The 72,089-nt window shown below is 44.4% G+C and overlaps 1 protein-coding gene across 1 annotated transcript; it reads left to right on the forward strand.

The window, feature by feature from the left end:
• Positions 1-43,016: 43,016 nt before the first annotated feature.
• On the forward strand, positions 43,017-47,488 carry LOC123403642 (protein ALTERED PHOSPHATE STARVATION RESPONSE 1-like). The gene is made up of 4 exons (XM_045097563.1): positions 43,017-44,486; positions 44,718-44,881; positions 45,789-46,012; positions 46,407-47,488. Exons 1-4 carry the CDS (start codon positions 43,325-43,327, stop codon positions 47,137-47,139), a joined length of 2,283 nt encoding a protein of 760 aa, XP_044953498.1. The 5' UTR covers positions 43,017-43,324; the 3' UTR covers positions 47,140-47,488.
• Positions 47,489-72,089: the final 24,601 nt, after the last annotated feature.

Here is a 72,089-nt window from a genome sequence, read left to right on the forward strand (position 1 = left end):
GGTGAATCAAGTGCAGAGTTAGATGGCAGTTCCTTACCCCCCCCCCCCTCGTGGTTGAGGGCAAAACTTTGGTTTTTGGATCTTTCAGATTCTTCATAGTGATCAGCAGATATAAATCCCAAGTGACTTAGAGAATATAGCAATCCCTTCCCCGGCAACGATGCCAGAAAAATGCTGCTAGCAGTCCCCGACAACGACACTAGAAAAATGTTGTTGACGTGTTCCTAACTTGATGCCTCCACGGCAACGGAGCCAGAAAAGAACTACTCCAAGTTGCTCAACAATTAGCAATTGTCTTGCAATGGCCCACTAGCGCGTGGGTTGCCGGCAATTTTTGAGGGTAGAGTATTCAACCCAAATTTGTTGGTTCATCCGACGGGAAGTGAAAGAATATTATCAAGTATTAGCAGCTGAATGTGTCAGATTCAACCACACCTGGAAGATTAGTGTCTGCAAGCAAAGTATCAGTAGCAAACTAACAACAGTAGCAAGTAGCAGCAGAGCAAATCAAGTAACAACAGCAACAACAGTAGTAACAGTAGCAGAGCAAAACAAGTAACAACAACAACAACAGTAGTAACAGCAGCAGAGCAAAACAAGTAACAGCAACAGCAACAGTAGTAACAGCAGCAGAGCAAAACAAATAACAGCAGCAGAGAAAAACAAGTAACAGCAGCAGTGTGACAAACTCGTAGGCAATGGGTGAGTGATTTTTCGGATGATGTTCATCATGCAACAGTTATAACACGGAGGGATATGTGGCTAGCTCCCGTTCGTCAATGTGATGTAGGCATGCATTCCGTGTGTCGTCATATGTGCTTAGGGAAAAGAACTTGCATGACATCTATTGTCCATCCCTCCCATGGCAAGGGGGTCCAAAAGGTTACTACGGGATATTAGGGTTCTCCTCTTAATAAAGAACCAGAACAACGCATTAGCACTTGGTGAACACATGAACTCCTCAAACTATGGTCATCACCGGGAGTGGTTCCGGTTATTGTCACTTCGGGGTTGCCGGATCATAACACATAGTAGGTAACTACAACTTACAAGATCGGATCTAAAACACACATATATTGGTGACAACATAATAATTTCATATCTAAAATCATGGCACTCGGGCCCTAGTGGCAACCATTAAGCATGGCAAAGTAGTAGCAGCATCAATCTCAGAACATAGTGGATACTAGGGATCAATCCCCGTCAAAACTAACTCGATTACATGATGGATCTCATCCTACTCATCACCGCCCAGCGAGCCTACGAATAGATTACTCACGAACGATGAAGAGCTTCATGGAATTGGAGAGGGAAGAAGGTTGATGATGACGATGGCGACGATTTCCCCTCTCCGGAGCCCAAAACGGACTCCAGATCTGTCCTCCAGATGAAGAACAGGATGTGGCAGCGCCTCCGTATCGCAAACACGATGAACTCTTCTCTCTTAATTTTTTTTGGGACGAAAGGGAATAAATAGCGCTGGAATTGGGGGCGGTAGAGCCTCGTGGGCCCCACAAGCTTGATAGCCGCCACCAGGCGGGCGGCGGCTACAGGGCTTGTAGCCCACTGGCCCATCCCCTCAGGTGGATCTTTGCAGGTATTTTTCATATTTTCCAGAAATATTCTCCGTAAATTTTCAGGACGTTCCGAGAACTTTCATTTTTGCACAAAAACAACACCATGGCAATTCTGCTGAAAACAGCGTCAGTCCAGGTTAGTTCCATTCAAATCATGCAAATTAGATTCCAAAACAAGGACAAAAGAGTTTGGAAAAGTAGATACGATGGAGACGTATCATCCATCTAAAACCATCCACTTTTGAGCGCACTCAAAATTTAATGGAAAAGTGTCCTAGTACGACATTCACCACTTATAGTGTTTCACAATTGACCCCAAGTAAGATCCCACCGATCTTCCCCTTGGTGCTAAACTATGTCAGTCAAAGTCCATGCTTCTTGAAATAGTACTAAGAAAGTGCCATGTAAAATGTTCCATGCCTGTCTCAAGTAAGGCAATGAAGACTACTTTTATGTTCCAATGATGTTTTAGCAAGGAACCTTCTTTTAGCCAAGTCTGCCAAACCTGTGCTATCCCAAAAGAATCCTTTCATTTTTCATCATTAAATCTTCATTTGAATCTAATTCTTGTGCTTCTACACACCGTAGATACATGTTAAACCTTCCTATTTAAGGAACCATTTTGGTTTAATCCGCACCTTATCCAAGTCCTCATGGTTGAGGTCAGTTTGTAGGGCACCTTGTTTGCAAAGGAACCGAATACGCTCTTAGTTAAACAAGCACTTTCTCATATTTCACTGGTATAATGTTACAATAAAACTAGACTAGTAGGGTGAGAAGCCCATACAACTTTTTAATTAAGAGAGAGGTGTGAGACGCACATTCGAAACAAGATTCAATATTGCGTTGACCGAGAAGCTCCACTACGCTCTCGCCACTCAGCTTTGAGTCTATCCACATATTGTGAATTTGTGATACAATTGCATAGATGGATAGATAAACAATCGCACAGAATATCAATTTTTGTCACTTCAAACCAAAGTACAAGATATGCATACTAACCATTGATAATTCAAAGGCAAGTTTGATATATAGTTTGAGAAAAAATGGCATGACAATATGAATGAGTAATTGTTTTCCAATCTCTACAACACGAATCCCTAAGTCTCGAATGTGGTTTGTGTTCTAATTTTGTGCAGATTACAATTTTTTGGTGAAATTCGCACACATGGTCATAGCATCGTGTGGCGCACGTTAGGTGTTGAGGATATTTGTGTTTAGGCCACACTCTATTGGATTTAACACCACGAGTATTCCCTGCCTCTTTAGAGACTCAAACTGTATCCTAAATGTCCCCTTCACCCTCCCCCGCTAAATCTCCCTATGACATCCAAAGCTAGACACTGTCCCACACCTCACCAAGCTCTTCCCATAAGGTTCACCATTTGTGAGAGTCTTTACTTCCCATGAATTGCACAACTTATAGATTCATAGTGTGGTTTGACACCCCGCCTTACAAGTGGTGTGCACCTGAGCACATTGTGTTAATGGCCTAAGTCTATCTCGTAGTTATGTAGCAGGCTCATGCAAATTTTTAAAACAATTATAGTTAGTCTACCGTGTGCATGTTTCAACATGTACGGTTTCTTATACTCAATCACATGTGAAGATCGAGATGTAGAATGTAAAGTTAGAAGTGATTACTTGGAATTATCCCGATGGAACTTTTAATCCTACCTGGTTCTTTCTTGTTTGTGTTTATTTAGTTGTATTTGATTTATGTTAATAAATAAAGTCAGGTAAAAAAGTGATAAAGAGCTTTAGAGTAGGCACCTAGGCATTCGTGCCACCTAGGTACCATTCCCCCATTTGATCTATGATACGTCTCCAACGTGTCGATATTTTTTGATCGTTCTATGCTATTATATTATCAACCTAGGATACTATTATGCAATATATGCTATTTTATATCATTTTTGGAACTAACCTATTAATCCGGTGCCAAGTGCGAGTTGTTGTTTTCTGCGTGTTTAGGGCTTTTCACGAAACTAGGACCAAACGGAATCCAAATGCTATGAAACTTTTTGATGATTTTTTCTGGAAGCTTCAGAGGGAGACCATACAACACACGAGGAGACGACAAGGAAACATGGCGCACCCTCTTGCCTTGTGGGCCCCTGGTCGCTCTCTCTGACCTAATTCCACCCCTATAAATTCTCATATATCGGGAAAACATCAGGGAGCCACCTGGAACACTTTTTTCCGCCATCGCAAGCCTATGTTCCAATGGAAGGCCATCTGCAAACCTTTTTCAGTGCCCTAATGGAGGGGGAATCGATCACGAAGGAAATCTACATCAACCTTGTTGCCTCCATGATGTTGTGTCAGTAGTACATCACACACATATGGGTCCATAGCTAGTACCTAGATGGATTCTTATCTCTCTTTGATCTTGAATACAAAGTTCACCGTGATTCCCGCGATGATATATTCTATGTAATCTTCTTTGTGATGTGTTTGTTGGGATCCGATAAATTGTGATTTTATGATCATATTATTCATGAATATTAATTGATTCTTCTCTTAATTCTTTTATGCATGATTTTGTTTTTCTCTATGATTTATCGCTTTGGTTTGGCCAACTACATTGATTTATCTTCAATGGGAGTGGTGTGTTGTGATGGGTTCAATCTTGTGCTCCTCAATCCCAGTGACAAAAAGGGACATGACACACAACTGTATTGCTGCCATTAAAGATAAAATGATGGGGTTTATTCATATTGCTTGAGTTTACTTTATCCGAATCATTTCATCTTGCTCCAAGAATTACTCTCTTTCATACTTAATACTATAGACGCATGTTGTATAGTGGTTGGTGAGTGGAGTAATAGTAGTAGATGCAGGCAAGAGTGTGTCTACTTGTTTATGGATGTGATGCCTATATGCGTGATCACTGCCGTGAATAAGATGTCATAACTATGCCTATTCTATAAATTTCCCAACAGTAATTTGTCTACCTATTGTATGCTATTTACGGGAGAGAAGCCTCTAGCAAAAATCTATGGCCCCGGGGTCTACTAAAATCATATTGCAAAAACTAGAAAAATATTGCTGCCATTTTTTTCTTCTGTTTTTTTGCTTTTATATTTGTATTATCTATCTATCAATTTTTAATCCATGCAAGTAACAAGTTCAAGGGGCTTGACAACCCTCTTGTCCGTGTTGGGGGGCAATCGTTTGATTTTATGTGTGTAGGTGCTGACGTGAGAGTTTGCGTATTCCTCCTATTGGTTCGATAACCTTGCTTCTCACCGAGGGAAATAATTATCTCTACTATGCTGCATCTCCTCTCCTATTCGGGGAAATCCCAACACAGTTTACGAGTAACAGGAAGAATTTCTGGTGCCATTGTCGGGGAGCATCATCAAATCCTTGTCATGTTCCTTCAAAAAATTATCATTCACTTGTTCTACTTTTTATTTTCCTTTACATTTGCTTTCCTAAAAATACCAAAAACACATTATTTATATCTTTGCTAGTTTACTTGTTTGCTTGCTTTAGTTGTTAGTTTGCTTGCTTTGCCACTATGTCCCAAGATAGATTCTCCAATAGTTTTTATTACCAAAGAATGACTGAAATTGAGAGTTGTGTGAAAAGTTTCATGAATGCACAATATGAGCATAATAAATTTTTTGCTGAGGATACTAAGGAACATTCCACCCTTCTAGACACTATGAGTAAACAACTTGATTAGGTTAATCAAGGAGTAGCTAATCTTCAACTACAATTTGCTCAAACTAAATACTTGTTAGGAAAAATTACTAACAAACAAAGCACACTATTAAATAGGATAGCAGCTAAACAAAAACCACATCCTCTTGCTAATCATGATGAAGATATTAAAATGATTGGTGTTTCTCCTATTGAATCTTTATTTACTAATCTGAAAATTGATGATAAAGGGACTGGAGATGAGTCAACTTTAGCTAGAAAGTGTCATGCTTGTTCACAAGGTGATGATCCTAGTGATAAAAATGAAAACAAGTGGGTATGGAGAGGTCAAACCTGTAGCAAGTGATCTGCCCACTATTTGTGGATTACAAGGACTTCAATTATGAAAGTTGTTCTTTAGTTGAATGTATTTCCTTGTTGCAATCCATAATTAGCTCACCTAATACTAAACATATTGTAGAAGTGATGGTAAAATCTCACAAGGAGAAACTTCAAGTAGAAGTTTTAGTACCTAGAAAATTGCATGATGAATGGGAACCTACTATTAAAATTAAGCTTAAAGATTATGAATGTAATGCTTTGTGTCACCTTGGTTCTAGTGCTTCAGCTATACATAAATCTCTATGTGATGTGCTAGGTCTCACTGATATACATGAATGCTCCCTTATTTTGGATCTTGCGGATTCCGCTATTAAGAAACCTTTGGGTAGAATGAATGATGTGCTTATTCTTGCTAATAGAAATTATGTGTTGTAGATTTCATTGTGCTTGATATTGTATGCAATCCGTCTTGTCCAATAATACTTGGTAGGCCTTTCTTAAGAATTATAGGTGCTATTATTGATATGAAGGAAAAAACATTTTTGACAAACCAGCGGGAGCTCTGCCTTTGCATTAAGAAGAAGAGAATTGACCAATTGATACGGAAAATCGGTCGAAAACAAATACAAAAAAAAAACACCAACCCCGAGGTTGTGCACCCAACAAGCCGACTACCCTGTTCCCCAAACCGACAGAGTTGCCACCCTACTAAAAGACCCGGAGCCGCCATTGTGGCATACAAACCTCAACAACACACACACACGTCGGCCCCAAGCCCACACTCCACACGAGCCGGCGACTCGGCCACCTACGCGGCCAGATCCGACACTCCACAAGTTCCTCGAAGCCGCTGCTCTCACTTACCCATCGACCCCAAGGCCACGCTCCATCCGAGACGACAACTCTGCCGCCCATGCGACCAGAACCGACAATCCACAACACTGATCTCTAGAGCCGCCGCTCCGACTTTCTCACCGACCCCGAGGTCATGCACACTCCTGGTCGACGATGAAACCACAAAAGCCACACGAGAACCACGAAGTGATGAAGGACCAGACCTCTAAGGCATCGCCCCCAAGAGGGAAGCGATGGGAACAATGCTGGCACCCACTTCGACCAAGGTCGAAACTTGGGTTTTCACCCGGAGAGCCCGAGACCGAGGCGACAATGGTGGTGAAGGGGCTCCACAACACCACCTCCAAGAAGGGAACGAAATCCTAGGATGTCGATGACACCAGCAACACCAAGGTCGGGCAAGGCTTTCGCCCGGAGCTCACCAAATCCATCCTCACCATAGCCAGCCCAACAAACCGTCTCCGGACTTCTTGGTCGTTCTCACCCAAGCCACATGGCCAAGCACGTCGGACAGCTCGCTGCCTCCAACATACATTGGGTTCACAAACCGCCTCAGCCCACCACGCACTACAACAGCTCCACCCACGCAGCTCCAGGCAAGGAAAGCCCATCTCGAGCGCCGCAGACCACCGTTGCTGCCATGCCGCCACCCCCGCAACCACCACAACAACGCCACCGACGGGAGCCCCCACCCCACCTCCTGCGAGGCCTAGGGCAGTAGCACCCTTCATGGCTGCACGTCCAGCCCACTGATGCGACGTTGCCGCGCCGCCATCCATAGCCATGCCTCACCGCCACTAGCGTAGCTCCTCGACCGAGGGAGGGGACCCCAGGCATCCAGCACGCCCCACAATCGCGGCTCGCTGGAGCATCGCTGCGGCAGCACGTCGGAGCGCCTCAACCGCCAGATCTGGGCGCAAGGCGCCAGATCGACGACCGTGAGCCTTAGCACCACCCTGCATGCCATCTAGCGGACGAAGGGGATGTGCAGTGCCGCCCCCATGCCCGGGGCCATCGCCCCTGCTTGTTCTCGCCGATGAGACATATCCACCGCCAGATGCAGGCCATCGACCAAGGTAGAAGCCACCCGGCACATGACAAGGCCCTCCCACCGCCGCTATCTGTCTAACGAGATTTGCCCGTCAGCATCCTGTGGCGACGACGGGAGGAACAACAAAGGAGAGGGGAGTGGGGGCGGCGGCGGCTAGGTTATTGCCCGAGCCGCCCCTAGGAGGGACGCGAGCCATTCTGTTTTTTAACACTTCCCTAGAAAGAAAAATTAAATTACCTTATGAATCAATCATGAGGATCACCTAAGGACGGAATGTCAAAGATGACAACACTTGATACTATGCATTATGCCTAGCTAGGGCCATAAAACAATAGTGCTTGTTGGGAGACAACTCAATAGTTATCTTCAAAAAATTGTTCTACTTTTCATTTTGGTGTATTGACATGATTGTTGGTACTGTAATGATTGTGTTTTTATGTTTAATTAGTATTTGTGTCAAGTAAATCCTTTGGGATAATTTGGATGATAGTAGAATTGTGATACTGTCCAAAAATAGAAACTTTTACATCGAGTGGACAATTTGTCTGATTTTACTAGAAGGTATTTTAATATGAAGTTTCTTACACAACATTGATATACAAATTTGCGAGGTTTTCCTATTTTTTAGAATTTTCGGAGTTACAAAATTATGGCTTTAGTGTTATTAAGTATATAATTTCCTGTTATAGACAGATTATGTTTTTACATCCATAGTTTGCTTGTTTTGAAGATGTTATGGATTATATCCGGGGGGTATAAGTCATGGAGAAGTTATAATTAATTACCTTATGCAATAATTAAATATGAATCAATTGATAACAACATCTGAAGTTTATGATTTTCCTATTATACTAATGGATCTTACGAGGTTTCTATTGAGTTTTTTGTGCCGAAGTTTCAAGTTTTGAGTGAGACAATGATGGATTTAGGAATAAGGAGAAGCAAGACTGTAAGATTGGGATGCCCAAGTCAGCCCAAGATAATATTCAAGGAATATCCAAGCATCCGAGATTGGGGATGCCCTGGAAGGCATCCCCTCTTTCGTCTCCATTCCATCGATATGTTATCTCGAGCTATTCTTTTATTCATAACATGATATGTGTTTTGCTTGGAGCGTCATGTATCATAGTTTGCTTTTATTTTAGTTTACCACAATCATTTTTTTCTGGACGCACCTATTTGAGAGAGACACATGTTCATCATAATTTGTTAGAATACTCTATATGCTTCACTTATATCTTTTGAGCTAGACAGTTGCTCTAGTGCTAAACTTATAACTTTTAGAGCATGATGGCGTGTACATTTTATAGAAATAATTGTACTCTCATGATTCACTTAAATATTTTGGAGACTCTAAGAAATAGTAATGGAAATATGTACGGGTTATAAGACTAGTCCAAGAAGCATAGGTATCCAAGGAGGATATAATAAGAACTGTCATGTAGCTCACCAAAAGAGAAGTGTGAGTTAATTATATTGATGTAGTAGTATAAAAGGACAGGAGTACATGATTATTTATTAGTAGAAATATCAGCAATAGAACAAGTTATTAATTACTCATCTAAATATTGGTTATGGCATGAAGATGTTGTGTGAGCGTTCTTATGTATGAATGAAATCCTATGTGTTGTTCAGGTCAGGGGCACGCGATGGTTAACTCCTACCAACCTTCTCCCTAGAGGTATGGAGTAGGACTTTACTTTGAGAAAGCTAATAGGCCTTGAAATAAGTATATGAGTTCCTTATGACTAATGTGAATGCATGGATATGTGCATTCTCACCTTTTCATATTTGCTAGCCTCTTCGATATCATGCATTGCCCATTGTCACCTCGAGGATCGGCGCAACCTCCCCTGGTGCATCCAAACCCTGTGATATGATACACTCTATCACACATACGCCACCCTCTATCTTACTCAAAACAGCCATCATACCTACCTATCATGACATTTCCATAGACATTCCTAGATATAGTGCCATGCAACTTCCACCGTTTTGTCACATGACTTGTGTGTTCATTATCATACTGCATTGCATGATCATGTAGCTAACATAGTATTTGTGGCAAAGCCACCGTTCATCATTACTTGCATGTTACGCTAGATCATTGCACATCATGGTACACTGCCAAAGGCATTCATATAGAGTCGTCTTGTATATTCGTTTTAATGTTGAGTTGTAACTAAATAAAAGTGTGATGATCGTCATTATCACAACACTGTCCAAGTGAGGAAAGGATAATGCAGACTATGATTCCCCCACAAGTCAAGATGAGACTCTGGACAAAAATAAAAGAAAAAAGGAGGAAAAAAGAGAAAGAAAAAAACATAAAATGCAAAAGAGAGAAAAAAACTGAAAAGGAAAAATGAGAGAAAAGAGAGAAGGAGTAGTGCTACTATCTTTTTCCACACTTGTACTTAGATGGAGCAGCATGTTCTTCATATAGAGAGTCTTGTGGGTTGTCATTTTCATATGGTAGTGGGAATTTTTATTATAGAACTTGGCTTGTGTATTCCAATGAAGGCCTTCCTCAAATGCCCGAGATCTTCATGAGCAAGCAAGTTGTATGCACACCCACTTAGCTTCCGTTGAGCTTTCATATATTTATAGCTCTAGTGCATCCGTTGCATGGGAATCCCTACTCCTCACATCGATACCGGTTGATCAGCATATCCATAGCCCGTTGGTCCGCCTAGTTGATGTGAGACTTCCTTTCCATTTTGACACCTTTTGATCCCTACCACCATATTCTATTCCACCCATATGACATATACATGGTTTATGCTCATGTATTGAGTGAGGATGAAAATGTTGAAACATGTTAGAAATATGATCCCATTGCCTGACTTGACATTGAGGTGCTCATGATTTATATTTGTGTGGCGAGGACGGAGTCATTCCATGGTAAATATGATAAAATGAGTAGGGAATAACATTCTTTAAAAATCGTATATATTGAATATGAATGATTATGATGTTTATGTTTATGGATATTTGTAACAATGTGGAACCGATGCTCCAGAAGATTCCCTTTTTATTTCGTTGTCGTCGTATGATTTATTTGGTTGTCGCATTCATCATCGCATCATACACTTTGCATCGGCACTCCGTTGCCGTTACTTTTCAAAAAATGCACCCTTTATTAGTTGTTGGTTCTCTCCATTTTGTCGTTGACCGTTTTGAGACTAACCACACACGTACGCGCCCCGATATACTTAAAATATTCTTTTTAATAGTGTGTATAAAACTTTCTTAGATTGGGTTGAAACTAGGCATGCGGTCTTATTTTCATGTAGGTAGGCCGCATGCCAAATTTCGTCGCAATCGGAGTCCGTTTGATACTCGAACCGTTAAATATATAGCAGCACTATAGTCGGTTTATTTGTCGAATGCTCGATGTTTTAAAAATGATGTCGGGCTGCTCATTTCCCTCTCTTCTCTCAGGACAACCACTCCACACAACCCAACCTAGCCTACCTCTGCGACCGGAGTCGTCCGATTACGACCGAACGGCTCGAAATGGAGCAAAAACCCCTCTAACCCTAGCCCCTACCATATATAACAACCTCCCCATTGCATTTTGGGAAAACCTAGCCCCTCCACCTACCTCCAGCCAACCCTGCCTCAATTTTCATGCATCCCCAGCCGCCGGGTGCCACTTGGCACAGCCAACACCACCTAGCCATCGCCAGCCGCCACCTCCAGCCAACCCCGCTGTGCCATGTCACGCCGAGTTGTCGCCTCGACCACTCCGAGGCCGCCACGTTCCCCCTCCAGCGCCCAGGCAGTCGCGGCCCGCCCGGGGCCAAGGAGGGTCCGCCCAAGCCCATCGGGCCCCGACCGAGCCGCCCGCACCCTGCTTCCCTCCGGCAGTCCGGGAGGTCGCCAGAGCCGGCAGCTCCGCCCGCGTGCTTGGCCTCCTCCCTGCCGTCGAAGCGAGTCGTCGTGCCCCGTCGCCGACCTCACCCAGCGCTGCCGTCTCCCACATGCCTAGCTGGCACCGCCCGAGCTCGCCCCGCTGCCCTAGTCGTCGCGCCGCTACCGTCTGGCCCGGATCCGGTGGGATCCGACCGAGACTTGCTTCTCGCGGCCGCCATTGCCCTGGATCAGCTATCATGGCCCCTTCATCGGCATGCGTCGCGTTGACGTCGGCGGCCACCTCACCAGAGAGAAGCTGCCAGATCTGCACCGCGCGGTGTTGGAACCCCCTCGTCCCTTGAGCCAAATGTTTACCGCCCACATCCCGCGCAGCTCCATCCCGGTTCACCGAGTTTTTTCCTGCTAAGTCCCTAGAGCGTGTTCAAGTTTACTCATGTTTGCATATTGTGATGCATGCATTTTGCAAACCGTGTGTACGATGGTGAAGTACAGTATATGAAAATTGTTCTATTTTTCGAACTCTTCATCATGGAAGCATTTGCATGCATATTAGGATTCATCATGCTGCTGTTAATTGCATTGCAAAAGTGCATCCCATCGTAGTTGGTAAATCTGTTATTTTCTTCAATGTTGCATGGATGATTGCTAGCAAACCATATTCCATGGCATGCTTAGTTGTAGTTTTCATCATGTGAACATGCTATGTTTATGTTGTTGTTTGGTATGATCAAATATTTCTAAGTCTGAGAATCTGATATTTCAGCATGCCATGTTGTGTTGATGCTAGCTATGAATATGTGCATACTTAGACCTTGCTAGTGTGGAATAAAATAAAGTGCATCATGCCTAATAGCATGCTGTAAATTTTCATGCCATTATACACCCTGTAGCATGTGTGTTTCTTGCTGTCAATATGCCATCATGATAAAAAACCGCACTTTCTAAATTGATAATTTCACTAAGTTTGAAACTGTGTTTAACTTGCAATTTGGTGAACTCTTTTCCTAGTGATCCATGTTTCTGTTCAATTTGCCATTAATAGATGCTTGGTATGAATCTTGTACATTACTGCCTCAAGTCTTGTTTGAGCATTTTAGATTCATGTAGCTTGTTGTTTTGATGTGCGCAAAATGCCATGTTTTTGTTTTTGGCAGATTATAGTTATATCTTGTATTGCTTGTAAATGTTGAACCGTTGATCCGTTTTGAACGTGCCATCTGTGAAACTTGCTTAGAATCTCATGTAGTGTCATAATATCTTGTTGCATCCTTGATTAACATGCTTGTCGCTCTCATTTGCATACATTTTGCATTCATACCATACTATCTTGTGACAATCATATTTTTATACCGTAACTCCGTTTTAGATGGTCTATATACGTAAATCGACTAGAATGACATGTAGAATCACATGAACCAATTTATTTTGCAGTTTAATAAATATAAAATATGCTCAGATCAGATCTGAACCAATTTTGAAATTCAAATATGGGGTCATTTCGGAAATGCCATAAGTTGTTTCTCACCTCATTTAACATGCCTAGATAGTGTAGTTTATTTATGCTTCACCTCTTGCCATGTTTAACAACATTTAATATTGTCGTGTACCTAAACGGGAGTGAAATAAGTAATTCAGACATGGAGTTTCGTCAATATGCAATCGTTGCATATTGAGCTTCACTTAATGTGTAGAAGTTGGTCTTTGTGCTTTTCATGCCTTGCATAATTAAATCGAGCATGCATCATAATTGCTTGAAAATAATGCCATGCATATGTTGTGGTGTATATCATGTGTTTATTGTTATTGCCGGATTGTTTCTTCTCGATAGAGTTCCGCAAGGATGTCGGAGTGTGAGCATCCGTTCGACTACGTCACTTCATCTACTTCACGGAATCGTTCTTCTTCCAACCAAGATCTTAGATAAGTTTATCATTTCCCTACATACCAGTACTATCATTACCATGCTAGTTGTCTCGTTTCTTATGCTATGTTTCGCTGCCTACCACTGTTATGTCCAGCCTCCCAACATTGCCATGAAAAGCCTCCAACCCACTCCACATCCGAGCTAACCTCTGTTTGGATATGTTACCGCTTGCTCAGTCTTCGTATATCGTTGCTAGTTGCATGTGCATTTGCTTCCATGCGAAAACATGGGTTTGTTGTTATACCACCATATTATTGCTATTTTATTTAATACAACTATATAATGGGTAAAGGGTGGAAGGATTGGCCTTGTAGCTCGGTATTTTGTTCCACCTTTGCCGCCCTAGTTACTTGTGCACAAGTGTTATGTTCCAGAATTGAGCGCTCCTAACATGTATGGGGTTGTTATCGGGACCCCCTTGACTTTTTTTTGGGAAAAACTCTTCTACCAAGGCCCAAGATTGGTACTACATTTGCCTAATAAATAATAAAAAGCATAGGGACCGGTCGGCGCTCGCGGATAATTAATCAACCCCCGGGCCAGTGCTCCTCATGAGTGTTGGTCCAAACCAAGCGATGTCTGGTGCCCCTGGTCACTCGGGGTCTTAGCCAACCTCACGTCTTGCTCATTCGGTCGTGCCCTAAGAATGAGATATGCGGCTCCAATCGGGTCTGTCGGCACGTCGGGTGGTCTTGCTGGATTTGTTTTACCTTTCTCTAATACCTTGTGCGAGGGATTTCGAGGATACTTTGGGATATCTCGAGGTTGAGGTTTTCCACCAGGAATACGAGGAGATCACGGGTTTTCCATGGTCGAGGTTTTCGATGCAGCTTATGGTAGTTTGTGATGGACTAGTTGGAGCACCGAGATACGTCCATTTTGCATAATGCTTTCATGTTGATATTTATCACTTTATGGACTGTTATTATACTTTGTGGTGCCATACTTATGCCTTTTCTCTCTTATTTTGCAAGGTTTATTTGAAGAGGGAGAATACCGGCAGCTGGAATTCTGGACTGGAAAAGGAACAAGTCTGAGTCCTCTATTCTGCGCAACTCCAAATGCCCTGAAAATCAATATGGAATTTTTTGGGAATATATAAAAAATACTAGGCGAAAGAAGTGTCAGAGGGGAGCTGCCAGGGGCCCACAAGCCTGGTGGCCGCGGCCTACCCCCCTGGCCGCGGCAACAGGGCTTGTGGGCACCCTGGTGGCCCACTGGCCCCCCTCTTTTGCTACATGAAGGGTTTCGTCCGGAAAAAAATCAGGGTGGAGCTTTTTCGTGGATTCTCCGCCGCCACGAGGCGGAACTTGAGCAGAACCAATCTAGAGCTCCGGCAGGACGATCCTGCCGGGGAAACTTCCCTCTCGGAGGGGGAAATCGTCGCCATCGTCATCACCAACACTCCTCTCGTCGGAGGGGAGTCATCTCCATCAACATCTTCATCAGCACCATCTCCTCTCCAAACCCTAGTTCATCTCTTGTAACCAATCTCCATCTCGCGACTCCGATTGGTAATTGTAAGGTTGCTAGTAGTGTTGATTACTCTTTGTAGTTATTGCTAGTTGGATTACTTGGTGGAAGAGTTTATGTTCAGATCCTTGATGCTACTCATTACACCTCTGATCATGATTATGATTATGCTTTGTGAGTAGTTACTTCTGTTTGTGAGGACATGGGATAAGTCATGCTAATAATAGTCATGTGAATTTGGTATTCGTTCGGTATTTTGATATGTTGTATGTTGTTTTCCCTCTAGTGGTGTTATGTGAACGTCGACTACATAACACTTCACCATATTTGGTCCTAGAGGAAGGCATTGGGGAGTAGTAAGTAGATGATGGGTTGCTAGAGTGACAGAAGCTTAAACCCCAGTCTATGCGTTGCTTCGTAAGGGGCTGATTTGGACCCACTAGTTTAATGCTATGGTTAGACGTTGTCTTAATTCTTCTTTCGTAGTTGCGGAAGCTTGCGAGAGGGGTTAATCATAAGTAGGATGCTTTTCCAAGTAAGGGTAGTACCCAAGCGCCGGTCCATCCACATATCAAACTATCAAAGTAACGAACGCGAATCATATGAACATGATGAAACTAGCATGACAGAAATTCCCGTGTGTCCTCGGGAGCGTTTTTCCTCTTATAAGACTTTGTTCAGGCTTGTCCCTTGCTACAAAAGGGATTAGGCCACTTTTCTGCATCGTTGCTACTACTTGTTACTTGTTACTTTTCACCTGCTACGTTTCACCTCACTACACCATCACTTGTTACCGCTACTTTCAGTGCTTGCAGTTATTAACTTGCTGAAAACCGTTTGTCAGAGCCTTCTGCTCCTCGTTGGGTTCGACACTCTTACTTATCGAAAGGACTACGATTGATCCCCTATACTTGTGGGTTATCAAGACTCTTTTCTGGCGCCGTTGCCGGGGAGTGAAGCGCCTTTGGTAAGTGGAATTTGGTAAGGAAACATTTATATACTGTGCTGAAATTTATTCTCACTTGTCACTATGGAAATTGTTCCTTTTAGGAATTTGTTCGGGGTATCTTCACCATGAACGGAAGCACGAAGAGTTTCTCCTCAACCTAAGGTACCTACTGAAAATATCTTTTATGAAATTCCTTCGGGTATGCTTGAGAAACTGCTGGCTAATCCTTTTACAGGAGATGGATCTTCACATCCAGACTTGCATCTAATATATGTAGATGAAGTTTGTGGTTTATTTAAGCTTGCAGGTTTGCCCGAGGATGAGGTAAAGAAGAAAGTCTTTCCTTTATCTTTTAAGGATAAGGCGTTGACATGGTAGAGGCTATGTGATGATACTGGATCATGGGACTACAATCGGTTGAAATTGGAATTTCATCAAAAGTTTTATCCTATGCATTTAGTACATCGTGATCGGAATTATATTTATAACTTTTGGCCTCGTGACAGGGAAAGCATAGCTCAAGCTTGGGGGAGGCTTAAATCAATGCTATATTCATGCCCCAATCATGAGCTCTCGGGAGAAATTATCACTCAAAACTTTTATGCTCGGCTTTCTCATGATGATCGTACCATGCTTGACACTTCTTGTACCGGTTCTTTTATGAAGAAGGATATTGACCACAAGTTGAATTTATTGGAAAGAATCAAACGTAACTCTGAAGATTGGGAGCTTGAAGAAGGTAAGGAGTCCGGTATGAATTTCCAGTTTGATTGCGTTAAAACTTTTGTTGAAACAAATACCTCTAGAGATTTTAGCGCTAAGTATGGACTTGACTCTAAGATCGTAGCTTCTCTATGTGAATCTTTTGATGCTCATGTTGATCTTCCCAAAGAGAAGTGGTTTAAGTATCATCCTCCTGTAGAAGTCAACATAGTTAATCCCAATCTAGTTGAAGAGAAAGTCATTGCCTTTAGTGATCCTATTGTTCCTTGTGCCTACACTGAGAAACCACCTTACCCTGCTAGGAAAAAGGATTATTCTAAAGTTCCAACTGTGATACGTAGGGGTTAACTTAGACCACTTGCACCCCCTGAGGAAATTAGAGTTGAACCTAGTGTTGCTATTATCAAAGTTCTCTTAACCGAAGACATAGACGGGCATGTTATCAAATTCTGTGAGGACTCCGCTAGAATTGCTAAACCTCACGCGAAAGACAAATATGGACCTGTAGTCGGCCTGCCCGTTGTTTCTGTCAAGATAGGAGATCACTGTTATCATGGTTTATGTAATATGGGTGCTATTGTTAGTGCAATACCCCGGTCCCTATATGATGAAATCAAAGATGAGATCGCACCTGCTGAGTTAGAACCCATTGATGTCACTATTACGCTAGCTGATAGAGACACTATCTGCCCTGTGGGAATTGTGAGAGACGTAGAAGTCCTGTGTGGTAAGACGAAGTATCCTACTAATTTCCTCGTCCTTGTTACTTCACAATATAGCTTTTGTCCCATCATATTTGGTAGACCCTTTCTCAACACTGTCAATGCTCATATTGATTGCGTTAAAGAGACTGTCACTGTTAGTTTCGAGGGTGTGTCTCATGAATTTAACTTCTCCAAGTTTGGAAGACAACCTCATGAAAAATAGTCGTCTGGTAGGGATGAAATCATTGCTCTTGCCAATATCCTATTCTGCTTGAGCATGAAAATGATATGCATATGCATGAAAGAGATGAGATAGATAAAATTGTTTTAGAACAATATCCTATTCTCAAGAATAATCTGCGTGTTGAACTGCTTGGATCCTGTGTTCGAGCTAAAACAGTTACCAGATACTCTTAAGTATGCATATCTTGATGAGAAGGAGATATATCCTGTTATTATTTGTGCTCACCTCTCGAATCACGAAGATAAGAAGTTATTAAAAACTTTGAGGAAGCACTTTGCTGCTATTGGATATACTCTTGATGATCTTAAGGGTATTAGTCCCACTCTATGTCAGCACAAGATTAAAACTGATCCTGATTCTAAGCCAGTTGCTGATCATCAACGGAGATTAAATCCGAGGATGAAAGAGGTCGTGAGAAAATAAATATTAAAGCTTCTCGAAGTAAGAATCATTTATCATGTTGCTCATAGTGATTGGGTAAGTCCAGTACATTGCGTACCTAAGAAGGGAGGTATCACCATCGTTCCTAATGATAAGAATGAACAAATCCCTTAGAGGATTATTACTGGCTATAAGATGGTAATAGACTTCCGAAAACTGAACAAGGCAACCAGGAAAGACCATTATCCTTTGTCGTTTATCAACCAAATGCTAGAAAGGCTATCTAAACACACACACTTCTGCTTTCTAGACGGTTACTCAGGTTTCTCGCAAATACCCGTTGCACAATCTGATTAGGAGAAAACCACTTTCACCTGCCCCTTCGGTAACTTTGCTTATAGACGTATGCCTTTTGGCTTATGCAATGCACCTGCCACCTTTCAAAGATGTATGATGGCAATATTCTCTGACTTTTGTGAAAAGATTGTTGAGGTTTTCATGGATGATTTCTCCGTTTACGGTTCTTCCTTTGATGATTGCCTCAGCAACCTTGATCGAGTCTTACAGAGATGCAAAGATACCAACCTCGTCTTGAACTGGGAGAAGTGCCACTTCATGGTTAATGAAGGCATCGTCTTAGGGCAAAAAATCTCTGAGAAAGGCATTGAAGTTGATAAGGCTAAGGTTGATGCAATTCAGAAAATGCCTTGCCCCACAGATATCAGAGGTATACGAAGTTTCCTAGGTCATGCTGGTTTCTATAGAAGGTTCATTAAAGACTTCTCTAAGATTTCTAGGCCTCTTACCAACCTCTTGTAGAAGGATGTTCCTTTTGTGAGGAAGCTTTCGAAATACTTAAGAAGGCCTTGATAACCGCACCTATTGTTCAACCACCTGATTGGAACTTGCCCTTTGAAATCATGTGCGATGCTAGTGATTACGCTGTTGGTGTTGTTCTAGGACAAAGAGTTGACAAGAAGTTGAATGTCATTCACTACGCTAGTAAAACTCTAGACAGTGCCCAAAGAAACTATGCCACTACGGAAAAGGAGTTTTTAGGAGTCGTGTTTGCATGTGAAAAGTTCAGATCTAATATATTTGACTCCAAAGTCACTATTCACTCTGATCATGCTGCTATTAAGTACCTTATGGAGAAGAAGGACGCTAAGCCTAGGCTAATCAGATGGGTTCTCCTGCTACATGAATTTGATTTGCACGTTGTTGACCGAAAGGGTGCTGATAACCCTATAGCAGATAACTTGTCCAGGCTAGAGAATGTCCTTGATGACCCACGACCTATTGATGGCAGCTTTCCTGATGAGCAATTAAATGTCATCCGCACTTCACATAGTGCACCGTGGTATGCTGATTACGCAAACTATATCGTAGCCAAATACATACCACCCAGTTTCACCTACCAGCAAAAGAAGAAATTCTTCTTTGACTTGAGACACTACTTTTGGGATGATCCTCACCTTTATAAGGAAGGAGTAGATGGTGTTATTAGACGTTGTGTGCCTGAACATGAACAGGGACAGATCGTGCAGAAGTGTCATTCGGAGGCCTACGGAGGATACCATGCTGGAGATAGAACTGCTCATAAGGTATTGCAATCAGGTTTCCATTGGCCCACTCTCTTCAAGGATGCCCGTAAGTTTGTCTTGTCTTGTGACGAATGCCAAAGAATAGGGAACATCACTAAGCGTCACGAAATGCCTATGAACTATTCACTTGTCATTGAACCATTTGATGTCTGGGGCTTTGATTATATGGGACCTTTCCCGAGTTCCAATGGGTATACTCACATCTTAGTTGTTGTGGATTACGTCACTAAGTGGGTAGAAGCTATCCCCACTAGAAACGCTGATCACCACACCTCTATTAAGATGCTTAAAGAAGTCATTTTCCCAAGATTTGGAGTCCCTAGATATCTGATGACTGATGGCGGTTCACACATCATTCATGGTGTTTTCCGCAACATGCTCGCTAAGTATGATGTCAACCATAGAGTTGCATCTCCTTATCATCCTCAGTCTAGTGGTCAAGTGGAGTTGAGTAATAGGGAGATCAAATTGATCTTACAAAAGACTGTCAATAGATCTCGCAAGAATTGGTCTAGCAAACTTGACAATGCACCATGGGCTTATAGGACTGCTTATAAGAATCCCATGGGCATGTCGCCGTATAAAGTGGTTTATGGTAAGGCCTGTCATTTACCTCTTGAGCTAGAACACAAAGCTTATTAGGCAATCAAAGAGCTCAACTTTGATTGCAAACTTGCCGGTGAGAAGCGGTTATTTGATATCAGCTCATTAGATGAATGGAGGGCCCAGGCACATGAGAATGCCAAGTTGTTCAAGGAAAAGGTTAAGAGATGGCACGATAAAAGAATACAAAAACGAGAGTTCAATGTAGGTGATTATGTCCTGCTATACAATTCTCGCTTGAGATTCTTCGCAGACAAGCTTCTCTCTAAATGGGAAGGTCCCTACGTTGTCGAGGAAGTATATCGTTCCGGTGCCATCAAAATCAATAACACGGAAGGTAATTTTTCGAGAATGGTAAATGGGAAAAGAATCAAGCATTATATCTCTGGTACTCCCATTAATGTTGAGACCAATATCATCAATATCATAACTGCAGAGGAGTACATAAGGGATGTTTATCAGCCTGTTTCAGACCCTGAAAACGAAGAGGTATGTGTTTCGGTAAGTAATTGGACTCTGAAACTTTTCTAGTAGGAAATTTCCTCCGTTTTGGAATTTATGGAAAATTAGAAAAATAAAAAGCAGTCCGGAGAGCGCACGAGGCGGCCACCAGCTTGGTTGCCGCGGCCTACCCCCCGACCGCGGCAACAGGGCTTGTGGGCACCTCGTGTGCCTCCCGGACTCCGTTTTCTTGCGGAGCACTCCTTCTGGTCCAGAAAAAATCATTATATATACGCCCCGGGGTTTTGATCTCCGTATCGCGCAGTTTTCCTTTGTTTTCGTTTCGAGCCTATTTCTACTGCAGATCTAGATCGTCATGACTTCCCCAAAAGCTCCTAAAGACAAGATCTTCGAGAAGGTCATCAATCCCTACCTCACGGCAGTGTTGCAGCACCCTCAATATATCAAGATGAGTGAGGGGATGTTGCACATCCGTGATGTTGAGGGGCCTAAGAAGACCGGAAGTGTGGAGACGAGGCTCGAATCAATGGAGCAACAAGTCTTCAAGTGCCAAGGGATGGTGGAGCGTGGACTCAACGCCAACCACATGATGATCACAGAGTTCACCAATAATCACAAGATGGATTCCATTGACATTGGGAAGCACCTCTCCAGGCTCTATGACACGGTTGATCAACTCCAGGGTCAGATCTATGACCTGCAAAACCAAAACTGTGAGTATGAGTATAGAATTAAATCAATACGGTTGGCTGCAGATTTGAGGATTCCGGTGACTCGTTCATCCTGCCATGATGGAGCACCTATGCCTTGGAAGACGGAGGATCAGACTCATGTTGCAGCTCCACCACCATCACCACCAAAGGGAGACAACTAACATTGGTATGGGCAATCCCCTTGGCTTTTGGCAAGCTTGGGGGAGTTGCTCTCGTATCGTATCACCTTTATATCTTTTGCTTTTACCTTTGTTTTAGTTCTTTCCTTTTTAGTTTTTATTTCTTCTCTTAGTGAAATAAGTCTTTAGTGTTTAGTTTGAGTCTTGTGCCTTGTGTCTCCCCCGATGTATTCGAGCTTGTGAGCTATATAATAAAGAGTATCTTAGTCAAGGGCTTTGTTTTGTGCCGTGATCAAAAGTATGAAAGGAACGATAGCATGAAAGATCATGAGATGATCTTGTGGAAAGTGATAGCTTCACATATAACAAGTATGATGATTGAAACTTGTTTAGAATAGACCAACATAGACCCCAGTCATTGTTGCAATTAATAAGAAGTAATAAGGAAAGAGAGGTTCACATATAAATATACCATCTTAGACACTTTCTATAATTGTGAGCACTCACAAAACTATTACATGCTTAGAAGTAGATGTTGGACAAGGAAGACAACATAATGAATTGTCTTGGCTTGATTCCAAACAATGCTATATGAATAGAGATCCCTTAGCATGTGACGATTGCTTCCACCTCATATTAGCCAAAACTTCCGAACTAAGTAGAAATACTACTTGTGCATCCATAAACCTCCAACCCAGTTTTGCCATGAGAGTCCACCATACCTACCTATGGATTGAATAAGATCCCTCAAGTAAGTTGTCATCGGTGCAAGCAATAAAAATTGCTCTCTAATATGTATGATCTATTAGTGTGGAAAATAAGCTTTATACGAACCTGTGATGAGGAAGACATAAAAGCGATAGACTGCATAATAAAGTTCTTTATCACAAGGGGCAATATAAAGTGATGTTCCTCCGCACTAAGAGGACACACATCCAAATCTCAAAAGTGCATGACAACCTCGGCTTCCCTCTGCGAAGGGCCTATCTTGTACCTTTACTTTTTGCCCTTGAAAGAGTCATGGTGATCTTCACCAATTCCTTATTTCGCCTTTATCTTGGCTCCCGTCATATGCTTGGGAAAGATCTATATTCATATATCAACTTGGAGATGAGTACTTATGCTTTATTATTGTTGACTTTACCCTTGAGGTAAATGGTTGGGAGGCAAAACTATAAGCCCCTATCTTTCTCTGTGTCCAACTGAAACTTTGATACCATGAGTACCACGTGAGTTGTAACAATTGTGGAAAACAAAAGAGATGATTGAGTATGTGGATTTGCTTTACAAGCTCTTATTTGACTCTTCCTGATGTGATGATAAATTGCAATTGCTTCAATGACTATGGACTGTTGTTGGCTACTTCTCGGTAAGGTTTTTGTTTCATACTTTGCTTTGTGAAGGAATTGTTACTTTCCCATAAGAATCTTTATGATGTATTGTTGTTCTATGTGTGATCATGATGCCCTCATGTCCGTATTATGTTTTATCGACACCTTCATTCCTAAACATGCGGACATGTTATGGGTCTTCGTTTTCGCTTGAGGACAAGCGAGGTCTAAGCTTGGGGGAGTTGATATGTCCATTTTGCATCATGCTTTCATGTTGATATTTATCGCTTTATGGACTATTATTATAGTTTGTGGTGCCATACTTATGCCTTTTCTCTCTTGTTTTGCAAGGTTTATTTGAAGAGGGAGAATACCGGCAGCTGGAATTCTGGACTGGAAAAGGATCAAGTCCGAGTCCTCTATTCTGCACAACTCCAAATTCCCCAAAAATCAACGTGTAATTTTTTGGGAATATATAAAAAATACTGGGCAAAAGAAGTGTCACAGGGGAGCTGCTTGGGGCCCACAAGCCTGGTGGCCGTGGCCTACCCCCCTGGCCGCGACAACAGGGCTTGTGGGCACCCTGGTGGCCCACTGGCCCCCTCTTTTGATATATGAAGGGTTCGTCCGGAAAAAAATCCGGGTGGAGCTTTTTCGTGGATTCTCCGCCGCCACGAGGCGGAACTTGAGCAGAACCAATTTAGAGCTCCGACAGGGCGATCCTGCCGGGGAAACTTCCCTCCCAGAGGGGGAAATCGTCGCCATCGTCATCACCAACACTCCTCTCGTCGGAGGGGAGTCATCTCCATCAACATCTTTATCAGCACCACCTCCTCTCCAAACCCTAGTTCATCTCTTGTAACCAATCTCCGTCTCGCGACTCCGATTGGTACTTGTAAGGTTGCTAGTAGTGTTGATTACTCTTTGTAGTTGCTGCTAGTTGGATTACTTGGTGGAAGAGTTTATGTTCAGATCCTTGATGCTACTCATTACACTTTTGAGTAGTTACTTTTGTTCCTGAGGACATGGGATAAGTCATGCTAATAATAGTCATGTGAATTTGGTATTCGTTCGGTATTTTGATATGTTGTATGTTGTTTTTCCTCTAGTGGTGTTATGTGAACGTCGACTACATAACACTTCACCATATTTGGTCCTAGAGGAAGGCATTGGGGAGTAGTAAGTAGATGATGGGTTGCTAGAGTGACAGAAGCTTAAACCCCAGTCTATGCGTTGCTTCGTAAGGGGCTGATTTTGATCCACTAGTTTAATGCTATGGTTAGACGTTGTCTTAATTCTTCTTTCGTAGTTGCGGACGCTTGCGAGAGGGGTTAATCATAAGTGGGATGCTTGTCCAAGTAAGGGCAGTACCCAAGCGCCGGTCCACCCACATATCAAACTATCAAAGTAACGAACGCGAATCATATGAACATGATGAAACTAGCATGACAGAAATTCCCGTGTGTCCTCGGGAGCGTTTTTCCTCTTACAAGACTTTGTTTAGGCTTGTCCCTTGCTACAAAAGGGATTGGGCCACTTTATTGCACTGTTGCTACTACTTGTTACTTGTTACTTTTCACCTGCTACGTTTCACCTCACTACACCATCACTTGTTACCGCTACTTTCAGTGCTTGCAGTTATTACCTTGCTGAAAACCGTTTATAAGAGCCTTCTGCTCCTTATTGAGTTCGACACTCTTATTATCGAAAGGACTACGATTGATCCCCTATACTTGTGGGTCATCACACCCCTGTAGGGTTAAATCTTTGTGAGAGTCGTGCCCGCGGTTATGTGTCAACTTGGAAACTTTGTTTTAACACCCGGTCATAGCAAATTGAGGTAAACTTAATGTGCGTAACTGTGTCTGTCTCTTCTAGTGAGCTTTGTATCCGAGAGAGGACACGGTGGGGTTATGTTTTACATAAGTAGGTGTTCAGGATCATTCATTTGATCATCATTTAGTTCATATCTGTTTATGCATAGCTCAACCCCCTCTTATTCTTGTACCCATAAGTTAGCCACTCCAATAAATGCTTAGTTGCTTGCTGCAGCCTCACCACTTAACATTACCTCACCCATTAAGTTTTGCTAGTCTTGATACCTTTGGAAATGACATTGCCGAGACCCATGTGGATCACAGATTACAACAACAACAGTTGTAGGTACAAGTAAACCGGAACTTTGATGTGAGCTTGCTGATTATTCTATTTGGAGTTTCTTCTTTTTCTTCTTCATCGATGTAGGATGCGTTCCAGGCCGGCAGCCTGGGAAAGCAAGGATGGACGTCGTTATTTTATCATTTGATTTTGTCCATAGTCAGTCCCTGCTCTTCTACATGGTGATGGAATATATTGTTGTATTGTGTTCATCATGCCGTAGCTCGTGGTGAGTGTAAGCCAATTCCATATACTTATCTCTTTTGTACATGTACTTGTAACGATATCCATTCTTCCAAAACGATGAAATGCACTTCTATCCTTGTCGAGGCCCTCATGTCAAAATAAGGATAGGATCGCATCTTGGGCGTTACAAGTTGGTATCAGAGCAGTACGGACCTAGGAGCCCCCTAGATTGATTGAACTTGGCCGAGTTGAGTCTTGTGAAAAACTACTTTGAGTCTAGTTATATATCAAAGAGTAGGCTTCTTTTTACTCCTCTTCTATGCTATAATGAGGAATTATGATGTAAGAATTTTAATTCTACTCCTCTTTTCACTCAAGTTTTTTAGGATTACGCAGGTATTTTGGAATCTATATGATGGCGATTTGATGTAGTTCTGACTTAGTTCCTCTTGTCTAACTTGATTTCTTCCGGGTAGTTGAGCTCCATGGGATTCTTGACACATCGCTATTTTTCAGTATCCTTAGTATGTCACGAAGGAGGATATTTGAAATTGCTTCAATACTCTTTGTGGCGAGAGGAGTTTGACATCACCTAGTACTGGGCAGAGCGTTTGGATGTACGATCATAACTGGTATCGTTGTGATTACGAGGGTCTAAGGTAGGCGAGTTTCCGAGATCTCTGGTTATGTGTTTACGGATGTGAAACACTAGACGCGTAGTGTCATTGCTAGGATTTGAATGATGGATTTTACTCCTTGTATCCGTGGACCCATTGCATAACCGGAAAATTTTAGGAGTTCTTAGGTGATAATTCAAGTAGTTACCTAGGATAATCTTCTAACAGATGCATGGTGTGAGGTTGGGGTTGAACATCTTGTGGATTCATTTGTTCACGATCTTTATTACACAGGACAGTCTCGATATATGTCGTCACATATGCTCTGTCAAGCCTTGTAGTTCACTACACCTAGGGAGCATATTCGTGTGTCATTTTAATATGAAAATCCGATGTGAAATCAAGCCCGTGTGAACCTTACAGTTAAAATATCGGACAAAATCTATGTCATGAATTCGTCCTGGCTTGTTTTTCAAGCCTCGTCCTTTATTTTGTTAGAGTATGGCAATTCGAGTTGCTTCGATGTCGAGTGGTGATTTCACATCTTTTCCATGTGGCGTTCTCATATTTCCATGGGAATACTAATCCTTTTGCCCAGTCAAATTTTCAAGTTAATTCTTTCAACCAGTGTGCTTCTCTTTAAGTATTCAATCCTCTCCTAATTTTCCAATATCAATCATCTTATTTATTTCCGGAGTTTGTCTCATCTGTCCCAAGTTGACTTTGTTTTCCCCACCCTCCGCCCTTTTTCTTCAGTGATTAAATTATCATCCTTGTGCCTTTATTTCATTGTTGCTTTTGTTATCTTTTCTTCTGTATCGTATCTGGTGATTCATTGTGAAGATGTTCAGGTGCTAAGTTCATCATTCTTCATTCTTGATCTCTCCAGTGGATTCAATTCAAGCTTTCAAGGTTCATCATATCCTTTCATTTGTCCAATGCTTTCCCGTGTTGGAAATTCTTATCCAAGTCTCTCTTATTTATTCATCCCTCTTTATTCTAGCCGCAATGCTGAAGATATCTCTGAATATTCGTGTTTTCATTCATATCCTTTTAATTATTTTGAGGTTCTCACCTCATCAAGTTTTCATTTGTACTTGTCCAATCTCTCTTCCTAATCAATCCATTCGATGGTGTTTCTCTTTTGAGTGGGCCCATAACCCACAGGTTTTCACCCTGGATCTTATGTGCCTCTTCTAATCTCTTCTAGAGATCTTAAGCTCTTTTCATATATGACGTAAGATTGATTTTCATCAGTCATATTCCTTCTTCAAGATCGTTTCAAATTTAATTCACATCATCGGCTCCACCATTTTTTATTCATTGTTCCGGAGTGTCTCGTTAATTTTGGTGTTGTTCCTCCTCATCATTCTCACCTTGGAGTCCGAAGAAGCGTTTCTCTTAAATCTTTGTCCATTCCTGTGAAGATTTGTCATCTAAGCTTCGTGATATCCTCTCAATTGTTTCCAATCATGAGAAGTTCCTTCCATATCTATCCGGTGCATTTCAGAGTTGTTTTTATTTCTTGATCCTCCGAAGGCCATCATTTCAGAAGATTTATTCATTCTCAGCCTTCAGCTTCCATTCTCAAATTCTTCTTGATTGTTGTCTCTTCATTCGGATCTCAATTATTCCGACGCCTTGTTGAAGTTTTCTGTTAGGCTGATCATGATCTCTTCATTCTAATCTAGCCCAGTTCATTTGTATTATCCTCTTCCATTCCAAGTTCTTACCGGTGTTTGTTCCAAGACTTCTTCAAGTTTATGCTTATATCTCTCCTCAATATTTTAAAGTAGAATAAGTGGTATGCTAAATTCATTGCTTGTCATGAGTTTAACTTGGTGAAGGATAAGCATAACATAATTCTTATTCTTGTTTCATTAAAGGATTTCAGCTCTTCTTCCGGAGTGGCTCATGATATCAAATTCTTTATTCTAAGTGCTCATATTTTCTTTTCCGGAGTTCCAAGTCTTCTCAAGTATCTCTTCATGAAGTTCCATCTAAATCATCCCAAGGTTATAATCTAATTCTTTTCAACCTCCATTTCTGTTTAATAATCCTTTTATTACGGAGGTGCATCATGGTGGTCGTGCAAGATGTAATTCTTTCTCAAAATGTTCTTCAGCATTTTGTTGGAAGACATCAAGTATTCCTTCTCTTGCATTCCAAATTACAATTCTTCCTCCATTATTCCTTGAGGTGGTGTTATAGCATTCTTGACTCATGAGGAGTCTCGATGGGAAGTTGTTTCAAGAATGAGATATTTAAACCAACTAATTCTTTGATCATGAGATATTTTCTTCTCATGATTTCTTCATTGAAGTTATCTTGGATTGGAATTCACCTAAATATTTTCCTAGTGTAACATCCCAATTTTCCCAATTGGGAATGTTTTACAATTGTAGCTAAGCATCTATGCATATTGAATGGCAATAAAGATTTGCAATTGAATTCTCTCAAATTTTGCTTTTGCATTTCTATGTTTTTCTTCACACGAGAAATGCCGGGAAATAATTTCTTGCAAGCAAGAAAGAGCGGAGGAACATGACACTCCAAAATGTGAGGCACTTTTGAAATTTTTTGAGCCAAGGAAACACAAACTTTGTGGAGAAAATAATTTCAAAAAGAAAATAAAGCCTTAGGGGTTTTTCTAAAAAAACATTTTTAAAAAGTTTTTATTTTGGTTTTGGAAAAATGATAATCAATTAGGAAATATTTTTCTGATCGATTTGGTATATAATACCCTATATTAATTATTTTATTTTGTTTCCTTTTTATTCATTTTAGTTTCTGTTTTATAAAAAAATCTAAAACGGGAAACCTTTTTTTTAAAAGGAAACGTGCCCGAGCGCATTATAACCGGCCCACCGCCCAAGCCAGGCCCGGGATATCGATTCCCTTCTATAACGGGCGACCGACCCGCCCCACGCCGCACTCCCCTCGTTGACCGCCCGGGCCCACTGGCCGAACCCACCCCGAGTCGGCCGCCCCTTCCTTCCTTCTTCCTCCCTACCTTCCCGAGCCCGAGCCCCTCCAAAGCTCGCCGGAGCCGATCCCCTCTCCCGGATCTCTCTCCCCTTCCCTTCCCTGAGCCCCCTAGCCCCCTATATAAAGCCCCCTCTGCCACCGCACCCCGTTCCCCACCTCGCCGCCCCAGCCCTCGCCCCACGCCGCCCCCACGCGAGCTCGCCGGAGTTCCGAGCTCGGCCGAAGCCCCGGCCACTCCCCTGCCCGCCCCGAGCCTCCCCTCGCCTCGCCGCCGCTGCCACTGGACGCGGGAGCCTCGCCACCGCCACTGGATGCGGGAGCCTCGCCGCCGCCTCCCCAAGCCCTCGGCCGCCGTCGGGACTCGCCGGAACCACCGCCCCGACCTCCACCTCGCCACGGCTCGCCGGAGCAACCTCCAACGCCGGCCATCCCCACTGTGAGCACCCCGTCTCTCCCGTAGCCGTCCGATCTAGAATTGACGCATGAGATTAGAACCCGCGTACCCTTTCGGTCTTTTAAATAAAACCGAAACGTTTTTATTATTCACTTATTAGTTAGCCGGCGTTTTGCTTAGATTGCGGCCGTTTGCTCGATAGCCCCGCAGCACACACTCCCTGACGAATCAGGAGCTTCCACCTAAGCCCCTGTCCACTAGCAGTTTTTTTCTTCTTTTCTGTTTTAGATTAGAAAACAGAGAAAGTTCCAATCTTGTTTTGCTCATAATTTTTGATCTAAAATTCCAATTGAGTTGAAACATGTTCCAGTAGATCAAAATTGTTCGGTAGTTTTTAAAAACATATAATTTGTCTATGTTTGAAATTTTCAAATTTGTTTTAGATCAGATTTAGTTTAAACCTTGTTTTGCTTATTCCAGGAGTTTAAAAATAGCTTTTAATTTGATTCTTTTTTATACTACTTTCTAGTGATTATATCTTACTGTAGTATAAGTTTCAAAAAAATTTAAATATTTTTACTTGGGGTTTAATAGAAACAAATTTTTGCCTTAGTGTGGTGTAGTGAATTCTTTCACTTAGGCCATAACTACTTTATGCTTGTGATGTTATTTTAGTTGTTGGTGATTGTAGTGCTTATGGTGTCTATTTGTTTGTATCGGTAGATCACCCGGAGTGCGAAGCTTGTTACTTAGAAGCGCTCGATCAAGACAACTATCATCAAGGCAAGTCATTTTGATCATACTATCTCCAATGTTTTCTATGCATGGTAGTTTCTCCTTTCTTTGCCCAATTGCATGCTGAGTAGGTACTTGGAAATTTTAGTTATAGGTTGTAGTATCATGTGGTAGGCACACAACAACCACGATACTTGGCCCGGGATGACAAATTTCATAATGTTATGCTTGAGTAGACGGGACTCTGGTTGAGTGCATAACACGAGTGATGCGAGGATAATTAAGTAACCAAGACCGGTTAAGTCAAGATTTTCAAGACCTCATGAAGCAATGCAACTCTGGGTGAAGGACGGTTTGACGGGCTCCCTGGAGAAACCAGTGGACGAGCCCGGGATGCTGGAGACGGCCATGACATCTTGCGGAAAGCTTCACCCAGGCTCGAAGAGATGGACGTAGGCTTCAAGACCCAAGGCTTACCTGCACAGCCACAAGTCATTATGGGCTCTGGCTTGGTTGGACAACGCGGCGACTCTGGACAGGCGGTGCTAGCAGATGTAGAAGAACGGTAGGAATGGATGGGCGCCGACAGGGATTCAGAGGGACCCGTTGAAAGACCATGTTGTGATCATCCGGTCTTCAAACACCCTGAAGTGCGAGGACATACACGGAGGCGATCAAATCTTGTGGGGAACGTGTGCAAAACTCTGCAGAGTGCCCAAAACCTAATCGATTAGCCGTGTCCACGGTCATGGACAACTTGAGCCGAAGGCATTGAAATTTCCCTGAACTCTCGACACAACTTAATAATGATGTGGGAATTATCAACAACTCGGGTACGAGAATTGGTCGGCGGAACCATCTCGTTAACAACAAACAATGTAGTAATATTTGCTTTCAGCCCTCTCTTGTTGTAGAAGAAAATTAGCTTTATGCTAAAACTTATAGACCCACCTGCCAAATATTCATGTAGAGATAGTTGGTTATTATTTTTCCCCTCTCTTTGATGACTTGCCGGCATATTCCATATGCTGACCTACACGGCTGCAACGTATCATGTTGTAGAGTACTTTTCTGACCAGGAGTGAGGCTACGATCTACGCTCAACGACATGCCCTGGAGTCGGATGGACTCGTCTACCTGATGCTTCCGCTAGTCTTCGTTAGATATCTCATGAGATGGCCTTCAGCCACTTTATTGTAATTAATTATTGTAATAAAGTACTCGATATGAGATTTTGATTAATAAAGCTGTGTGATTGAACTCTTGATATATACATTGATGTACTGAGTGTGTACCAGCATGATCTTGGGATGGTACGGAAACACCAGAGGCTTGACTCGTATTGAGTCGGGTCGCTACACCTAGGATTGTTGCTATTGTGGTGATTATCAATGATTCAAGTTCTTAATGTATCCCCTTGGTGTAAGAAGTTTTGCATATCTTGTTGCTCCCAAGCAATCTTTGTTTCCGTTAGTGGCTGGTTATCACCTCATAATCTTGGGAAGGTTTCCATAAGCCCACAATAATATTTTCTTTCGTTATTGATTTTCGACAAGTCTGTTCAATTCTTCTTTGCCAGGGTGCTTTCAGTTCAATTGTGGTAGAATTTGTCATTTTTCTTCTCCGTCAAATGATCTAGTTTCTATTCTTGTATTCCGGAGGCATTGTGATGTTGCTCTCTTCAACCCATCATCTTGTTTGCCAAGATCATGTTTTTTCCTTGCTTATCAATTTAGTCGGAGTGTTATGTCATCTTTTTAATTTCGTTCCATCTTATCAAGTTTTGCCTCTATTTCCTACCGAAGTGGTGCCGAAATTTCTTTTGAATTTTTACTTTTTCCCATGCCATTCTTCATCTCTTTGAAACTAAGTTTTACCGAAGGATCCTTGGTTTCACTTGTTTGTCAAAGAAGGAACTAAGTTTTACATCTTTCTCTTTCTCTTCCCCGTTCTTTCTAAGATCTCGGGTCGAGATCTCTTGTTAATGGAGCAGAGTTGTAACAGCCCAGAACCGACGCTCCAAAAGATTCCCTTTTTATTCAGTTGTCGTCGTGTGATTTATTTGGTTGTCGCATTCATCATCGCGTCTTGTGCATCATACGCATCACATCGGCACTCCGTTGCCGTAATTTTTTCAAAAATTGCGCCCGTATGAGTTGCTGGTTCGCTCCGTGTTGTCATTGATAGTTTTGGGACTAACCACACACGCACGCGCACGTGACATAGTTAAAATATTGTTTTTAATAGTATGTATAAAACTTTCTCGGATTGGGTTGAAACTTGGCATGCGGTCTTATTTTAATGTAGGTAGGCCGCGTGCCAAACTTTGTCGCAATCGGAGTCATTTAATACCCGAACTGTTAAATATATAGCGGCACTATAGCCAGTTTATTTGTCGGATGCTCGGTGTTTTAAAATTATTGTCCGACTGCTCATATCCCGCTCTTCTCTTAGCCCAACCACTCCACACATCCCAACCTAGCCACCTAGCCTAGCCCCGTGATCGGATTAGTCCGATTACGATCGAACGACTCGAAACGGAGCAAAACCCCCTCTAACCCTAGCTCATGCCATATATAACACCCTCCCCATGCCATTTTTGGGCAAACCTAGCCCCTCCACCTACCTCCAGCCAGCCCTGCCTCAATTTTCATGCATCCCTAGCTGTTGGCCGCCACTTGGCGCACCCAGCACCACCCAGCCGCCGCCAGCCGCCACCTCCAGCCAACCCCGCTGTGCCACGTCACCCCGATCAACCGCCTCCACCACTCACACGCCGCCACGCGCCCCCTCCAGCGCCTAGCCAGCTGTAGCTCGCTGGAGCCGGTAGCTCCGCGTGCGTGCCCGACCTCCTCCATGTCGCCGGAGCGAGCCGCCATGCCCCGCCACCGACCTCACCGAGAACCGTCGTCTCGCGCATGCCTAGTGTAGCGACCCGACTCAAAACGAGTCAAGCCTCTGTGTTTCTGTGCCATCCCTGGATCAGTATGCTGGCACACACAGTACATCAATGTATTTATCAAAGTGCAATCACATGTAAATAGCGTAAAACTGATACATATACCTTAAATATCTCAGCGGAAGCAGTCAAGGGAGTGGAGTCCTAATAAACACCAATGGCAAGTTGAGTGTAGACCGTAACCCTGAATCATACTCTTACTCGTCGAAGAAAATATCTGCAACATAAGACGTTGCAGCCGTGTAGGTCAGCATATTGAATATGCCGGCAAGTCACATAAGAGAGGGGTCAAAAGTAATCATCTATACTATATGCATATATGGCAGGTGGGGCTATAAGTTTTTAGCGAAAAGCAAGTTTTCTCCTACATCAAGAGAGGGCTAAAAGCAAAATGTTACTACATTGTTGGTTGTTAACGAGATGGTTCCGCCAACCAATTCTCGTACCCGAGTTGTCAATAATTCCCACATCAATATTATTATTTGTGTTGAGAATTTCAGATAACTTCAGTTCCTTTGGCTCAAGTTGTCCATGACCGTGGACACGGCTAATCGATTAGGTTTGAGTACTCTGCAGAGTTTTGCACACGTTCCCCACAAGATTTGATCGCCTCCGAGTATGTCCTCGCACTTCAGGGTGTTTGAAGACCGGATGATCAAAACATGGTCTTTCAACGCGTCCCTTTGAATCCCCATCGGTGCCCATCCAATCCTACCATTCTTCTACATCTACTAGCACCGCCTGTCCAGAGTCGCCGCGTTGTCCAACCAAGCCAGAGCCCATAATGACTTGTGGCTGTGCAGGTAAGCCTTGGGTCTTGAAAATATCCGTCCGTCTCTTTGAGCCTGGGTGAAGCTTTCCGCAAGATGTCATGGCCGTCTCCAGCATCCCGGGTCATCCACTGGTTTCTCCAGGGAGCCGATCAACCGTCCTTCACCCAGAGTTGCATTGCATCACGAGGTCTTGAAAAGTCTTGACTTAACCAGTCTTGGTTATTAAATTATTCTCGCATCACTCATGATAAACTCTCAACCAGAATCCCGTCTACTCAAGCATAGCAATATGAAATTTGTCGTCCCGGGCCAAGGAACGGGGTTGTTGGGTGCCTACCACATGATACTACAATATGTAACCATAATTTCCAAGTACCTACTCAGCATACAATTGGGCATAGGATGGTAGAACTATGATGCATAAAACGTAGGTGATACATGATCAAATGACTTGCGTGGTATTACTTGATGAAGATAGCCGCTCTCAAAATCCTGATAATTCTACTCGTCGCACTCCGAGCAATCTATCGTAAACGAATAGCATTCAATAAACATCCATGCCAAAAGGAAGAACCAGAAGAACATAAGAACAAAACATATCTTTGTGCAAAATAACAACATACCATGATTTAACAAGAAAAGATAGGGCCTTACGGTGTTGTAAAAGGAACGGTGAAAGGGGTCAACTCAAAAGAGTCAAAGGATGATCAACTATCGCTATATAAGCTCGACTTGCATACACTATGGGAGATGATCAAAAATATTGGGAGAACAACATGAATGTTGTTTGACAAATAGTATAAGACATAAGAATTTATTTGTAGAAAGAATTTCTTGAAATGGAGCACTACAACTACAACACAAGTTATAGCGAATTGAAGTATGAATTGTATTTGCATTCAGAAGGTCAAAAGAAGTTGAACTGAAGTACGTTGGTTATGTACAAAAATATATGACATGAGTATTTAGGGGTAAAAGGAATCAATTGAAAAGGTGTTACGACTTGCAAGATAAGATCAAATGAATGTTCGAATACAATTTTGAATCGCTCAAATTTGTAAGGTTCAAAGGTCAAAACTAATGATGCTACTGGATATAGGAGATCAATATGAGCGTGTAGAAAAAAATAATTACTAGATTTGAAATAGCGGATCAACAGATACAAATACTTCAATATAACATTGAATCGACTTAGAATGATGTGAACACTTTTGGGCACTAATAGATAAATCTAATTTGATCAAAATTATAAGTTGAATAGTTAAAACTAATGATACAAATGGAAAGATTACTTTGATACGAATCCGACGCAATTGGATTCATCTAAAACGGAGCTACGGATAAAAAGATATGACCAGAAGAAGTTTGAAATCCCCGAGTGTGACTGTTAGTGCGCACTCGGAGCGAGTTGTTACTCATGTAGTTGTCAGTTGTCTTCACATCCACATGAGCCTCAATGAGGGTCTGCTAAGCCTCCGAGTGTATCTCGAGTATACACTCGAAGGAAGCTTTTTTACTTAGGCGACTCTGAGTCACATCTAAGTCCCCGAGTGTGACTTTTCCTGCACACTTGGAGTGAGTTTGTACTTAGGCGACTCTGGGTCTCAACTAAGTCTCCGAGTGTGACTTTTAGTGCACACTCGGAGCGAGTTTGTACTTAGGCGACTCTGGATCGCAGCTAAGTCCCCGAGTGTGACTTTTAGTGCACACTCGGAGCGAGTTGTTACTCATGTAGTTGTCAGTTGTCTTCACATCCACATGAGCCTCAATGAGGGTCTGCTAAGCCTCCGAGTGTATCTCGAGCATACACTCGGAGGAAGCTTTTTTACTTAGGCGACTCTGAGTCGCAGCTAAGTCCCCGAGTGTGGCTTTTCGTGCACACTCGGAGTGAGTTTGTACTTAGGCAACTCTGGGTCGCAGCTAAGTCTCCGAGTGTGACTTTTAGTGCACACTCGGAGCGAGTTTGTACTTAGGCGACTCTGGGTCGCAGCTAAGTCTCCGAGTGTGACTTTTCGTGCACACTCGGAGCGAGTTGTTTACTTAGGCGACTCTGGGTCGCAGCTAAGTTCCCGAGTGTGACTTTTAGAGCACACTCAGAGTTGGTTTTTTTAGACCGGAGTCTGCAAACGCGGAAGAATTTTGAATCGGCAAGAAATCAATCTGCTTTGTATTACTTCAATGATACTTTTTCTTTACATTGTCTCCGTCGGCGGTTAAGTGTAGAAGCGCTTCAGTAGATCTCCATTCCATGCTCGCAGCTCGTCCGTTTCCCTGTCGAGGTTGTAGAGTCGATATGCTCCGCTGTTCAGCACCTTAGAAATGATGAACGGTCCTTCCCAGGCGGGAGCCAACTTGTGTGGTCTCTGTTGATCCACTCGGAGCACCAGGTCGCCTGCTTGGAACGCGCGGCTCCTGACGTGCCGCGCATGAAATCGCCGCCGATCTTGTTGATAAATTGTTGAACGGATCAGTGCCATCTCGCGCTCCTCTTCTAAAAGGTCCACTCTGTCTTGCCTGGCTTGCTCTGCTTCGGCTTCGGAGAAGAGTTCGACTCGCGGAGAGTTGTGAAGCAAGTCACTCGGGAGGACTGCTTCTGCTCCATAAACGAGGAAAAATGGGGATTGCCCTGTCGATCTATTCGGAGTTGTGCGGAGGCCCCACAGCACCGAAGGAAGCTCGGTGACCCATGCGCCGGCGGCATGTCCAACTTCCCGCAGGAGTCGAGGCTTCAACCCTTGAAGAATAAGTCCATTCGCCCGCTCTGCTTGCCCGTTTGTTTGGGGGTGCGCCACGGATGCAAAATCCACTCGGATACCTTGGCGTGTGCAAAAACCTTTGAACTTGTCCGAGTCAAAGTTTGTGCCATTGTCGGTGATTATGCTGTGCGGAACCCCGTATCTGGCGATGTGTGATAAATTTTATGGCTGTAAGGGGATCAAGCTTCTTGATGGGCTTGGCTTTAATCCACTTGGTAAACTTGTCGACTGCTACCAGCAGATGAGTGAATCCTCCTTGGCCTATTCTGAATGGTCCAACTGTATCTAATCCCCACACGGCGAATGGCCAAGCAAGATGAATTGTCTTCAACGCAGACGTTGGCTTGTGGGACTTGTTTGAATAGAACTGACAACCTTCGCAACGGTCGACCATATCTTTTGGCATTTCATTCGCCTGCAACCAGAAGAAACCAGCTCTGAATGCTTTGGCGACGATTGCCCTTGAGGAGGCATGATGACCGTAGGTTCCCGAGTGAATTTCTTCCAAGATTAACTGTCCCTCCTCAGGAGAGATACACCGCTGAAGGACACCTGAAACACTTTCCCTGTACAACTGGTCATCAATGACGGTGAAGGACTTCGACCTGCGAACGATCTGCCTAGCTTGGACTTCGTCTTCTGGTAACTCTTGCCTCATGATGTACGCAATGAACGGCACAGTCCATTCGGGAATGACAGCTAGAATCTCCATGATCAAATCAACCACAGCGGGGACCTCGACTTCTGTCTGATCTGTTGAGCTCTTCGGTTGTACTGGTTCCTCTGTAAAAGGGTCTTCTTTTACCGAGGAGAGGTGTAGGTGCTCGAGGCAGACATCACTTGGGACCGGTCTCCGAGTGGATCCAAGTTTTGCCAATTCATCTGCTTCTTGGTTTTTCAGTCGGGGAACATGGTGAAGTTCCAGACCTTCGAACTTCTTCTCGAGCTTCCTTACTGCGTTGCAGTACGCAGTCATGGTGGGGTTCCTTACATCCCATTCCTTCGTCACTTGATTAACCACCAGATCTGAGTCGCCATAGACCATAAGGCGACGGACGCCGAGTGTGATGGCCATGCGCAACCCGTAAAGGAGAGCTTTGTACTCTGCTTCGTTGTTGGAAGAATCAAAATGTTTCTGCAACACATACTTGAGTTTATCACCTTTTGGGGATATGAGCACTACGCCGGCGTCGGAGCCATTCAACATCTTAGACCCATCGAAGAACATGGTCTAATGAGCCGAGTAGATGTGAGTCGGTTGCTGTTGTTCTACCCATTCTGCTATGAAGTCAGCAAGAGCTTGAGACTTTATAGCTTTCTTGGCTTCGAACTTGATGTCGCAGTATAGCATCTCCATTGCCCACTTTGCCACTCGGCCTGATGCGTCCCGATTGTGGAGAATTTCCGACAAAGGAGCATCAGGTATGACAGATACCGAGTGGTCTTGGAAATAATGAGCCACCTTCTTTGCAGTCATGTAGATCCCATAAATAAGCTTCTGATAATGGGGATACCTCTACTTGGAAGGAGTCAATATACTGGCCGCTGAACCTTGTACGCTTTGCCTTCTTCTTCGCGTTCGACTGTCAGAACGGTGCTGACGACTTGATTTGTAGCCGCGATGTACAGAAGAAGGGGTTCTTTACTGAGCGGGGCAGTAAGAACCGGTTGGGTGGAAAGCAGGGCTTTGAGGTCGTCGAATGCGATTTGGGCTTCGTCTATCCACTCGAAGGTATCTAACTTCTTCATGAGTCGGTACAGAGGTAACGCCTTCTCGCCGAGTCGAGTGATAAACCTTCTCAAAGCCGCTAGGCAACCTGTGAGCTTTTGAACATCATGTACTCTTACCGGTCGCTCCATTCGAACAATGGTCCCGATCTTTTCGGGGTTGACATCGATCCCTCGTTCGGAAACGAAGAAACCGAGTAACTTCCCGCTGGGAACTCCGAATGAACACTTGGCTGGGTTGAGCTTGATATCGTACCTACGTAGGTTGGCGAATGTTTCTGCCAAGTCAGTCAGCAGGTCGGAACCTTTGCGTGACTTGACGACGATATCATCCATATATGCCTCCACATTTCGACCGATCTGGTCTAGGAGGCATTTTTGGATCATGCGCATAAAAGTTGCTCCTGCATTCTTCAAACCGAACGGCATAGTGATGTAACAGAAACACCCAAATGGGGTGATGAAGGCTGTTTTTAATTCATCTGGACCATACAGACGGATCTGATGATAGCCCGAATAGGCATCAAGGAAGGATAAGCGCTCGCAACCCGCAGTCGAATCAACAATTTGATCAATGCGGGGGAACGGGAAGTGATCTTTTGGACATACCTTATTGAGATGCTTGAAATCAATGCACATACGGAAAGACTTGTCCTTCTTGGGCACCATGACAACATTAGCGAGCCACTCGGAGTGGTGTACCTCGCGAATGAAGTTGGCTGCCAAAAGTTTAGCCACCTCCTCTCTGATTGCTTTCCTCTTGTGCGCGGCGGACCGACGCAGGCGTTCTCGGACGGGCCGAGCGGCAGGATCCACATGCAGTCGGTGCTCAGCCAACTCCCTGGGTACACCTGGCATGTCAGCAGGCTTCCATGCAAAAATGTCCGAGTTCTCACGGAGGAATTGGATGAGCTCGGCTTCCTATTTTGGATCAAGGGTGGTGGAGATGTTTGTCGGGGCGGCGGTGTCGTCCGTCGGTTGGATGTTGACTTTCTTCGTGTCTCCCGCCGACTGGAATGCGGACTCGGAAGCTGGCTTCTTTGAACGCATCATGTCAGCGGGGTCGGCGGTCTTCTTGTACTCATCCAGCTCGAGTATAGCCATCTGCTGATCGGCAATCCTCGACCCCTGTTGTAGGCACTCCTCGGCCCGCTGCCGATTGCCTATGACAGTAATCACACCTTTGGGACCGGGCATCTTCAGCTTCAAATAGACGTAACATGGACGGGCCATGAAACGCGCATATGCCGGACGGCCCAGAATCGCATGGTATGCACTCTGGAAGTCCACCACCTCGAATGTCAGCTTCTCCTTGCGGAAGTTCTTGTCAGAGCAGAAGACGACATCCAACGCAATCTGGCCGAGTGATTTGGCCTTTCTTCCTGGGACGCCTCCGTGGAACTGCATACTGCTCTCGCTAAGTTTGGACATCGGAATGCCCATTCCCTTGAGAGTGTCGTCGTACATGATATTCAAGCCGCTGCCGCCGTCCATGAGGACTTTGCGCAGCCTAACTCCTTCCACCATCGAGTCGACGACCAGAGCCTGCCTCCCTGGTGTGGGTACGTGTGCTGGGTGGTCTGGCTGATCAAAGGTGATCGCAGTCTGTGACTACTTGAGGAACGTGGGAGTGGATGGGGTTGCCATGTTTACCTCCCTGTTGACCAGCTTCAGTCGACTTTTGCTTTCCACATCAGCAAAAATCATCAACGTTGCATGGACTTGGGGGAACAGATCCTCCTTGTCCTCATCATCCTGCTCGGTGTCCTTCTCACTCGGTTGTCCTTCACCGAATCCTTGGATCAGGAGGCGACACTACCGAGTGGTATGCTTCGGCAATATGACATTGCCTTCTTCATCCAGCTTCGTGTGGATTGGACACGGTTGATCCAGGATGGAATTTCCTGACTGCCTCTTCTTGGGGGTGTACTGAGCTTTCCCCTTGCCTTTGAACTTGGCATTTGTAACGGCTGCTGCCTCTGCCTACGGAGTGGATTGAGCTTTCTGCTTCTGCTTCCGACTGCTGTTCCCATCTCCATCGGCGACTGACTTATGCTTGCCGCTACGTATGCGGTCCTCCTCTTCGCCATTTGCATAGCGCGCGGCTATCTCCATCATCTTGCTCATGGAGATGTCGCTTGTCCGACCGAACTTCAGGTACAGATCTCTGTACCGCACGCGTGCCTTGAAGGCGCAGACTGCTTGGTACTCTGTGACGTTCTCCACCGTGTGGTAGAGGGTCGTCCAGCGCTGGATGAAATCGCGCAAGGGCTCGTTCTGCTTCTGGACACAGTGCTGGAGCTCTACGAGACCAGCAGGGCGTTTGCACGTACCCTCGAAGGTTCTGATGAAGACTTGGGACAGATCTGCCCAACTGTAGATGCTTGACGGAGCTAACTGGTTTAGCCAAGCTCGCGCCGAACCGTCGAGCATCAGTGGGAGATGTTTCATGGCAACATGGTCATCTCCGCCACTGATCTGGACCGCCACTCCGTAGTCGTCGAACCAAGTTTCTGGTTTGGACTCTCGTGTGAATTTGCTGATTCCCGTCGCCAATCGGAAGTTGGGAGGGATGTCAGCTGAGCGGATGGCCCGACTGAAGCACTCGGGGCCAGAAACAACGGTCTTGCTTCCAGTCGGACGGTCTCTATCGTGACCATCACGGTGGGCTCGACTTCTGTCGACCTTCTTCTGGGTGATGTACCCTCTTGCATGAGGCCTTGGATCATGCGCGCCACCGCCCGAACGACGATCGTCGTAATGCCGGGGCCCGTAAGGCCCACTCCGCGGAGGAGTACGCGAAGGGCGACGATCTTCAGGATGAGACCGAATGGGAAGCGGATTCCGACTCGGGTCCCTGGAACGGCTGCCCCCTCTGCGTCGCTGGTGAGAGTCGGGATTGAAAACCGACCGATGCGTGTTCGCTTGAATAGAACTATTGTGGATCCTGTTGTGCGACTCGGAGACCGCCGAATTTTGTTGCTGCGCCGTATGCAACAAGGCACGGATCTGCTCGATTCCTCTACCAGCCTCTGAATCAGTCGGCTGGAGGGAATCGGCTATCCTGGCGGCTGCAGCCAAGTTGAGGATGGGTGTGCGGAACACCTCGACGTTGCTCTGGCGAGTGCGTCGAATGGAAGAACGATGGTGTTGACGACGAGCGCCGGATGATTCTCCGAACTCACGCTCGTTCCGCCCAGTCCCGAGGGGACTTTCGTGGGAATCGGCCATGAGCATTTCGGCTGCAGGCCCGTGACCCGGATACTCGGAAGGTAGTTCAGTCGGAACTGACTCCAAGTACTAGGATGACGACGGGACCACAACCGATTCGACCACCGCCACTTGAGAGGACGCGTTTTGTCGCGCCTGGGCGTGTCGCACCCAACGCTGGAACCGCGGACGACGGGATCGCTTGTTGCGGCGCGTGACGGGGGCGAAGATCGACACCGGGGTCGATGGCTGGAGAAGAAGAACGCCGCGGGAACCGGCATGGAAGTGCGTAGCCCCGCGACTGGGGAGCGCCTCGACGTCGAGGGGCGCATCCCGAAGCCGTGCCGAATCATCGACGATGAAGGAGAGTGCGCCGAAGAGGATCTCATGACCCATGCACAGATCTCCGCGGGACGACATGACGAAAAGATGAAATCGCAAACTCGCCGAAAGTCGCTTAGACGCCTGCCCCACGGTGGGCGCCAATTATCGTGGGTATAAGTCTGACAGTAGAAGTATGGTGTACGAAAGTATGGGCGGAGCCTTAGCTACGGCGAGGATGTATGAGTTCAGCCCCTCTACGGTGGAGGTAAAAGCCCTACGTCTCAGTGCTCTTGGGAGCTTTGTGTCGAGTGGATTATAGGATTACAGCAAGTGCCAACCCCCGTACCAGTGGTGAAGGGCGGCTTATATAAGTGCGCTGCCCTTCATAATGGCCCGGTGGACAGGGTGGAATAGTGGCGAGTAAATGCTTACGTTACAGGTAACGTAAGCTTTAAATGCTAATAATGGTGTATGAAAACGTATGTCCGTTGCCCTCCTCGAAGGTTACGATGTACAGAGTGGATTCTAGTCGGTACGTTAGATATGCTCCGAGCAGATCGTCGCCGATTGGATGATGGGGGCGTTCTTAGTTCAATCGAAACTGTCTAAGGGCCTTGTCTTCTATTAAAGGTAGTCTTTGAGTAGGACCTATATGGTAGACCTATAACCCTACCCTGAAATTATAACCCATCAGTTGCTCTCAAAACAAGGGACAGACGCCCGTCTAATACGTGTAACACGAACGGACCAGAAAATGGAGTCCGTTTGTATGGGCCCGTTGGATTTGCCCTTAATGTGAAAGAAGCACCAACCGATGGGCATGGGCTGCAAAGAGCGAATAAAAAGGCAAAGCAAAAGACGGCCTGTCGCCGGGGCGGTACATACATGATCATCATCTCATTGGGGCAGTGGTACGCTTGGTCTTTTATTCGGCTGAGATTTCCTAGACCCCTGCACGCCCTAGTAATAGTAATCGATGGGCACCCAAGTACCCTTTTCTTTCTTTTCCCACAAAAGAAAAAGAACAAAAAACGCGATGACAATCCGAAACCTTAAGAAAGCCTAGCGCAGCACGGCAGCCCCCAGCAAGCAAGGAAAAAGGAAAACAGCAGCGCGCCACCGCAGCGTATCCCCTCGACAGAGCGGAGCAGCGCAGAGAGCAGGTAGTCGCCCGGGCGGGCACTTGGCGTTAATCCGCTGATGGAGACCGGCCAAGCCCGTACCGCGGCCATCAAGCCGGGGAGGCGTCAATGCCTGCCCCCTGTGCGCATGCCACCAAACCAAAGCCAAAGCCTGCGCGCCCTGCACCGCCTCGCCAGCCGCCGCAGCCCTGGCCTCGCTTACGCTTCCAAAAGGAAACAAACAAAACCTGTTAAATGGAGAGAGGCGAAAATAACATGACGGTCCGGTGCTGCTGCTGCCCTTGCCTCGCCTGTCGTCCGTCATCCCCCCTCCGTTTCCCGTCACACTCCCCACCCACACCAGTGACACCAGCACCCACACTCTCGACTCGGGGGCGTAGATAGAAGAGACCGTCGTCGTGTGTGTGGGCCTTTCCCCCACCGCAAGAATACAAGGAGCGCCCCTTCCATATGAAGCCCGGAAAAAGAAGGAAGGACCGAGTCGAGCGAGTGCAAACAAATTCCCACGAGCAAAACGGCAAGAGCAGATTCCCCCTCCCCCACTTTGCTCCGCTCCACCTCCACGGCTCCACCACACACACACACACACACACAGCCATCGATATCATTTCCCCATCAGCCCCCCAAGTCCGTCGGTGTCATCATCATCATCATGGCGGGACGACACGGCCGCCTATAAGGTCGGCCCGGGGGGCGATCGTTGCAGGACTGTGGTGACTGGGCAGCAGCGGCAGCCAACAGCCGATCGAGCTGATTGCTAAGCGCCGCCGATGGGCTGCAAGGGGTCCAAGCTGGACGAGCAGGAGGCGGTGGCGCTGTGCCGCGGCCGCGCCGACCTGCTCGCCGTCGCCGTCCGCCACCGCGACGCGCTCGGGGCCGCGCACGCCGCGCTCGCCGGCTCGCTCCTCTCCGTCTCCTCCTCGCTCCACATCCTCCTCGTCTCCGCCTCCGCGCGCCCGCGCACGGGGCTCACGCTCCCCGCCGCGGTCAAGACCGTCGACCCTCCGGCGCCGCCGCAGCCCTCCTCTCCCCCGCACTCCTCCTCGCACATCGACTTCGCGCCGTCCTCCGGGTCCGACTCCGGCTCCGTCGCCTCCTCGCCTCCCCGCCGCGTCGACGATGCCCGCCACGACCAACTCCACCACCCGCACGCGCTTCACTTCCCGCATTACGGCTACGGCTACGGCTACGGCTACGAGCACGAGCCTCCGTTTGGGTACCCGCCGGGATCGCTGCAGCTCTACTACGCGCGGAGCCGCCCGCCTCCGGCCTCGGTCGCCGTCGAGCAGCGCGCGCCCGCGTCGGAGCGCGTCTACTTCGGCTCCTCCGACCCGGCGGGTGGGCACGCGCGGTACCATTCCTACGGAGGGGAGGCCGCGGCGGCAGGTAGGACGGCTGCACCCCCGCCGTCGCCGCCGAGGGCGAGCTCGTGGGACTTCTTCAATGTGTTCGACGACTACCAAGTGCACGACAACTACTGTTACGATGCTGCCGGCGCTGGGACCACGGCGACGACACCGTACACGCCGAGCCGGTGCTCGCGAGACGTTCGGGAGGAGGAGGGCATCCCGGAGCTCGAGGAGGACGACGCGGTCGTCAAGGAGGTGTCCAGCGAGCACTATATGGGGGGGAGTGGCGGCGCACGTAGCCGGCGCAGCTCGGTCGGCGGCATGAGCAGCAGCGAAGAGGAGAATTGCGTGGTCGATAAGGGAGTGCTCGCCGGGGGTGGCGTGTCGCGGCAACAGGCGCCAGCGCAGCCTAATGTCGCAGCCTCCGTGCCAACGCACCGCAAGTCATACGGGAGTGCAGACATCGCCGGGGAGATCAAGGCGCAGTTTGTTCGGGCGGCGGATGCAGTCTGGGCGGTCGCACCGATCCTGGAGGTGGAGAGGCGGAGTTACCAATACCACCCCCGGAGCTCAGTGTACCATGGTGAGTTTTTCTTTTACGAACTGTTTATTTGGGTTATCAAGAACTTGCATGTATTCTGACTAGTTTAGTGTCATTGATCTTATGGCGAACTATTTGTTGTTTCAAGAACTGGCATATTTTTCTGATATACGTACTTCGGTGTAGTCCATGTTAAAAGCATGCATTCTCTGATATACTTTGATGTCGTCGATTCTTGCTGTCACTGATCGATTTATTGGTATTTCGAAATAGTTTCGTCTCGGATGGTGTCAACGGCTGCAATGCCAAATTCAGGGCACCGAGGTGAAGAGTTGGATGTTGGAGGTTGGAAGAAGGTGGCTGAAGGGGGGAAGAGCTTATCGGTCACCCTGCAGAAGCTCTATATCTGGGAGAAGAAATTGTATAATGAGGTTAAGGTATGTATTCGCCTTTGATTATGTTGGAGTAATAGCTGATTTTACTCTGTGCTGGAATGATAAGTTAGTAACTAGGTATGTTGAAGTGCTTTATCAAGTTAACTGATATGTAGGATTCAGATGCATATGCAGAGGCCGGGGTATTCCTCCTTTTTTTTAAAAAAAAACTGATATGTAGGATGGATATTTGTTTGTTACTTGTACTAAATACTACTGGTGGCAAATATTTACAGAGAGCACAATGTCATCCTCTCATAGTGCCATGTTTGCGCAATGACAATATCCTTAAACTAGTGCCGATAGGCGGCAATGAAGAAAGATGAAATGTTGATCCTAGCATGGCAAGGCTTAGATCAATGGAATGCCAAGTGTGCTGCTTCATTTGGAAAAGGTCTTAGGAATATCGTATAAAAGCTCCTTTCTGGAGACCAAATACCCAGATTAGGAATATTTTAATTTACATGCCATATTTGAAGAGATTTAACAAGTTCTGTAATAGTATTAAATGTACTTTAGAGATTGTGGGTTTGTGTTCTGATGCTAGTTTCATTTGAAAGGATGCTACACTACCTTTTTTTCTAAACCACAAACCATAGAACAATTATTGTACGGTATTTTCATTAACAAAATAAATATTTACAAACTAGGCACAAGTATTAAACACATCTAACCAATTCCTGTTTACGTTTCTTAATGTATAACAATATTAAATTTCATTTAATCTATGTTGTTTGCTCCTTAGTAACAAATGATCATTTTAGGATGGAACTCTCTTATGTAGCACTAGTTTCAATAATGTGGGCCGTGCCTTTTCTTTTAAACTGAGGAGATTATTTTTCTCATATGATCTCACCCGTGTTATCTACTATGCTACATCTGATTATTTTTGTTATGTTTTCCCTTCCAGTCTGAAGAAAAAATGCGCCTCCTGCTAGCAAAGAACTCCAAGCGGCTGAAGTTCTTGGACCAAAAGGGTTCTGAAGCTCAGAAGATCGATGCGACTCAAAATTTGGTCAGAAAGCTGTCGGCAAAAATAAGAATGGCTGTGCGAGTTATTGCTAAGGTTTCAAAAAAGATAGACAGAGTAAGGGATGAGGAATTGTGGCCACAAATTATGGCCTTAATCCAAGGGTACGCTCTAATTTTTTGCCTTGATATCTTAGGTACATATTTCAATTAGTTCCCTGTCGGTACACTACTTCCGCCTTTACACTGGTTGTCTGCTTGTCTAGTTTGTACAATCTTCTATTGGGAAGTAACATTCTTAGTCCAGCACGTTATTAAGTTTCAGTGCAGCTACCTGGATTTTTTTACATATTGTGTAGAGGCTAACTCTACAGTCCTGCATTTACAGTGCACGTGTATGTTTTTTTTAAGTAACCCATGTTTTCGAGTAGACAATCTCGACATGCTTTTACCTTCGGTGAACTTTCCTGAACACTCTCAGTTTCTTTCTTTGCAATCTTGCAATTCTTATCCGATGGAAGCTAGCTTGCATCAAAAGAGTGACAACCTCTCTTTGTAGGTTTGTGATCATGTGGAAAGAAAAGCTGGAGTGCTACCAGATTCAGTGTGAAGCAATATCGGGGGCGAAAAACCTGGATTCCGCTATCTCCGGCTGGATCAGTCGAGATCTAGCAATGGAGCTTGAAGTGGACTTGGTTAAATGGATTGTAAATTTCTGCTCCTGGGTGAATGCGCAAAGGAGCTTCGTGAAGGCACTGAATGGATGGCTGGCACTGTGCCTCAACTATCAGCAGGAGGAGACGCCTGACGGAGCTGCTCCCTATTCTCCTGGAAGGGTGGGTGCGCCTCTCGTGTTCGTCATCGGCAACACCTGGTCTCAAGCCATGGATCGGATTTCCGAGAAGGAAGTGGTTGCCGCCATGAAGGCCCTCGTGACCAGCGTACGCAACCAGTGCGAGCACAGAGCCGCTGCTGAGCAAAGCGAGCTGATCTTCGTAACCCGGGAAAGAGAAAAGTGGAACAGGATTCTAGAGAGGAAGTCCGTGGAGATCAACAGGGAGGCGGATACACTGAACAGGAAGCTGGCCCTGGTGCCAGGCCGGCAGAGCCTGCTTCCGACGGCGCAAACGTACCAGGCGCATTTTCTTGAAGCAGACAGTCTGCAGGTGAGCTTGAGCCGGGTCCTTCAGGCCTTGGAGAGCTTCGCGTCCAGCTCCCTACAAGCTTTCCGGGAGACTCTGAGACATGCTGAAGAAGAAATGCTGTCCAGAGAGACTGCTAAAGTTTCATAGCCTGATCTTGCATCTGACACGAGCTTGTAGAATACAATCATCATCTCCTCATCAGGTGGCATCGGTGCTGAATGTGCTGGGCGAATGCTTCGACAGATCTAGTTTTTGTGGAGAAATTCTGACTTCTGAGTTTTAGCAACTGACCCAGATTTGCCCATGTTGTGTCGGCAACTCTTGGTCCATCAGAATAGAACGGCTGATGAAAGTAGCAGCTGCATATAGGCAAATATGTTGGTTTTTTTGTGTGTCATGGGTATGCACTGTGCAATATGCAGCCCATTGAATCCCTTGGGATTTTTTTGGCTGCTGTCATTGCTTTTTGGCATCTTTATATAACCGAATGCTTGAATGTGCAGTAGTGGTACGTTCTGCTCAATGGTCGTATGTATTGTTCTGTACATATCGAGCATGAGCGTAAATTATGATGAAATTGTGTCCAATGTATGTGTGGTTAAATTCCCAGTTAGACCTGGGATTAGTAAATAGGGTTAGAAGATGCTTTTTCTTGACAATGTGTTAGAGTCTCTCCAACATACGCGCTATCACTTTTTTTTTACAACGTTGAAATAACGATAGCGCGGCCCGTTAAGACTTTGTTCTTCAACAGATGCACAAAAATGTGGCGTCCAATCCGACGGTCCCACTTGCTCCGGTGCCCCCTAATAATGTCCGTTAAGACTTTGTTCTTCAATAGATGCACAAAAATGTGGCGTCCAATCCGACGGTCCCACTTGCTCCGGTGCCCCCTAATAATGTCTGGAAGCCAGCGTGCTCAAAATTTACGGTGTGGGCGCTAACCTTTTTTTTGTGCGCTTTCTATTTTAGAGCTTTTGATGGAGTGATGTTTTCTGTCTTCGGCGCCTAAAAAATAAAACGCTTGTTGGAGATGCTCTTAGGAGTTTTAATAAAAGGTAGCACCAGATCAGATATTCAAAAAAAAAAGCTAAGGCTTGCATGCTCCCCCACGAGCACTAAATTCAGAAAATAGTGAAAAAAAACATGTTCATGTGTTTTAAGCTTTGTGAAGAAATAACATAGGTTGTGATGTCAAGAAGCTTTTAGAGCATAATTATGTTTTTTTTCTTTTTCCACAAGACCACAACATTACATATGTGGTTTCTTAAGAAAAAAATATCATGCATTTGGAAGGCACAAACATGCTTATTGTAGAAACAATTACGTATATTATTAAAAGCCATATTGTTTTTATTGTTATAGAGGAACATGTGCACTCGGTCTTGCGAGCAAAAACACTGCCCCCATATCGAATATTCATGTGCCTTCATGTTATACCTACGTCATTTGGTTCATTTATGTTATACTTGAATTATGGACTTGAAGTGTTATTGAATAGTATGTGGTGAAAAAAATTAAAGTTTTAATAATCGTGACGCAAATAGGATTACAAATAAATTGCACATGCATTAAAGGAAGAGAAAAAGAAAAAGAATGTGGGGCGGGGGAGGGGTGTTATATTATTTATTTATTTATTTAAAACAAAGGTAAAAAAGTTGCCTCATCTGGTAATTTAAGAGATAATTGAGTTTTTTCATACTAGATCCGAACTACACAAAAACCATCACTCTGTGGCTATAATTCCGACCAACTCCTTTGCTTCCGAGGATATCCAAAGCTTGGCCTCACATGTGATGCTATTAAGTAAGATTTGTGGTCGGGTGTTCTTTTGTTGGAAGATTCGAGCCTTCATTTTATTCCAAATACTCCAACTAATGAGCATGGTGAGGGACAAGATATCTTTTTTTGAAAGAAAGGGGTCAACCCCTGCCCCATTTTATTCATGAAGCAGAACATAAGACAACCAACGTGTTCGACCCTCTAAGGTCAGCTCAACTAACAAAATAAACACCCATGCAACAACCTATTAGTATTGTGTGGACTAGAACAAGGCTAAAAAGAGCACGACATAAGTTCCAAGGAACATAGCGAAGAAACTAAAACAAACTCCTCAGCACGGGTCACTGATTTATTACAACTCATTTTTTGAGCAAAGACAGCGGCTATATGATGATCACATGTTCATCTCTAGGTGATCCGCAGGAGCTCTCCGTGATGCTTGTCCAAAAATAGGATACACCGCCGGAGGATCCCCACCTCCGTGTCGTGGCAAAGAGCCATCCAATGTTGCAAAACCCCTCTTATCTTGGCAAGAACACAGCGCAGACCATTCCATGTTCGTCCTTGAAAACATAAGTCATTCCTCAATTTCCATATGATCCAAAAGGAAGCGACAATCACCAAGTTAAGTACAGGTTTACTCTTATGAACACGCCAAATAGTGAAAACATCTTCAAAATAAGAAACTCTCTCAACCTTAAAGAACTCAGACACCAAGGACCAAACACATCTAGCACTAATACAATCAAAGAAAAGATGTTGAATAGATTCCTCCTCACTATAGAACAAGCATGACAAGTCAACCACATGTCTTCTTTTTGCTAACTTATATCTAGTAAGGGTTTTGTTGTATACACACAACCATAGGAAGACATGTATGCTTTGTGGACATAAAACTTTTGAGAGTGTATCACCAATAGGGGAGACAATTCCCCCAAAACTAATGTTGTTATAGAAAGATTTAACGGAGTACACCCCATTTGTTTCCAAACTCCACACTGGGATATTCGGAGTGTCACACGGGGGAAATTTTGCTAAATGTTCAATAAGATGCACTAACTTCGGCATCCCTCTTTGGTCGACACAACGCCTAAAAGAAGGTTTAAGGGTCACACCACCCCATACCTAGGAAATCGAGTAATCAGGTGTACTGCAGATCTCAAATAATTCCTAGAATTTAGTTTTTAGGGAACAATCCCCATCCCAAGTGTCATGCGAGGAGCTAATGTGACCCCCCTTCCATTTTTGTATACATAAAAGGTTTTGGATGCATTAAGGTCCCAAGTCACGCTCTTCCAAAAGGGAGAGCCACTTTGTTGTCTAGACCACAAGATGTTTGGGGATATCATGTTATAGTTACAAGAAACCAATTTTTTTGAGTCACTATCATTGTTATTAAAGAAACATCTCCCCCAAGATGCCAAAAGGGCCATGCTAAAGTCTCTCGGGTTAGGAACTCCAAGGACACCAAAGTTCTTCTTCCGAGAAACCAACCCCCAATTGGCTAGATGATACTTATGTTGATCACCCATATTCCCCCAAAAGAAATGGGTCATCTCGGAGTTAATGGCATTAATTTCCCAGTTATGGAACTTCATTATGACCATCAGGTATGCATGGATACTAACTATGCAGGCACATAGCAAGATCAATTTACCTGTGTATGTAAGATACCTACTGATAACCCACAAGTATAGGGGATCGCAACAGTTTTCAAGGGTAGAGTATTCAACCCAAATTTGTTGATTCGACACAAGGGGAAGCCAAAGAATATTCTCGAGTATTAGCAGTTGAGTTGTCAATTCAACCACACCTGAAAGACTTAGTATCTGTAGCAAAGTTTCAGTAGCAAAGTAGTGTGATAGCAAAAGTAGCAACGGTAACAATAGCAGCAGTGACAGCAGTAGCGGTAACAGTAGCAGCAGTGACAACAGTAGCGGCAAAGTAACGTAGCAAGGACCAGTAGGAAAAGACTCGTAGGCATTGGATCGGTGATGGATAATTATGTCGGATGACATTCATCATGCAACAGTTATAACATGGGGAGATATGTAACTAGATCCAGTTCGTCAATGTAATGTAGGCATGCATTCCGTATATAGTCATACGTGCATATGAAAAGAACTTGCATGACATTTATTGTCCATCCCTCCCATGGCAGCAGGGTCGTAATGGAAACTACGGGATATTAAGGTTCTCCTTTTAATAGAGAACCGGAACAAAGCATTAGCACTTAGTGAATACATGAACTCCTCATACTATGGTCATCTGCGGGAGTGGTTCCGGCTATTGTCACTCCGGGGTTGCCGGGTCATAACACATAGTAGGTGACTACAACTTGCAAGATAGGATCGAGAACACACATATATTGATGAAAATATAATGGGTGCAGATCTGAAATCATGGCACTCAGGCCCTAGTGACAAGCATTAAGCATGGCAAAGTAGTACCAACATCAATCTCAGAACATAGTGGATACTAGGGATCAATCCCCATCAAAACTAACTCGATTACATGATAGATCTCATCCAACCCATCACCGTCCAGCAAGCCTATGATGAGATTACTCACGAACGGTGAAGAGCATCATGGAATTGGCGATGAAGGAAGGTTGGTAATGACGACGGCGACGATCTCCCCTCTCCGGAGCCCAGAACGGACTCCAGATCTGCCCTCCAGAGGAAGAACATGTGGTGGCGGTGCCTCCGTATCGTAAAACGTGATGAACTCTTCTCCCTTATTTTTTTTCTGGGCGAAGGGACTAAATAGAGCTGGAGTTGGAGGTGGCGGAGCCCCGAGGGCCCCAGAAGCCTGCTAGGCGCGGCCAGGGGGCCCGCACCTCCTGGGCTTGTGGGATCCTCGCTCCACGTCTCTGGTTGATTTTTGCGCCAGTATTTTTTATATATTCCACAAAAATCCTCATAAATTTCTGGGTCATTCCGAGAACTTTTATTTCTGCGCAAAAACAACACCATGGCAATTCTGCTGAAAACAACGTTAGTTCGGGTTAGTTCCATTCAAATCATGCAAATTAGAGTCCAAGACAAGGTCAAAAGAGTTTGAAAAAGCAGATACGATGGAGACATATCAACTCCCCCAAGCTTAAAGCCTTGATTGTCCTCAAGCAATTCAGTTGACAAACTGAAAGAGACAAAAGAAAAACTTTTACGAACTCTGTTTGATCTTGTTGTTGTAATTATGTCTAACTCATATGCAGATTTTCAGCAAGATCATAAGCTAACCACATAAGCAATGACATTTATGTCTCAAGAGGAACTCATATCAATGGCATAATCAACTAGCGAGCAATAATAATAAGTTTCAAACTTCAACACTTCAATCAAAACAATCATGAAGCAATATGAACAGATGGTATCTCGCTAGCTCTTTCTGAGACCACAAAACATAAATGCACAGCACCTTCAAAGACCAAGGGCTGACTGAACATTGTAATTCATGGCAAAGAAGATCTAGTCACAATCATACTCAATAACAATTAAAAGCAAAGCATAGAAATGACGGAGGTGCTCTCTAATTGGTGCATTTATAAGAAGAGGATGACTCAACAGAAACATAAATAGATAGGCCCTTCGCAGAGGGAAGCATTGATTTGCAGAGGTGCCAGAGCTCAAGCTTTTAAAACAGAGATAAATAATTTTGGGTGGCATGCTTTCATTGTCAACACAATGACCAAGAGTATAGGCGGTTCCCAAACAGAAAAGTAAAGTTTTGACTCCCCCACCACCGATCAATCGCACTCCACGACTAGCTGAATACTCGGGTGCCGTCCATACCAACAACAATCCAGGGGGAGTTTTGTTTGCAATTATCTTTTCGATTTGAGCATGGAACTGGGCATTCCAATTATCTGTCCCTTTCTCGTGAGTGATAGTGAATAAACACATATCGAGGATAACACACCTAGCATGGAAGATACTGATCGCCCCTTGTCACCACATGAGCGGTACGGGCATGCAAAACAGATTATTACTTGAAGGTTTAGAGAGTGGTACATGCAAATTTACTTGGAACGACAGGTGGATACCGTATATAGGTAGGTATGGTGGACTCATATGGAACAACTTTGGGTTTATGGAAGTGGATGCACAAGCAGTATCCCCGCTTAGTACAAGTGAAGGCTAGCAAAAGACTGAGAAGCGACCAACTAGAGAGCGACAACAGTTATCAATATGCATTGAAATTAACCAACATTGAGTGCAAGCATGAGTAGGACATAAATCACCATAAACATGAATATCATAGAGGCTATGTTGATTTTGTTTCAACTACATGCGTAAACATGCGCCAAGTCAAGCCACTTGAATCATTCACAGGAGGATACCATCCTATCATACTACATCATAATCATCTTGAAATTCATGTTGGCAATCAAGACAAACCATTATAAGCTCCTGGCTAATTAAGCATGGCATCAGAAACTATGATCTCTAAGTTGTCATTGCAAACATGTTTCTCTCATAACAAAGCTGAATTAGGAACGATGAGCTAGTCATATTTACAAAAATAAATAGATCGAGTTCATACCAGCTTTTCCAGGCTCAATCACTTCATCATATATCGTCATTATTGCCTTTCACTTGCACGACCGAATGATGTGAATCAAAATGAGAGTGTTCGTGCATTGGACTAAGCTGGAATCTGCAAGCAAACACAAAGAAGAAGACGAAGTAATATGGCTCTTTGATAGGTAAACAGATATGCATGCGAGAGCCACTAAACATTGTAACCATGGTCTTCTACCTTGACCCAAAGAAAAAGAAAACTATTTACACGAGAAAGCTCCCAACAAGCAAAAGAAGAACGGGAAATATTTTTGGGTTTTCTAAATCTAAACAAACACACGAGAAGAAAGCGAGAAAAATAAATAAACTAGCATGGACGATACAGTGGCAAGGTGTGAAAACCGACTAACAAAGCGAAAGTGTGAGCATGAATATAAAGTCGGTGAGAAATACGTACTGCCCCAAGCTTAGGCTTTTGGCCTAAGTTGGTCTACTCCCAAGGAGGGAAATAACCGTCTCCGGGGTACTCCAGAGTGTACTGAGGGTGCCACTGCTGGGTGAGCTCCTCTGGCTCCCACTGATAAACTGGCGTCTGGTACTCGACTGGTAGCTCGGGCACGGGCGCCTGTGGTGGTGCTATGCCCCAATATGCGTAGATGTCCGAGGGCATAATAATGTACCTGCCTAGATGAAGATTGAACAAAGAAGGAGCAGGCAAGGTAATAGTCTCACGAGTACCCTGACTAAATACCAAGTTATAAGTCATCCTCTTATTTATATCTTTATCAAGAAAGTCATGGCGAACCATGCTATCATAATCTAGATATCTCTCAGGAAGAAGCATCTCTTCTTCCTCGTGCAGTCCAATAGGTATCTCAAAATGTCTAGCAAGACGGGTAGCATAGATACCTCCATAAACAACACCTTTAGTACGGTTCGTGTTCAACCGTTAAGCCACTATAGCGCCCAAGCTATAAGTTTTATCATTATAAAGAGCTTTGCGCAAGACCGCAAGATCTGGGGAGCTAAGCGCTCCAGCTTTCCCACGACCAATCAAACATTTTCCCACGAATAATGAGAACTACCGAAGCACGGGAAAATGTATGCTAGCAACTCTAGCGCAAGACACTCTTCTCTCCTCTCCTGCAACAATAGTATCAATGAAAGTCTCCAAGTCCCGTGGACGAGGTTCATGAATATCCCCAACATAAGGTAATTTGTAGACATTGCAAAAATCCTGAAGTGACATGCGCTGGGGGATATCATATAACTTGAACTCAACCATAGGAAGGTTCTTCCTTGGATAGAAATTAAAGCTTTGCACGAAAATATTAGTGAGGAGGAGGTATTGTGGACACTTATCTTCAACGAATGTGGTAAGGCCTGCGTTCTCCACCAAGTAATAAAAATCCTCATAAATACCGGTGGCACGTAAGAACACATCGCTTGGCCACTCGCATGCTCGAACTTCTGCAACTCGGGGGACCGGATACTTGGGTTTCTTCTTCTCATTTACATCATCCTTGGGGTCACGGCTTGAAGAGCCTCTTAGGAACCTCCTCACATTTTCCTTTTTCTTTCTCTGAAAATTTCTGAAATTTTGAGTGACTCAAAGGAAAAGTGAACAAGGCTCAGCGAAACTCATAGCAACTACTCCTACAAGTGCCTAGAGGCTATATCATGCATCGAAACTACTTGGGACCATCTAAAATTAACATGCAAAGCTCAAGAATAGGGTCACCAAGGCAGCAAAAATACGCAACGAATAAGGCACTAGAGCAAAAGCTAATTAGACCAATGGAGGAGTCACATACCAAGGAACAATTCCCCCAAAACAGTTTGGTGAATGGGGCTTTGCACAACGAGATCGAAAATGGCAGCAAGAAGAGCAAGAACATGGGTTTGAGCTGTGGAATGATTTTTTGTGGAGGTAGGAGAAGGAGATGGGAGCTGGAATAAGTGGAGGGGGGCCACGTGGGGCCCACAAGCCTGGTAGACGCGGCCAGGGGGTGCCCGTGCCTCCTCGGCTTGTGGCCCACTGGTGCATCCCCGTGACTAGCTCTTTGTCTCAGAATTTTTCAAAAATTCTAGAAAAAACCATACTTGATTTTGAGGATATTTGAAGAACTTTTATTTTCGGCACACTTTTCTAAGGGACGCAAAAAGCAGAAAACAGGAAGAACTAAAGCTAAATCTATCATTTTTCTTCTAAACAACCGAAGGTAAAAGTTCGGAACAGAGGGTTGTGACTCCTAGATTCATCCATCCCATGGTCGTCAAAAGAAATCCGCCAATGAGGTTGATCAAGTCTCCTTGACAAACTTTTTTCGAATCGCATAAAACCGGAGAATTTTCAAATAGTCACTAGGTCACCTCAATGGGGATGTGCATATTGCTACTTCTCAAACAACAGCGCCAGAAATTGACACGTTGACGGAGACTGGGCTTGCGTTGGTTTTTCCCTTGAAGAGGAAAGGGTGATGTAGCACAGGAGCAGTAAGTATTTCCCTCAATTTGAGAACCAAGGTATCGATCTAGAAGGAGGGTCTCGTCAAGTCCAGAGTACCTTCGCAAACACAAACAAGCTTGCACCCAACGCTTCAAAGGGTTTGTCAATCCCTTCAAGATTGTTTGCAAAGTGAGATCTGAAGGCGGAAAGTGCAACGAAGTAAAAAGTGTAAGGCTGAAAATATGGTGTGGAGTAGACCCTGGTGGCCATAGTGTTCACTAGAGGCTTCTCTCAAAATAGCAAATATCACGGTGGGTGAACAAATTACTGTCAAGCAATTGATAGAACCGCGCAAAGTCATGACGATATCTAAGGCAATGATCATACATATAGGCATCACGTCCGAGACAAGTAGACTGATACTTTCTGCATCTACTACTATTACTCCACACATCGACCGCTATCCAGCATGCATCTAGTGTATTGAGTTCATGACAAACAGAGTAACGCCTTAAGCAAGATGACATGATGTAGAGGGATAATCTCAAACCAATGATGAAAACCCCATCTTTTTACCCTTGATGGCAACAACACGATGCGTGCCTCGCTACCCCTTCTCTCACTGGGTGAGGTCACCGCACGGTATGAACCCAAAACCAAGCACTTCTCCCATTGCAATAAGCATAGATCTAGTTGGTCAGACAAACCCCACAAATCAAAGAGAATTACAAGGATATGAAATCATGCATAAGAGAGATCAGAAGAAACTCAAATAAGATTCATAGATAATCTGTTCATAAATCCACAATTCATCGGATCTCGACAAACACACCGCAAAATAATATTACATCAGATAGATCTCCATGAAGATCATGGAGAACTTTGTATTGAAGATCCAAGAGAGAGAAGAAGCGATCTAGTTACTAGCTATGGACCCGTAGGTCTATGGTGAACTACTCACGCATCATCGGAGAGGTCATGGTGTTGATGAAGAAGCCCTCCGTATCCGAATCTCCCCTCCGACAGGGCACCAGAACGTGCCCCAGATGGGATCTTGCGGAAACAGAAGCTTGCGGCGGCGGAAAAGTACTTTCGATGATCTCCTGATTTTTTTGGGATTTTTAGGGAATTTATAGGCGCAACCCCTAGGTCAGAGGACGCCCACGGGGCACACAAGCCTGTGGGCCGCGACCTCCCCCTGGCCGCGGGGTGGGGGTTTGTGGGGCCCCTGAGGCTCCCCTGCCTTGGCTCTCAAGCTTCCCTATCTTCTTCCGTTCCGAAAAAAATCTTTTCGGGGATTTTCTTCCGTTTGGACTCCGTTTCAAAATCTCCTCTGAAAGGGGTAAAAAACATGGAAAAATAGGAACTGGCACTTGGCACTGAGTTAATAAGTTAGTCCCAAAAAATATATAAAAGGCACGTAACATCCAAAGTTTGAGAAGATAATAGCATGAAACCATCAAAAATTATAGATGCGTTGGAGACGTATCACATATCCCCAACAAGCAAATCATACTTCATCTTAACAGCAGGTATAGGGCATTCAAAACTCGCATGAAGAATCGATGAAGTTTTTTCAATAGCATTAATGCAATGTACTCGATATTGTTTCTTAGGAAAGTGCACCGGATGCTCATTACCATTGACATGGAAAGTGACATTGCCTTTGTTGCAATCAATAACAGCCCCTGCAGTGTTTAAAAAGGGTCTTCCAAGGATGACCGCCATGGCATCATCCTCGGGAATATCCAGAATAACAAAGTCCGTTAAGATAGTAACGTTAGCAACCACAACAGACACATCCTCGCAAATTCCGATAGGGAAAGCAGTTGATTTGTCAGCCATTTGCAGGGAGATTTCAGTGGGTGTCAACTTATCCAATTCAAGTCTACGGTGAAGATAGAGAGGCATAACACTAACACCGGCTCCAAGATGGCATAAAACAGTTCTAACATAGTTTCCTTTAATGGAGCAAGGTATAGTGGGCACTCCGGGATCACGTAGTTTCTTAGGAGTTCCACCCTTGAAGGTGTAATTAGCGAGCATGGTGGAAATCTCAAACTCAGGTATCCTCCTCTTATTAGTCACAATATCCTTCATGTACTTAGCATAAGGAGAAATTTTGAGCATATCTGTCAAACGTATTTGCAGAAGGATAGGTCTAATCATTTCAACAAAACGCTCAAAATCCTCATCATCCTTTTTCTTGGATGGTTTGGGAGGAAAGGGCATGGGTTTCTAAACCCATGGTTCTCTTTATTTACCATGCTTCCTAGCAATGAATTCATTCTTATCGTATCTCCCATTCTTAGGTTGTGGGTTATCAAGATCAACGGGTTCAATCCCCGCATCCTTATCATTACTAGGTTGAGCATCAACATGAACACCACTATCGATATTATCACTAGGCTCATGTTCATCACCAGATTCTGTTTTGGCATCAGAAACAAAGACATCGTTTGGGTTCTCGGGTGTAACAGCAACAGGGTTGCTAGCATGCAAGTTCCTATCATCTTTCTTTTTCATCCTAGGATGACTAGGTGCATCAGTGCTAACTCCTTGAGAATCTTGTTCAATTCTCTTAGGATGACCCTGAGGATACAAAGGTTCCTGGGTCATTCTACCGCCTCTAGTGACAACTCTAACAGAATTGTCATTCAACTCATTGAGCAAGTCATTTTGAGCCTTAAGTACTTGTTCTACCTGAGTGGTGACCATAGAGGCATGTTTACTCAAAAGCTTAAGGTCATTGACATTTCTATCCACACAAGCACTTAAATGACTAAGCATACGAGCATTCTGTTCCAATTGTCTGCTAACATAATCATTGAAACTTTGTTGTTTGGCAACAAAGTTATCAAATTCATGTCGGGACCCCGATCCTAAGCCATAGGAATCGAGCCTGTAACACATCGCATCCCTTTGCGGTCTCACGCACGGTTAACCCCACGGCTGCAGCCTTACCTTAGCCGGGACCGTTTGCGCCTTTTGACTCACGTATGCAATTGTGTCGCTAGCATTCCAATGTCAAAGAACCCGGATCGACAAGTCTAGTCATAAACCAAAGTGGCAGTACCGCACAAGGACAGGCATACATGACCCAACAAAGCAGGTGTCGGTCACCAGCGAATGTAGACGAGTCGTAGCAAGCTACAAGGACTCCATTACATCGCATGACATTTCCCCAAAGGGGACAGACACAACAGCTAAGAATGACACACGCCGGTCAACCAATGTGTCCGGAGCAGTAGCGAGCTACCATGGCTCGTTGGACCACAAAGGGGCATTTCCCTGTAAGGAGTGCTACTAAAGCTTACAGCTAGCTAATCGAACCCCATACATATCAAGTATGACAAACGTACGCATGGCATACCGATATGTATAGATACATCGATGGCATCACAACATAACCATAAACATACAAGCTTTATTTAAGAGGCTCGGAAGAGCCACACACATAATATTACACAGTAAGGGTCTCACGACCCATAATAGCAGTCATTCAGTTACAAGCCAGCGGAAGTGTTTAAAACTCTCTGAGTATAGACAGGTGAAACTAGAAGGCACATGGCCTGACTATACTACATACCCAACCTAGGGCCAGATCGTAGCTGGGACACCAGCTACTCGTCGTCGTCGATGTCTATGAAGAACCCTCCATTAGGGTCATTAGCAACCTCTACAACATTTATTAAACAAACATGAGTACGGAGGTACTCAACAAGACTTTAGGATAACTATCTACTCATGCAATGTATCAATAAGGTATTGTGGGGTTTCATGCGGAAAACCATCATTTGACTCGTGGCTAGAAAACTTGTATTTTTAAATAATTTTGACAACTTGATTTCTCGCACACGAGTCCACTAACACCACAACAATACTCCATCGTGGAGTCATTCCGTCTCCATACGGAAATGCCGTCCACGACATTCATGCTTATCTTGACAATTTTATGAGTAGCGATTTAAGTTATTTATGAACAACATATGTCTCCAAGTAGTTCATATCCGCGGACGCGGCTATTCGAATAGATCATAACCCTGCAGGGGTGTACTTTGTCACACACGCTCTCGCAACTTATCGCCATGTGCACGTCATGCACCTCGGCAACCTTCAAGCGGAAGCCCAGCAAGGGAGTCGGCCACGACCGTTAACCACATTAGTACCTAGTCCAGGTCTATCGCCTATCTGAGGGTAACCCGCACGGAAGTCCGGCCGAGGTTTCTGCAACGGCCCCAAACGATGTGCGCAGGGTTCCCAAGCCCACCATCCGGGTGCTACTTGGTACACCGTGCCACTGCCTACCGCATCGCAGCCCACCTCTCAGGTCAGCACCATGCACGGCCTCCAGCATGACTATAAACACCAGAAACTACTTGCAACTCCTGGACCGAGTACTAAGCGATTAATAAGTCGAGCGGGGTCATATTTCAGGGCCTAGCATGTGGTAGTATCTCGTCTTGGATTACATACACGGAACTCAGTTCCTAAGGACGGTTCCAATGAAACAACCCGCCATGTACTCCTACACAGCCTTTCACCGGTACCTTTACCAAATCAGGTTCAACACAAAACCTTTGCTTACCGAACACATTCTCACAATTCTGTTCATCTCCCAGATGACAGACCATGCACAACTCTAAGCATAGCATGCATAGCAGGATAAGGCACATCATGGCTCAAGCAACTAGCAGGTATGCTAGGTTGCAAGGTTCAGCTATTTACTGTGACAAGGATAGGTCATGCAAAGGAAGTGGGTTCAACTAACGTGGCAAAAGCATTTGAAGCATTTGATCCTAATGCAATAAGTAAGTGCAGGAGCAAGAACACGGGATTTATCGGGATGATCAAAATGGTTGCTTGCCTTGTTGCTCAGAGGAGGGACAATATCCATCAGACGGATATTCGGTGGAATCCGGGGGAGTGGAGCCTACCGAAAGGAATGACAACAATCAATAACAAACATACGCAACAAGATGATGCATGAGCATGGCATGAAGATGAAAAGTGGTATACTATTATAGCTAACATTTATTAGGTTTGAAGTTGATTTGAATCAAATTCAAATATCACTTCAAACGGGGTATTCTTGAATACCATTTTAATTGATTCGACCTGATGCTCAGATCACTTGCTTTTAACATGCATGGAAAAAACATGTTAGGTTGCTGGTTTGTGATTTGAACATTGTTTGATCATATCATGTGTAGTGAAATTTAGATATTTTCCAAATTCCATCTCCAAAGTATTTATGAAGGTTAGCTTATTCATTAATCCATATGTTTGGGTTCATTAACATTTTCAAACATGTTTGAAAATGACATATTCAGATTCCTTGAATTTTTCTGATACTTTTTCATATATAAATTATTTTCATTGGAGTTACAGATTAATTTCTATGATTTTTAGAAGTTTTGGCATTTTTCTGGAATTCTTTTAAATCAGAAATTCACTTATTGCATCATAACTGCATCATCATGGCGTCAGCAGGTCAACTGACCTGATCAGGTCAAACCTGACAGGGGGGACCCACTGGTCAGCGTCTCAGGGGCTAATCCCGCGCTGACCATCCCCTAAGTGGGTTTGACTTGGCCTTGGGCCCACTGTCAGCGAGCGATTAGGGTTTAAACTACTGGGTTAAGTTGGCCACGTCGTTCCCCGCCGGAGCCTGGCCGGCGGCGACCAGATCCGCGACAGAACCTCGCCGGAGACACGCTATAGTGTGCTGTGGTGCTCGGAAAAGGATGCTGAGAGCACTGGGATGATCCCCAGGCTCGACCTCCTCTAGCGCTGGCCTCAGGGAGGGCTATAGGTGGCCGGAGCAAGCCGGCGACGAGCCGGGGCGGCTGCCGGAGTACGGGTTCGATGGTCCAGTGGCTAGGGGGCACGGATCCGAGGAAAAGGAGAGGGGAAATGATCACAGACTCACGGTGGAGGTGAAGCTAGGCTCAGACTGCTCGGGGAGGGGCTATAGCCGGCGTTTCACCGTCGATTTGCCGGCGACCGAAGGTTGAAGACGATGGCGTTGGGGACGTTGCAGAGCTCGGGGAGGCTTCAGCCTTTGCAGAGAGAACCAGCTCGACGAGGCGAAGCTACTGACTACTCGGAGGGGAGGTCCTGTGGCTAGAGGCGCGGCAGCTCGAGCTCGAGCTCCTGGCAATGGCGGCAGAAGGAGGGAGGAGAGATCCCGAGAGGAGGGGGAAACTAGAGCTGGGGATCAGATAGAGACGGGCTCGGGGTGGATATCCCCACTGTCGCGCTGTCCTGGGGGGCACTAGAGGTCGCCACGGCTAAGCAGGAGGTGGAGGGGGCCGCCGTGGTCAATCTCCCCTCTGCCAGAAGGCAGAGGAAGAAGACGACCCTGCCCCTGGTGGGCTGGGCCTCCTCAAGCGACAGGTAAGGTTTTCCTCTTTTCTTTCTGTTTTATTTTTCTGATATTGCTAACTATTTTGATTTGCTTTTTTATTTCAGCTCCAAAATAGTTTATAAAAATATTTTGAACACACCAGAATATTAGTTGGGATGTATCCAACCATTCCTAAAGTTACTATGTGTTATGACCCAGCAACCCCGGAGTGACAATAATCGGACCCACTCCCGGTGATGACCAGAGTTTGAGGAGTTCATGTGTTCACCAAGTGCTAATGCGTTGTTCCGGTTCTTTATTAAAAGGAGAACCTTAATATCCCGTAGTATCCTTTTGGACCCCGCTGCCACGGGAGGGATGGACAATAGATGTCATGCAAGTTCTTTCCCTAAGCACGTATGACTACACACGGAATGCATGCCTAGATCACATTGACGGACGGGAGCTAGCCATAAATCTCTCCGTGTTATAACTATTGCATGATGAATGTCATCCAAACGAATCACCGACCCATTGCCTACGAGTTTGTCCCACTGCTACTTTTACTAGTTTTGCCTTGCTACTGTTGTCACTACTGTTGCTACTTGCTACTCCTGTTACTTGCTACTGTTGCTAGTTGCTACTGCTGTCACTACTTCTGTTCCTTGCCACTCCTGTTACTCGTTACGCTGCTGCTACCTGCTACAATACTTTTTCTCGCACCGTTGCCGAGAAAGAATGTTTCTCGTCCACGGGCAACTTACTGGCGCCATTGATACAACCGTTAGGAATAGTTTGCCGTCAATAGACCGTTTCTGGCACCGTTCCTATCATACTACTTTGCTACTGATACTTTGCTTGCAGATACTAATCTTTCAGGTGTGGTTGAATCTGACACATTCAGCTGCTAATACTTGAGAGTATCCTTTCACTTCCCGTCTGGCGAACCAACAAATTTGGGTTGAATACTCTACCCTCGAAAACTGCCGCGAACCCACACGTTGGTGGGCCATTGCAAGACAATTACTAATTGTTGAGCAACTGGGAGCAGTTCTCGCTCTGTTGCCGCAGAGGCATCAAGTCAGGTACACGTCAACAACATTCTTCTAGTGTCGTTGCCGGGGACTGCTAGCAGCAGCTTTTTTCTGGCGCCTTTGCCGGGGAAGGTTAGCTATATTATCTGAGTCACTTGGGATTTATATTTGCTGATCACTATGAAGAATCCAAAAGATCCAAAAACCAAAGTCTTGCCCTCAACTACGAGGGGAGGTAAGGAACTGCCATCTAGCTGTGCACTTGATTCACCTTCAGTTATGAGTAAGTTTGCGACACCACCTCCTGCTAGAAATCTTGATATGTCGCCTGTGCTTGATGATGCTTATGATGCTACTATGCCTGATACTGCTAGAGATGCTATGCCTGATACTGCTAGAGATACTATGCCTGATACTGCTAGAGATGCTATGCCTGGTACTACTAGAGATGCTATGCCTGATACTGCTTTGCGTGATGATGCTAGAGATGCTATTTTGCCTGATGATGCTATGCTTGATACTGCTAGAGATACTATTTTGCCTTATGTGCCACTAGGGGTATTCCTTGATGCTCATATTGCTAGAGTTACTGCCAATGCTCGTGATGCTTCTGAAACTGCCGATACTATTGAGATAGAACCTGCTTTTGCTCCTGCTAGATCTAGCTCTCCTAGATTGAACTGCCTGATATACCTAAGGGTTATGTTATGGAGGGCGAGATAGCTGAGGATTTTCTTGCATGTAAGGATGCCTATGACGCTGAGAAATTTCTTCTCAAGTGCAAGGAAAAATCTCTGAAAGCTAGGATGAAATACGACCCGAAGTTTGCCACTTCACCTATCTTTATCACCGATAAGGATTATGAATTCTCTGTCGACCCTGAGATAATGTCTCTAGTCGAATCTGATCCTTTCCATGGTTATGAGTCTGAGACGGTCGTAGCCCATCTTACCAAACTACACGATATAGCCACCCTTTTCACTAGTGAGGAGAAGATCCACTACTATTATATCCTGAAGCTGTTTCCTTTCTCTCTAAAGGATGACGCTAAAGCCTGGTTCGCTTCTCTTGCTCCTAGATGTGTGAGTAGTCCCCAGGATATGGTCTATTACTTCTGTGAGAAATATTTCCCTGCCCATAAGAAGCAAGCTGCCTTGCAGGAAATATACAACTTTGCTCAACTCAAAGAAGAGAGTCTCCCACAAGCTTGGGGAGGCTCATCCAGCTACAGAGTGCTTTGCCTGATCACCCTCTTAAGAAGAATGAGATACTTGATATCTTCTATAATGGACTTACCGATGCTTCTAGAAACCACCTAGATAGTTGTGCTGGTTGTGTTTTTAGGGAACGAACTGTAGAACAAGCTGAGACTCTACTGAATAACATCTTGATCAACGATATTGCTTGGACTATTCCCGAACCACCTCCTAAGCCAACTCTGAAGAAAAGAGGTATTCTATTCCTCAGTCCCGAAGATATGCAAGAAGTCAAGAAATCTATGCAAGAGAAAGGCATTAGATCTGAAGATGTCAAAAATCCACCACCTATCAAAGAGATCCATGGTCTCGATAACCCGATACAGGTAGTAGAAGTAAATTATCTGCGTAGGTTTGATGAGAGTGATATTCCTTTTGATAAACCTGCTAGCCTATGCTTTGATGAATTTGACAACTTTGTTGCCAAACAACAGAGATTCAATGATTATATTAGCAGACATTTGGAACAAAGTACTCATATGCTTAGTCATTTAAGTGCTTGTGTAGACAGAAATGTCAATGATCTGAAGCTTCTGAGTAAACATGCCTCTATGATTACTACTTAGGTAGAACAAGTACTTAAAGCTTAGAATGACCTGCTCAATGAATTAAATGACAACTCTGTTAGAGTCATTACTAGAGGAGGAAAAATGACTCAGGAGCCTTTGTATCCTCAGGGTCATCCTAAGAGAATTGATCAAGATTCTCAAGGAGTTAATGCTGATACACCCAGTCATCCTAAGGAGAAGAAGAAGGATGATAGAAACCTGCATGTTAGTCCACCAAATACTGTCACACCTGAACAACCAAATGATATTTCTGCGTCTGATGCAGAAACACAATCCGGTGATGAACATGAACCTGGTGACAATATGGACAACGATGTTCATAATGATGCTCAACCTAGCAGTGATAAGGATGTGGAGATTGAACCTACGGTTAATCCTGATAACCCACAACCTAAGAGATATGATAAGAATGACTTCACTGCTAGGAAACATGGTAAAGAAAGGGAGCCATGGGTTCAGAGACCTATGCCCTTATCTCCTAAGCGATCCAAGAAAAAGGATAGTGAGGATTTTGAGAGCTTTATTGAAATGATAAGACCCGTCTTTCTGCAGATGCGGTTAGTTGATATGCTCAAAATGTCTCCATATGACAAGTACATGAAAGATATCGTGACCAATAAACGGAAGATACCAGATCTTGAGATCTCCACCATGCTTGCCAATTACACTTTCAAAGGTGTAACTCCTAAGAAACTTGGTGATCCCGGAGTGCCCACTATACCTTGCTCCATTAAAAGAAACTACGTAAGAACTGCCTTATGTGACCTTGGAGCTGGAGTTAGTGTTATGCCTCTCTCTCTTTATCGTAGACTTGAGCTGGATAAGTTGACACCCACTGAAATCTCTCTGCAAATGGCCAACAAATCAACTGCTTTCCCTGTCGGCATTTGCGAGGATGTGGCTGTTGTGGTTGCTAATACCACTATCTTAACAGACTTTGTTATCTTGGATATTCCTGAGGACGATGCCATGGCTGTCATCCTTGGAAGACCCTTTTTAAACACTGCAGGGGCTGTTATAGATTGCAACAAAGGCAATGTCACTTTCCATGTCAACGGTAATGAGCATACCGTGCACTTTCCGAAGAAACGATATCAAGTACATTCCATCAATGCTATCGAAAAAACTTCATCGATTCTTATTGGGAGCTTTGAATGCCCTATTCCTCATGTCAAGATGAAGTATGATTTGCTTGTTGGGTAGATTCACATCCCCATTGAGGTAACTTAGTGGCTATTCGAAAATTCTCCGTTCTCTTTTGCGATTCGATAAAGTTTTGTCATGAGGATTTGATCAACCCCATTGACGGATTTCTTTCGATGATCATGAAATGGATGAATCAAAGAGTCACATACCTCTGTTTTAAGCTTTCACTTTCTTTTGCTTAGAAGAAAAATGATAGGTTTAGTTTAGTTTTTCCTGTTTCCTGTTTTAGCGTCCCGGAGAAAAATACCCCGAAAATAAAAGTTCTCCGATGGTCCTGAAAATCTAGTATGAATTTTTCTGGAATATTTGAAAAATACTGGGACTGAGAGCTTTCCTGGGGGCCACTGTTGGAAATATGCCCTAGAGGCAATATTAAATTAGTTATTATTATATTTCTTTGTTCATGATAATCTTTTATTATCCATGCTATAATTGTATTGATTGGAAACACAATACTTGTGTGGATACGTAGACAAAACACTGTCCCTAGTAAGCCTCTAGTTGACTAGCTAGTTGATCAAAGATGGTCAAGGTTTCCTGACCATAGGCAAGTGTTGTCACTTGATAACGGGATCACATCATTAGGAGAATCATGTGATGGACTAGACCCAAATTAATAGACGTAGCATGTTGATCGTATCATTTTGTTGCTACTGTTTTCTGCGTGTCAAGTATTTGTTCCTATGACCATGAGATCATATAACTCACTGACACCGGAGGAATGCTTTGTGTGTATCAAACGTCGCAACGTAACTGGGTGACTATAAAGATGCTCTATAGGTATCTCCGAAGGTGTCCATTGAGTTAGTATGGATCAAGACTGGGATTTGTCACTCCGTGTGACAGAGAGGTATCTCGGGGCCCACTCGGTAATACACAAGCCTTGCAAGCAATGTGACTTAGTGTATGTCACAGGATCTTGTATTACGGAAACGAGTAAAGAGACTTGCCGGTAAACGAGATTGAAATAGGTATGCGGATACTGACGATCAAATCTCGGGCAAGTAACATACCGAAGGACAAAGGGAATGACATACGGGATTATATGAATCCTTGGCACTGAGGTTCAAACGATAAGATCTTCGTAGAATATGTAGAATCCAATATGGGAATCCAGGTCCCGCTATTGGATATTGACCGTGGAGTCACTCGGGTCATGTCTACATAGTTCTCGAACCCGCAAGGTCTGCACACTTAAGGTTCGACGTTGTTTTATGCGTATTTGAGTTATATGGTTGGTTACCGAATGTTGTTCGGAGTCCCGGATAAGATCACGGACGTCACGAGGGTTTCCGGAAACGAAGATTGATATATAGGATGACCTCATTTGATTACCGGAAGGTTTTCGGAGTTACCGGGAATGTACCGGGAATGACGAATGGGTTCCGGATGTTCACCGGGGGGGGGGGGGCAGCCCGCCCCGAGGAAGCCCATAGGCCTTGGGGGTGGCGCACCAGCCCTTGGTGGGCTGGTGGGACAGCCCAAAAAGGCCCTATGTTCCATAGATAGAAAATCAAAGAGAAAAGAAAAAGAAAGAGGTGGGAAGGAAGAGAAGGACTCCACCTTCCAATCCTAGTTGGACTAGGATTGGAGGAGGAATCCTCCTCCCCTTGGTGCGCAGCCCTTGGGGCTCCTTGAGCCTCACGGCAAGCCTCCCCTCCATCCTCCTATATATATGGAGCAATTAGGGCTGATTTGAGACAACTTTGCTAAGGCAACCCGACCACATACCTCCACGGTTTTACCTCTAGATCGCGTTTCTGCTTAGCTCGGGCGGAGCCCTGCTGAGATTAGATCACCACCAACCTCCGGAGCGCCGTCACGCTGCCGGAGAACTCATCTACCTCTCCGTCTCTCTTGCTGGATCAATAAGGCCGAGATCATCGCCGAGCTGTACGTGTGCTGAACGCGGAGGTGCCGTCCGTTCGACACTAGATCGTGGGACGGATCGGGGGACGGTTTGCGGGGAGGATCGAGGGACGTGAGGACGTTCCACTACATCAACCGCGTTCACTAACGCTTCTGCTGTGCGATCTACAAGGGTACGTAGATCGGAAATCCCCTCTCGTAGATGGACATCACCATGATAGGTCTTCGTGCGCGTAGGAAATTTTTTGTTTCCCATGCGACGTTCCCCAACAGTGGCATCATGAGCTAGGTTCATGCGTAGATGTAATCTCGAGTAGAACACAAAAGTTTTTGTGGGCGGTGATGTGCGATTTGCTGCCCTCCTTAGTCTTTTCTTGATTCCGCGGTATTGTTGGATCAAAGCGGCTCGGACCGACATTACTCGTACGCTTACGAGAGACTGGTTTCATCGCTACGAGCAACTCATTTGCTCAAAGATGACTGGCGAGTGCCGGTTTCTCCAACTTTAGTTGAATCGGATTTGACCGAGGAGGTCCTTGGATGAGGTTAAATAGCAATTCATATATCTCCGTTGTGGTGTTTGCGTGAGTAAGATGCGATCTACTAGATACCTATAGCAGCCATGTAAAACATGCAAACAACAAATTAGAGGACGTCTAACTTGTTTTTGCAGGGTATGGTTGTGATGTGGTATGGCCAATGATGTGATGTGATATATTGGATGTATGAGATGATCATGTTGTAATAGTTAATATCGACTTGCACGTCGATGGTACGGCAACCGGCAGGAGCCATAGGGTTGTATTTAAACTAACGTTTGTGCTTGCAGATGCGTTTAGTATATTGCTAGGACGTAGCTTTAGTAGTAATAGCATGATTAGCATGACAACCCCGATGGCGACACGTTGATGGAGATCATGGTGTGACGCCGGTGACAAGAAGATCGTGCCGGTGCTTTGGTGATGAAGATCAAGAAGCACATGATGATGGCCATATCATGTCACTTATGAATTGCATGTGATGTTAATCCTTTATGCACCTTATTATGCTTAGAACGACGGTAGCATTATGAGGTGATCTCTCACTAAAATTTCAAGCTCAAATTGTGTTCTCCCCGACTGTGCACCGTTGCGACAGTTCGTCATTTCAAGACACCACGTGATGATCGGGTGTGATAGACTGAACGTTCACATACAACGGGTGCAAAACAGTTGCACACGCGGAACACTCGGGTTAAGCTTGACGAGCCTAGCATGTGCAGACATGGCCTCGGAACACATGAGACCGAAAGGTCGAGCATGAATCGTATAGTTGATATGATTAGCATAGAGATGCTTACCACTGAAACTATTCTCGACTCACGTGATGATCGGACTTGAGATAGTGGATTTGGATCATGTACCACTCAAATGACTAGAGAGATGTACTTTTTGAGTGGGAGTTCTTGAGTAATATGATTAATTGAACTAATTGTCATGAACATAGTCTAATGGTCTTTGCGAATTACGATGTAGCTTGCGCTATAGCTCTACTGTTTTTATATGTTCCTAGAGAAAATTTAGTTGAAAGTTGATAGTAGCAAACTTTGCAGACTGAGTCCGTAAAAAGGAGGATTGTCCTCATTGCTGCATAGAAGGCTTATGTCCTTAATGCACCACTCGGTGTGCTGCACCTCGAGCGTCGTCTGTGGATGTTGTGAACATCCTACATACACGTTTTCTGATGACTACGCGATAGTTCAGTACAAAATACTTAGTGGCTTAGAAGCATGGCGCCGAAGACGTTTTGAAACGTCATGGAACATAAATGATGTTCTAAAGAGATGAAATTGTGATCTCATGCTTGTGCCCTTGTTAAGAGATATGAGACCTCCGACAAGATTCTTTGTCCATGAAGTAAAGGAGAAAAGCTCAATCATTGAGCGTGTGCTCAGATTGTCTGAGTACGACAATCGCTTGAATCAAGTGGGAGTTAATCTTCCATATAAGATAGTGATGGTTCTCCAAAGTCACTGCCACCAAGCTGTGAGAGCTTCGTGATGACCTATAACATATCAAGGATAGATACAATGATCCTTGAGAGATTCGTGATGTTTGACACTGCGAAAGTAGAAATCAAGAAGGAGCATCAATGGTTGATGGTTTGTAAAACCACTAAGTTTCATGAAAGGCAAGGGCTAGAAGGGATACTTCGTGAAACAGCAAAACAGTTGTTGCACTAATGAAGAGACCCAAGATTAAACCCAAACCCGAGACTAAGTGCTTCTGTTATGAGGGGAATGGTCACTGCAGCAGAGCTACCCTAGATTCTTGGTAGATAAGAAGGCTGGCAAAGTCGAAAGAAGTATATTTGATGTTGATGTGTACTTTACTAGTACTCCTAGTAGCGCGAGGGAATTGGATGCCGGTTCGGTTGCTAAGTGATTAGTAACACGAAATGAAAGCTACGGGATAAACGGAGACTAGCTAAAGGCGAGGTGACGATAAGTGTTGTAAGTGTTTCCAAGGTTGATATGATCAAAACGTCGCACGCTCCCTCTACCATCAGGATTGATGTTAAACCTAAATAATTGTTATTTGGTGCTTGCGTTAAGCATGAATATGATTGGATCGTGTTTATTGCAATACGATTATTCATTTAAAGAGAATAATGGTTAGTCTATTTGCTTGAATAATCACCTTCAATGGTTTATTGAATCTCGATTGTAGTGTTACACATGTTCATGATATTGGTGCCAAAAGAAACAAGGTAATGATGATAGTACCACTTACTTGTGGCACTGCCGCTTGAGTCATGTTGGTATAAATTGCATGAAGAGGCTCCATGCTGATGGATCTTTATACTCACTTGATTTTGAACCAATTGTGACATGCAAATCATACCACATGAGCGAGGCCTTGTTTTCATTGAGATGAAACAAGATAGTAACTTGTTGGAAGTGATACATTTTGATGTATGCAGTCCAATGGGTGCTGAGGCACGCAGTGGATATCGTTATGTTCTTACTTCAATGACGATTTGAGTAGATACAAGAGTATTTACTTAATGAATCACAAGTCTGAAATATTGAAAAGTTCAATTCTGTTTCAGAGTGAAGTTCTTCGTAATAAGAGGATAAACTGTCTACGATGTGATCATAGAAATGAATATCTGAGTTACGAGTTTTGGTACGCAGTTAAGACAATGTGGAAATTGTTTCGCAGTTCATGCCACCCGGAACATCATAGTGTGATGATGTGTCTGAACATCATAGCCACACACTATTTGGTATGGTGCATACTATGATGTCTCTTATCGAATTACCACTATCGTTTATGGGTTATGCATTAGAGACAACCGCATTCACTTTAAATAGGGCACCGCGTATTTCCATTGAGATGAGACAGTATAGATTGAGGTTTAGAGAAATCTAAGCTGTCGTTTCTTGAAAGTTTGGGGCTTCGACACTTATGTGAAAAAGTTTCATTCTGATAAGCTCGAACCCAAAGCGGATAAATGCATCTTCAGAGGATATCCAAAATAGTTGGGTACATCTCCTATCTCAGATCCGAAAGCAAAGTGTTTGTTTCTAGAAACGGATCCTTTCTCGAGGAAAGGTTTCTCTCGAAAGAATTGAGTGGGAGGGTGGTAAAACTTGATGAGGTTATTGAACCATCAGTTCAACCAGTGTGTAGCAGGGCGGAGGAAGTTGTTCCTGTGGCGCCTACACCAATTGAAGTGAAAGCTGATGATGGTGATCATCGAGCATCGGATCAAGTTACTACAAACCTCGTAGGTTGACAAGGTCGCATACTACTGCAGAGTGGTACGGTAACCCTGTCTTGGAGGCCATGTTGTTGAGCAATAATGAACCTACGAGTTATGGAGAAGCAATGGTGGGACCGGATTCCGACAAATGGCTTGAGGCCATGAAATCCGAGAGAGGATCCATATATAAAACAAAGTGTAGACTTTGGAGGAACTACTTGATGGTAGTAAGACTATTGACTAAAGATGGATCTTTGCAAAGAAGACAGACGATGATGGTGATAAGTCACTATTAAGAAAAGCTCGACTTGTC

The sequence above is a fragment of the Hordeum vulgare genome, chromosome 6H, assembly GCF_904849725.1.
Source record: "Hordeum vulgare subsp. vulgare chromosome 6H, MorexV3_pseudomolecules_assembly, whole genome shotgun sequence".
Taxonomy (NCBI): Eukaryota; Viridiplantae; Streptophyta; class Magnoliopsida; order Poales; family Poaceae; genus Hordeum; species Hordeum vulgare.

Coding starts and splice junctions, on each gene's coding strand:
- LOC123403642 (XM_045097563.1), top strand. CDS start 43,325: ATGGGCTGCAAGGGGTCCAAGCTGGACGAGCAGGAGGCGGTGGCGCTG. Junction 44,487..44,717: donor CCGGAGCTCAGTGTACCATG/GTGAGTTTTTCT, acceptor ATTTCGAAATAG/TTTCGTCTCGGATGGTGTCA. Junction 44,882..45,788: donor AATTGTATAATGAGGTTAAG/GTATGTATTCGC, acceptor TTTCCCTTCCAG/TCTGAAGAAAAAATGCGCCT.